The 50,967-nt window shown below is 47.1% G+C and overlaps 2 protein-coding genes across 2 annotated transcripts; one reads left to right on the forward strand and one right to left on the reverse strand.

Annotated features, from left to right (window-relative positions):
• Positions 1-2,275: 2,275 nt before the first annotated feature.
• ppp4r3b (protein phosphatase 4, regulatory subunit 3B) lies at positions 2,276-34,080 on the forward strand. The gene is made up of 16 exons (XM_080534316.1): positions 2,276-2,653; positions 3,877-3,932; positions 4,225-4,323; positions 12,415-13,038; positions 15,059-15,136; positions 15,747-15,863; positions 20,798-20,914; positions 21,919-22,050; positions 23,358-23,460; positions 23,700-23,747; positions 25,197-25,355; positions 26,899-27,068; positions 27,369-27,514; positions 29,889-30,040; positions 30,655-30,878; positions 31,833-34,080. The coding sequence occupies exons 1-16, from the start codon at positions 2,512-2,514 to the stop codon at positions 31,932-31,934; spliced, it is 2,469 nt and encodes an 822-aa protein (XP_080390442.1). The 5' UTR covers positions 2,276-2,511; the 3' UTR covers positions 31,935-34,080.
• Positions 34,081-34,610: 530 nt separating this feature from the next.
• cfap36 (cilia and flagella associated protein 36) lies at positions 34,611-46,047 on the reverse strand (the record flags this gene model as incomplete). The annotated part of the gene is made up of 11 exons (XM_080529840.1): positions 34,611-34,941; positions 37,023-37,172; positions 37,704-37,867; positions 38,241-38,337; positions 38,683-38,757; positions 39,155-39,371; positions 40,448-40,535; positions 40,831-40,945; positions 44,517-44,618; positions 45,735-45,799; positions 46,044-46,047. 11 exons carry the CDS (start codon positions 46,045-46,047, stop codon positions 34,858-34,860), a joined length of 1,161 nt encoding a protein of 386 aa, XP_080385966.1. The 3' UTR covers positions 34,611-34,857.
• Positions 46,048-50,967: the final 4,920 nt, after the last annotated feature.

Raw genomic sequence — 50,967 nt, forward strand, 5'->3', positions numbered from 1 at the left:
ACTGACTGACTGACTGACTGACTGACTGACTGACTGTCTGACTGTCTGACTGACTGACTGACTGACTGTCTGACTGACTGACTGACTGACTGACTGACTGTCTGACTGACTGACTGACTGACTGGCTGACTGACTGACTGACTGACTAACTGACTAACTGACTGACTGACTGCCCTGGCTGTTCCCTGTGATAGTGACTGACTGACTGACTGACTGACTGACTTACTGGCTGACTGACTGACTGACTTACTGGCTGACTGACTGACTGACTGACTGACTGACTGCCCTGGCTGTTCCCAGTGATAGTGACTGACTGACTGACTGACTGACTGACTGACTTACTGGCTGACTGACTGACTGACTTACTGGCTGACTGACTGACTGACTGACTGACTGACTGACTGACTGCCCTGGCTGTTCCCAGTGATAGTGACTGACTGACTGACTGACTGACTTACTGGCTGACTGACTGACTGACTTACTGGCTGACTGACTGACTGACTGACTGACTGACTGACTGACTGACTGCCCTGGCTGTTCCCAGCGAGGAGGTTTGATGTCCTCCACAGCGAGACCCAGGCAGCTAATGATAACCGGACACGCCCACTCTGACTCTCCTGAACGACATGGAACATGTTTGATGTTCCAGCCTCCTTTTGGTGTCACTGTGGGAGACGGATACGATTGAAACAGAATAACATGACATTGAAATGGAATAAGACACACTAGAAGATAATAGTTATTATATTATATATGTATCCATATTTATGGAGAGAAATGTTTTCGTCCTCACCCCCCCCTACTATTTATCCATTGACCTGTACAATTCTCTCAAGAATAACAAGACATTGGAAATATTTCCAAACATGTAATCTGAGAGAAACATGTGTGGTAAATGTGTGCCAATATATTAGAGACAGACACACTGTTCTACCGTCAATCATTTTAGCTATCTTTGTAAATGTATATTTTATCATTTTAGCTGCAATGTCTGCAGGAAAAGTGCTATACAAATAAAGGTTATTATTATAATTATTATCATTATTATCATTATTATTATTATTATTATTATTATTATCTCTGTGGTATAATACTACCCTACCAGCAGGGGTAGCTGTGCTGTGGTGTAATACTAACACTACCAACAGGGGTCGTTGTGCTGTGGTGTATTACTAACACTAGGGGGGTCAATACTACCAGCAAGGGGTGTAATACTAATACTACCAGCAGGGGTCGCTGTGCTGTGGTGTAATACTATAATAGTACCAGCAGGGTTGCTGTGGTGTGATACTATAATAATACCAGCAGGGGTCACTGTGCTGTGGTGTAATACTATAACACTACCAGCAGGGGTCACTGTGGTGTAATACTATAATAGTACCAGCAGGGGTCGCTGTTGCTGCCCCCCCCCCCCCTGACCTGACCCCTATCTATCTACCCTCCCTCCACCCCCACCCAGAGAGCTTTGGACTGTCTGGATATGAACACTTGAACACTTGATCTCTTTATATATATATATATTATTTATGACTCTTGCACTATGATGTTGGTTTGCACTGTCTTGTCCTGTCTTGCACCTGTCCTGCTGTAAACCGTGCTCCACTGTCCCAAACCAAATTCCTAACATGTTTACATGTCATGGCAATAAAGTCTTCTGATTCTGATTCTGATATATAACACTACCAGCAGGGGTCGCTGTGGCACAATGAATGAATGAGATCGACTGGTAATGGTTGCCGTGGCAACGATCGCCTCTCCGGTTTCTCGTTTTTAGGCAAGGCAAGTTTATTTATAATAATAATAACCTTTATTTGTATATCACTTTTCTTGCAAACGTTGCAGCTCAAAGTGCTTTAATCATTATATAATCATTTAGCTATTTAAAGGCAATATTAAAAAGACCCCTTACATTTTTTTTAAAAATAGTCTTGACTTAAAAACAGTTCCTGAGGTTGCAACTCTAATGTAAAAATTGAAAGACGTGTTTATGGTTAATCACAACGGCTGCAAAACATTTATTTAGATTTTTAGCTTGGATTTTAATATTTTTAGGGTTTAGGGGGGGACTGGCCAATGGTTGCCATGTCCACTCTTTTGTGCGCGCGCCTCCTCTCCTCTCTCCTTTTTTTTTTTTACGAAAAAACCCGTCGGCCTCCGTAGCCCCTCCGAGGAGACCCCGCGGCGCTTGATTGACGTTTTGCGAAGGGGGAAGAAGACACAAGAAGATCGTATTACAAGATGGCGGCATCACAAGATGGCGGCCTGGGCTCGGCAGTGAAGAGGCCGTGGTAGATGTTGTGTTCCAAACGGTCAGATTCTCCTGTCAGAATCTCCCCGAATATGCTCGTTAAATCAGCCTTATACGTTGTAGCTTAACATAATCTATATATCATAGATGTATGTCTGGAACAATGCGGGTTAGAAACAAAGTTTGAAGACTCGGCGAGGGGATCAGAAGAAGAAAAAGAAGAGTGTTTTATAAAACAACCAGCGTACATCTCGTTCAGCAGCATGGCGGACACCCGGCGGCGGGTGAAGGTGTACACGCTGAACGAGGACCGGCAGTGGGACGACAGGGGGACGGGTCACGTCTCCAGCACCTTCGTGGAGCGGCTGAAGGGAACCAGCCTGCTGGTCCGGGCGGAGGCGGACGGTAGGTAGCTGCTAGCTTCAGGAACTAGTCATCCCCCCCTACATGCTAACCGTAGCATGTAGGGGGGACGACTAATTCCTGAAATTAAATTCCCGTTCATCAATCGAACGTTTTTTTTCTATGTTGCTGTTTTAAACATGGTCCCATCAGTATTATAACTATATCAGTACAGGACGTTATAATATTATCATTCTCATGGATTGTACTCCAATTACTGAAACTCTTAATAATAAGCATAGCATTTGTTTATGGACATATAAATATAATAATAATAAATAGCATGGTTAGCATGTAAGGGGGATGACTAATTCCTGAAATTAAATTCCCGTTCATTTCCCGAACGTTTCTATGTTGCCATGTTAAACATGAGTGTTCCATCAGTACAGGACGTTCTAATATGATCATTCTCATGAATTATACTCCAATACAAGAAACTCATAATAACATAGAAATTGATTATGGATCATGAGAGTATTCTTGAATGCGTTTTTTAAAAAAGGTTACATTATTGGAATGGTTATGCTCTTGTTCCAGCAATTAGACTGAGCCTTATGGGTTAGCGGGGTCTGTATAATCTTGTAATGGAAATCGTCTTAGTTATCAAACGCTGTTTAATTATGATCATAAAAAAACATTTCCTCCGTCGCTAAAATCACCTTCGTGTTGAATCGGATCCTCAGATCAGTCAGCTGATTAATGAAAGGGAACCTATTTAGTTTTATATATCAGATTCTAAGACTACAATGACTGTTTTCTATATTCATTAACATGGATTGTTCCATGCAACGTTTTTGGCCCAGGGAGTAGTCAGGTCCCCCAGTTTAGCCACCACAGGCCGCACATTCAACACTGTTAGCCTGCTACAGGCATGATAATCGCTCACCTTTCGGCGAAATTCGCCGTTTTGAATCCAACATAGGTGACCTACATTTGTTTACATGTGGCTAAAGGCTCCCAGCTAAGAACACGGGAGGTGGAATGCACAAGGATCATGTCAGTTTCACCTCTTTGCAATGCAACAAACAGCCATCTTGTTGTTGCTATTGAACCTTTCTTATACTAAAGGCAACTTGTGAGATGATTATAGTTTCACTTTCTTTCACACGGTCTCTAAGCTAAGGATCTTAGGTGGCTACGTTTTATTATTTATGCTAATGTTGATCAGAGTCTAAGGCAAGGCAGGTGTGACTGTGTTGCTAAATGCACTTTTTTTTGTCTTTCAGGCTCACTTCTGCTGGAGTCTAAAATCAGCCCCAATACTGCGTATCAGAAACAGCAAGTAAGTATACGCTGCCTCTAAGAAGGAGGTGATTATGTGATTTGATAGGCTTTCTAATGGCACTTCGTGATGAGCCAAATTAGCTCACTTAATCCACAGGTTTTAGTAGGAAGACAAAGGGATCGTCAACAAACTTATTTTGATGAGGCCGTATTGTCCACGCCCGCCCCCCCCCCCCCCCGCCCCCCTAAACGTCCTCATGGTAGTTTTTTTGTTACGTTTGGGCTGTTGTTGTTTTGACTCGATCAGGAGAAGCTGTGTTCATGTAGCCCGTCTGTATCTCCTCTCCCAGGACACGCTGATCGTGTGGTCGGAAGCGGAGAACTATGACCTCGCTCTCAGCTTCCAGGAGAAAGCCGGCTGCGATGAGATCTGGGAGAAGATCTGTCAGGTAAAGTCAGTGGTGGCATGTCACCTGGCCCTGGGCAGTTTCAGCCTGAGCCAGACTGGGGTTTATGGCGTTTGGTCCTGTACATGTTTATTGACCGTTTGTTTTTATGGCTGCAGAGGTCAGATTGAAGGAGCTGCTTCTATTGGCTGCAGCAGGGGGCCTACCCTCCCCTGGAGCGCTGCTGTCCCTCCCTGCAGCACCACACCTCCTTCAGCTGAACAAAGGCTGTGTTCCAACACGTGTTACTGTACCCTGTCTCGAGCCTATACCTAGAGCCTATACCTAGAGCCTATACCTAGTGCTACGTTCTAGACGTAGCACAAGAACACGTCCTGGAACACAGCCACCATCCCCATGAGTAGCTAGGTAAGGTGTGGATGAGTAGCTAGGTAAGGATGAGTAGCTAGGTAAGGATGAGTAGCTAGGTAAGGTGTGGATGAGTATCTAGGTAAGGTGTGGATGAGTAGCTAGGTAAGGATGAGTAGCTAGGTAAGGTCTGGATGAGTAGCTAGGTAAGGATGAGTAGCTAGGTAAGGTGTGGATGAGTAGCTAGGTAAGGATGAGTAGCTAGGTAAGGTAAGGATGAGTAGCTAGGTAAGGTGTGGATGAGTAGCTAGGTAAGGTCTGGATGAGTAGCTAGGTGTGGATGAGTAGCTAGGTAAGGATGAGTAGCTAGGTAAGGATGAGTAGGTAGGTAAGGATGAGTAGCTAGGTAAGATCTGGATGAGTAGCTAGGTAAGGTGTGGATGAGTAGCTAGGTAAGGATGAGTAGGTAGGTAAGGTCTGGATGAGTAGCTAGGTAAGGTGTGGATGAGTAGCTAGGTAAGGTCTGGATGAGTAGCTAGGTAAGGATGAGTAGCTAGGTAAGGATGAGTAGGTAGGTCTGGATGAGTAGCTAGGTAAGGTGTGGATGAGTAGCTAGGTAAGGATGAGTAGCTAGGTAAGGATGAGTAGCTAGGTAAGGTGTGGATGAGTATCTAGGTAAGGTGTGGATGAGTAGCTAGGTAAGGATGAGTAGCTAGGTAAGGTCTGGATGAGTAGCTAGGTAAGGATGAGTAGCTAGGTAAGGTGTGGATGAGTAGCTAGGTAAGGATGAGTAGCTAGGTAAGGTAAGGATGAGTAGCTAGGTAAGGTGTGGATGAGTAGCTAGGTAAGGTCTGGATGAGTAGCTAGGTGTGGATGAGTAGCTAGGTAAGGATGAGTAGCTAGGTAAGGATGAGTAGGTAGGTAAGGATGAGTAGCTAGGTAAGATCTGGATGAGTAGCTAGGTAAGGTGTGGATGAGTAGCTAGGTAAGGATGAGTAGGTAGGTAAGGTCTGGATGAGTAGCTAGGTAAGGTGTGGATGAGTAGCTAGGTAAGGTCTGGATGAGTAGCTAGGTAAGGATGAGTAGCTAGGTAAGGATGAGTAGGTAGGTCTGGATGAGTAGCTAGGTAAGGTGTGGATGAGTATAGGGCTGCAACTAACGATTATTTCAATTATCGATTAATCTACCGATTATTTTTTTGACTAATCGATTAATCGGACAAATGAAAAGAACAGATTTCTTTTGATAAATTTTTTTTTATTTAAACTTTTTTTTTTATTTTTTTTTTTTACATTTGTTTTATACATATACATGTGCAAAATAAATAAAAAATAAAAAATATAAATAAAAAAGGCTTTGCTACATCAAATAGGTTTAACAACCTAGATTGTTTCAATAGAAGTAGTTGAACGTAGTTGAACTCTAGCTAGAACAAGAAAATGCTAGTTTAAAAATAAAAATAAAGTGTTCTTGTGTCTCAGTGGTTTTCAAAGTGCTTTCAACCAACAATTTCAACAGTCTCAACTGCACAACTTGAACCTCAAGTCTGTCTAATCCACTCTCCTCTTTCTACAGGAACTTTGCATTGCAATGCAGAAAGGTTAGCATGTCCACATGCTCCTGGCTAAGACTAGCTCTCTTCTTGGAAGCTATGTTGCCTGCTGCGGAGAAAAGCCGCTCAGATGGTGTTGAGGTGCCAGGGATGCATAAGTAGGACTTTGCTAGCATAGCCAAGGTGGGATATCTATCCTGGTTAGCCTTCCACCAATGTAATGGACTTTGTTCCTTGGCAAGGGATTTCTCTCCAAAGTATGCGAGGACTTCATTCTTCACTTGGCTGGTGAGATCTTCATTTTCCCGCTCTCTACTCTCTTCTTCACTGCTGTTTTCAGAATCGAGGAGTGAGTCAAGTAAAGAGACATTTTTAGGTTCAGCAGCTGTAGTAGAACTGGTGGTGGAGGAGGCAAGGGTTTGGTCGCTGAGACTGTCATGCTGCTCCTGCTGCTGCTGCTTCTCATCCATCATCTCCCTTCTCACTAAGAGTGCCAGTGTTTGGACTTTGCTTTGCACATTCAGGACTTCTTCAGGTGTTAAAAACTTAAGTCTCTTGAACCTCGGGTCCAGGGCAGTGGAGAGGATCACTGTGTTTGGTGCCGTGCCTGAGAAAGAAGTCTCCCTCTGCCATCGCTGTTGGAGCTGCTCTGTAGCAGTGCGTTGGAAAGCCTGCACCGGAGCTGACTCGATGGTTGCACTCTGGGTGGACTTCAACAACCCCTTCACAAGTGGAGGTACTGCAGAGATGGTGATGTACTTCTCCCCACTCATGAAAACTGTGGCGCATTCAAAAGGCTCAAGGGCTGTGGAAAGCTCTCCCAGCAGGTTCCACTGTTCTGGTTTCAAATCCAGGTACCTTTTGCCCCTCTGAGTGACAGATGAGTCCGACAGCGTTGCTGTGACAGGCCACCTTTGCTCAAGCAGTCGGCTTATCATGTAGAACGTGCTGTTCCATCTTGTGCTTATGTCCTGGACAAGCCTGTGCTCAGGTGCGGCCATTTGTTGCTGTTTCTCTCTTAGCTTAGTGCAGGCTAGCTCGCTTCTTTTAAAATGCTCCACCAGACACCTTGCAGCCCCAATAGCTTTGTCAATGCTTGGGTGCTTCAATGCAGAATTGATCACGAGTTGCAAGGTATGGCCAGTGCACCGTACGGACATCCACCCATGCTTCTCCTCCAGTATGTTAGCTGCAGCCACAACATTGGCTCCATTGTCATGCACAATGGCGATGATTTTGCTAGGAGGAATTTCAAACCTGGTGGTTACTGCCTCCTCCAACCACTCTGCAATGTTGGATGCAGTGTGTCTGTCATGCAGTGGCATGGTGGTGAGGCAAATTGACTCCATCTTCCAATCATCTTTGATGTAATGACATGTGATGCCGAGGTATGCTTCAGTGGCTACACTTGTCCACACATCAGTGGTGAGAGCAATTTTGCTTTTGTTGGCCTTTATTGCAATCTTCACTTCCTGGGATGTCTCTTCATATTTCTTCTCCATCAGCTTGGTAAAATGGGTCCTAAATAATAATAATAATAATAAATGTATTTGTAATGCACTTTACATTCTAAACAAATCTCAAAGTGCTACAGAGAAAAAATGTGAAAATGTAAAAGTTAAAAGTTAGAAACCCTACCTTGAGGGTAGAGTGTAACCAGGGTGGAGGGTCTTGACCATTTCTCTGAAGCCGTTATCTTCCACCATTGATAGTGGCCTCATGTCAGTCACTATCATCTTGAGGACAGATAGTGTCAAATAAGCTGCTTGCTGTGGTGTGCATGGAGCTTTATTCCCAGTCAAGTAGCCAGTCATAGTGAGTTGTTTTTTTCTGAAATGAGACAGTATGCGTATGCATAATATAGCATATTTTAAAACTCAATGCATGCATTGTTTTAGTTTGTTGTATAGCATGCAATGTTGAATTCATGAATGCGAGCAAACACTCACTGGCTATCGCATTACATTAGTCATTTAGCTGACGCTTCGCCAGACCTCACAAGTGCGTCTCCTCCATACTAATACAAGTGACTATGAGCATACTCCGGTGCTGAAGGCATAGAATGCGAATAGCAGCAAGCTAAAAATACAATAGGTCATTAAGAGGGAGAATCTATTAGATAAACGATAAGAACTAACAGCCTACAGCTGTGCCAGTGAAACGAACGATCCTCACTTCAAAACGCAACGTAATATAATTACCCTGCTGAGGCTGAGCTGTCTTCATCCATCACTGTCACGTGCTTTCTTTTGAGGTGTTCTCGCATCACCGTTGTGCTCCCGTGCCATGAAAGGTCGGTTTTGCATATGTTGCAGCAAACACATTTTTCTGGAGCTTTTAAAGTGAAGTGCTCCCACACCTTGGACGTCTTCGTTCGAGTAGTTTTCTCCGCCATGATTTAAATGGAGCCGGGTCGAAAACTCCGGTACTTACACCGCCGCGACACACCTGGCACTGATTGAGATGAGATCACTTCTTCTTCAGGGCAGGCTACGCAGTACGCAGGCTAATGTCGCGCAGCTGCTGCCTCTCTGTTGGACTCCGCTACTGCACGTTACTCACGAGACAGCTCCGCAAGACACAGGAAGTAGGTTTGAATGAATGAATGAATGGTCTTTATTGTCATTGCTATAGTACAGGTACCAAACAAGTTGAAACAACGACATTTGGGAGGAATGGCTCCCCTGGTGCTAGGAAAAAGAAAAAGAAAACGAAAAACGAAAAAAAAAAAAAAAAAAAAGTTCTGTTATGGAACAAGACCCAACGAATCGATAATGGAATTCGTTGCCAACGAATTTCATTATCGATTATTATCGATTTAATCGATTCGTTGTTGCAGCCCTAGATGAGTAGCTAGGTAAGGTCTGGATGAGTAGCTAGGTAAGGATGAGTAGGTAGGTCTGGATGAGTAGCTAGGTAAGGTGTGGATGAGTAGCTAGGTAAGGTCTGGATGAGTAGCTAGGTAAGGATGAGTATCTAGGTAAGGATGAGTATCTAGGTAAGGATGAGTAGCTAGGTAAGGATGAGTAGCTAGGTAAGGTGTGGATGAGTAGCTAGGTAAGGTGTGGATGAGTAGCTAGGTAAGGATGAGTAGCTTGGTAAGGATGAGTAGCTAGGTAAGGTTTCTGAATAGCTAGGTATGGTCTTGAGTGGCTTATTACTAGAATGGGGTGTGTTGGGGTAGCGTTGGAGCAAAAGCCTGCAACACAGGAGCGCTCCACGCTCCCCACGGGGTCGTGATGTTTATAGGACGTGCATCCAAAGCAGACCTCCTAGATTGTTGACAGCTTCAACCTAGATGGTCTACATGGCGTTTTGCTGTGCCCTTGAATACCTTAGCAGACCTGTTGTGTCTGTGAATAGTCACCCTGTGTTGCTTCTTTACAGACCAGTAAACAAACAGTATTCATCATTTACACTGGTTGGGTATCCAATTGGATCATGCCCCGTGTCAGTGCTTTTTTATTTAAAAATGTGTTTTAGGGCATTTCTGCTTTTATTGGGATGGAGACAGTAGAGACTGACAGGAAGGGTGGGTGAGAGAGAGGAGGATAGAGACAGTAGAGACTGACAGGAAGGATGGGTGAGAGAGAGGAGGATAGAGACAGTAGAGACTGACAGGAAGGATGGGTGAGAGAGAGGAGGATAGAGACAGTAGAGATTGACAGGAAGGATGGGCGAGAGAGAGGATGGATGACAGGAAGCAGTGGCGCCGGCAGGATTAGATTTCATAGTATGCACAGAAACGTAGCAAAACTTTGCAGACTAGCCTACAATATAGGTTGGATGTTTGTATCACCTATAACGCGCTCTACACAGAGCGCAGCAACACAAACATTAACTATAATACATATGGACATGTATGTTGACACATGTAAGACAAAATCTTCCAAAAATGTATTTTTTTCAAGGACCCGTGGGAACCCTGCATTTTGATCATGATGATATTTTGATGATATCATATTATTTTCGAGGGCTTTAATGCTTTAATGATCAGAATGAGAGATGAATAGATATGGGGCTTTTTAATATTATTATTTGTATTATTATCATTGTTTAAAAAAAAAAAAAAAAAGGTTGAAAAACTCCTGAGCTCCTGAGATCAGAATGTTCAGAAAACATGCAGGATGATGTCATAATCATAACAGTCGAGAGGACATTTGACGTCACAATCAAATGTCCGCTATAAAACCCCCCGCGCCAGTTTATCAGGCCAGTTTAACTTCGGTATCAGAAGGAGCAAAACGTGTGACACAAGGTAAGCGCCTGTGTTAGCTACTTGAGGCCGAAGTTAGCTAGTTACCATTGTGTGTGGTGGCGCCGGCAGGATTAGATTTCATAGTACGCACAGAAACGTAACAAAACTTTGCAGACTAACCTACAATATAGGTTGGATGGTTGTATCACCTATAACATGCTCTACACAGAGCGCAGCAACACAAACATTAACTATAATACATATGGACATGTATGTTGACACATGTAAGACAAAATCTTCCAAAAATGTATTTTTTTTAATGGTGATTAAGTCGAGCAACCCTGGCAGAACCCTGTTTTCGCACGTTCTATTACCAGTGGGTGGACAGGCACCCTACATCCTTACGAGGACGAGGTAGCAGGCCTAGCTACACAGCTAGCTAAAGTAGGGGGCTCGTCACCGTGTAACTGTTTATTATATTGAGTGGGTACTTCAAAACTTGAAGTTGGTGTTATAAAAAAAAAATAAGAAAACTAGATATTGTTGACACAATAATGTTTCACTTTCCAACCCCTTTGAGTCAGCGGGTGGTTCGCATAATGCAGCCAGCTCCCTATGTCCACGTGAGGCAATGTCCGTTGCCATGGGAACATGAATGCTGTTTCCTGATAGGCTGAAGACGTTCCATAGAATCTGGACGTTCTGCTGCAACTGAACACGTAAAATCGCTGGCAACCCCGGCGCTTGGTTGCGGCGCTTAGATGGACACTGGCCCCCGCGATGATAGCCTTCCTGCTTTCTCCACAGCCATTGGATAAATCTAATTTTAGAAAAGAGTTTAAGCCAATCAAAATGAAATATGCATATACATCGTCCCAATTTGCGGGACGCACCAAAAGTCGTGAAAATGCTGTGCAGTGACATCTGTTCACCCTACTAGACACTAACTTAGGCAGCTAGTTGAATGAAAATGATTTGAGCGCCAGAAATCAAGATCAAATGAGTCAGTGACAAGTCAAATCAAATCAAATGTATTTACAGTAGTGACAGTGACGTAAACACCAATCATTGGCCTTTATGTAATGTTTCAAACTAACGGGTTGAGTGATTGGCTGAACGCAACGTGAAAGAGTTGCGTTAAGCGCGTTTATTACAAGAAAAAAAAACTTTAAATAAATGTGTACGCACAGTGCGTACAGGATTCCGGCTGCCGGCGCCACTGACAGGAAGGATGGGTGAGAGAGAGGATGGATGATAGATGGAGATAGAGATAGAGAGAGGGAAGACATGCAGGACAGGTCCATGGTCGGAATCGAACCAGGGACCCTGTGATTACGTGGCCAGCCAGACACCCTGTATCAGTGCTTTCTGAAGTACCGCCCTAACACCAGCAGCCTCCATTGCACCCTGTACTGTCTTCGTTTCATGAAAGATGTTTGTTGTTTAGTGTGTTTGATATTGTGTGTTTTATTGTGTCTATGTTCACTGTTTTTAGGACGACAGATGGAAATTAGCTTCTTGCTAAATCTGATGCACCATCTTCTTGTTTCCTGTAGATATTTAATGCATGAACACACTGGCCTTCTCTAAACCAAATAAACTCATTCCCCTCCACCCCAGTGGTTCTGAACGGTTGTTTCTTGTCCCTACTCCCCCCCTCTCTCCCCTTTCCTCCTTTCTCTCTTTCCCCTCCTACCTCCCTCCTATTCCCCTTTCTCTCCTCACCCACCCTCCCTCCTCCCTCTCTCCTCTTTCTCCCCCATCCTTCCTCTCTCCTCACCCTCCCTCCCCCCTCTCTCCTGTCTCCTCTTTCTCCCCCTTCCCTCTTCTCTTCTCACCATCCCTCCTCACCCACCCTCCTTGCTCCCCCCTCTCCTCTCTTTTCTCCTCATCTCTTGTTCTCCCATTCTTCCGCCTCACCCCCATCCTTCCTCTACTCCTCACCATCCCTCCTCACCCCTGACCTCCCATCCTCACCCTCTCCCCCCCTACTCTCACCCCTGACCTCCGTTCCTCCTCCTCCCCCCCCCTCCAGGTCCAGGGCAAGGACCCCACGCTGGAGATCACCCAGGACCCCATAGACGAGTCGGAGGAGGAGCGTTTCGAGGAGATGCCCGAGACCAGCCACCTGGTGGAGCTGCCGCCCTGCGAGCTGCCCCGCCTGGAGGAGATCGCCGACCTGGTGACCTCCGTCCTCTCCTCGCCCATCCGCCGGGAGAAGCTGGCGCTGGCGCTGATGAGCGAGGGCTACATCAAGAAGCTGCTGCAGCTGTTCCAGGCCTGCGAGAACCTGGACAACCGCGAGGGCCTCCACCACCTGTACGAGATTGTGCGCGGCGTGCTCTTCCTGAACAAGGCGGCGCTGTTCGAGGTCATGTTCTCGGACGACTGCATCATGGACGTGGTGGGCTGCCTGGAGTACGACCCGGCGCTGGTCAGCCCCAAGAGGCACCGCGAGTTCCTGACCAAGACGGCCAAGTTCAAGGAGGTGATCCCCATCACGGACTCGGAGCTGCGGCAGAAGATCCACCAGACGTACCGCGTGCAGTACATCCAGGACATCATCCTGCCCACGCCCTCCGTGTTTGAGGAGAACTTCCTGTCCACCCTCACCTCCTTCATCTTCTTCAACAAGGTGGAGATCGTCAGCATGCTGCAGGTGAGGAGGAGGAGGACACACACGTGACCCTAACACACACACACACACACACACACACACACACACACACACACACACACACTCCTTGTTCTTCAACAAGGTGGAGATCGTCAGCATGCTGCAGGTGAGGAGGAGGAGGAGGAGGACACACACACACCTGACCCTAACACACACACACACACACACACACACACACCATCTTCTTCAACAAGGTGGAGATCGTCAGCATGCTGCAGGTGGTGTGACTGATGACGCTTTTTCGTTCTCTCAGATTATTATTATATTTTTTTTACTTTAATCTGGATGAGTTGTTGTCTTGACAACGCCTCCATGGCTGTGGTGTCATTTTGGCAGTTGAGACGTGTGTGTGCGTGCGCGCGAGCATGTGAGCGTGCGTACGCGAGCTCTTAAGTCACTACTACTTTCAGAAATGTACACTTCACTTGCTGTAGAGATGAGGACTTAACTGAGTTTCTCTATTGATAGCGTAACTTACTAGTGTATAGCGTAACTTGCTAGTGTATAGCTTAGCTTTCTAGTGTATAGCTTAGCTTTCTAGTGTATAGCTTAGCTTTCTAGTGTATAGCTTAGCTTTCTAGTGTATAGCTTAGCTTTCTAGTGTATAGCTTAGCTTTCTAGTGTATAGCTTCACTTGTGAAGGGTATGAAACATTTGAAGCGGCTGAGGTTCAGTGTGGTACTGTGTTGTCGTGGATGTTCTGTGCTGGAGGTGAATGTAGTGGGAGTTGACCTACCCTGTCTCAAGCGCTGTGTCAACACCAGGGATGTACTACAGAATGTTAACAGGTGGCTCTGCATGTGATAACACCCTTCACACTCTGTTGTCAGTCATCAGTGTATTGGTGACTGATGCTTGTTGGCAGTGTTGTCTCTGGATTAGATTAAAGCTTTGGTGTTTGTCTTTAGTTGGCCTCTCATTCACCCGTTCACACACACATTCACACACCAATGGCGGCAAGCTGATCAGAAGTCGATGTGGACGCTGAGTGACAACTAGATACCTTGTAAACAACAACAACAATGTAAACAGCAAGGCGCCGGCCCGCTCACTGGGAGCAATTTGGGGTTCAGCGTCTTGCCCAAGGACACTTCGACATGTGGCCAGCCGGGGCTCGAACCGCCGATCTGCCAACGTTGCCATCATTAGACGGCAGCTCTACCTCCTGAGCCACAGCCACCCCGTAAAGGTTTTAAAGGTTTTCTGTTTAATATTAACAATCCCCATAGAAAGGCAGCTGATCAGAAGTCGATGTGCACGCTGAGTGACAGCTAGATACCTTGCAAACAACAACAACAATGTAACCAGCAGCAGGCCTGTGGTGTGATGCTCTGCTCCCAGTGTTGAGATGAGAGACTTGAGGAGGTTTGACTGGACGTGGCCAGGGTTACAACCACCTGAAGCTTTACCTGAGATGCACCCATCTACCACTGACATCAGTGTCTGACCTCAGATTCACTCTGTTACCTGAGGGTCTTAATGGAGTGTTCAGCAGTCCAAAGAAGTGCGTGTGTGTGCGCCCGTGTGTGCGCCCGTGTGTGTGCCTGTGTGTGTGCGCCTGTGTGTGTGCCTGTGTGTGTATGTGTGTGTGTCTGCCTGTGCGTGCCTGTGTGTGTGTGTGTAAACACACAGGCCTGTTAACCCCTGGTTCCCCGTGTTAACCCCTGGTTTCCTGTGTTAACCCCTGGTTCCCTGGTTAACCCTTGGTTCCCTGGTTAACCCCTGGTTCCCCCCTGGTTCCCTGGTTAACCCCGGTTCCCTGGTTAACCCCGGTTCCCTGGTTAACCCCTGGTTCCCTGTGTTAACCCTGTGTTCCCTGTGTTCCCTGTGTTAACCCCTGTGCTCCCTGTGTTAACCCCTGGTACCCTGGTTAACCCCGTGTAGGCTACCCTGTTAACCCCTGTGTTCCCTGGTTAACCCCGTGTAGGCTACCCTGTTAACCTCTTGCTCCCTGTGTTAACCCCTGGTACCCCGTGTAAACCCCTTGTTCCCTGACCCACAGGAGGATGAGAAGTTCCTGACGGAGGTGTTCTCTCAGCTGACAGATGAGGGCACGGAGGACGGGAAGAGGCGGGAGCTAGTAAGGCTGTCAATCATCACCTCACTGTTGTCATGGTTGCAACTGTGCTTCAGGAAAACAAATTTGTGACACCTCGAGTGTTAGACAAAAACAGTCAACATATGTGACACATTCTAATGCTTTGGTCCTCATCCGACTTTTCTTTAGAAAAATGTGAATACGTTCCGCGTCGCTGAAAATCGATGACGCATCGCTAGTCAACTAACACAGCTTGTTTTGTGAGCCTGCTAACAATGTAAAGTAGTGTTAAGTGTAGTTAACTAGGAATCCATTGCGTTGTTGCAGTATTTTGGCTTAACTAGAGAGTTTGAGTTGTGATTCTCAGCAACATTGAAACGCAATTCTGTGTTTCAAAAGAAAAGTTCGAACATTTTGATTGGTTGCCGATATGAGGACCAAAAAGACTAGAATGTGTCACAAATGGCTGACTTGGTGTATCAATAAGTGTGTTGGGTTAGCAATATTATTATATATTTGGAAAGCAAAAAACACCTACTTCTTGGCCTTAACCCCCATTGATCTTATCTAGTAGCAAAACAAAGCGAATATCTCATGAATTGTTTGTCAGTTTTTGTTTTGTAAGAAGTGTGTTCTGTCTTCTCCTTCACAGGTGAACTTTTTCAAAGAGTTTTGTGCTTTTTCACAAACCTTGCAACCGCAGAATCGAGACGCATTCTTCAAGACTCTGGCCAACCTGGGAATCCTGCCTGCCCTGGAGATAGTCATGGTAGGTCTGTCTGTCTGCCCTGGAGATAGTCATGGTAGGTCTGTCTGCCCTGGAGATAGTCATGGTAGGTCTGTCTGCCCTGGAGATAGTCATGGTAGGTCTGTCTGCCCTGGAGATAGTCATGGTAGGTCTGTGTCACCTGGAGATAGTCATGGTAGGTCTGTGTCACCTGGAGATAGTCATGGTAGGTCTGTGTCACCTGGAGATAGTCATGGTAGGTCTGTGTCACCTGGAGATAGTCATGGTAGGTCTGTCTGTCACCTGGAGATAGTCATGGTAGGTCTGCCTGTCTGTCACCTGGAGATAGTCATGGTAGGTCTGCCTGTCTGCCCTGGAGATAGTCATGGTAGGTCTGCCTGTCTGCCCTGGAGATAGTCATGGTAGGTCTGCCTGTCTGCCCTGGAGATAGTCATGGTAGGTCTGCCTGTCTGCCCTGGAGATAGTCATGGTAGGTCTGCCTGTCTGCCCTGGAGATAGTCATGGTAGGTCTGTCTGCCCTGGAGATAGTCATGGTAGGTCTGTCTGCCCTGGAGATAGTCATGGTAGGTCTGCCTGTCTGCCCTGGAGATAGTCATGGTAGGTCTGCCTGTCTGCCCTGGAGATAGTCATGGTAGGTCTGCCTGTCTGCCCTGGAGATAGTCATGGTAGGTCTGCCTGTCTGCCCTGGAGATAGTCATGGTAGGTCTGCCTGTCTGCCCTGGAGATAGTCATGGTAGGCCTGTCTGCCCTGGAGATAGTCATGGTAGGCCTGTCTGCCCTGGAGATAGTCATGGTAGGTCATGACTGTCACCTGGAGATAGTCATGGTAGGTCTGTCTGTCACCTGGAGATAGTCATGGTAGGTCTGTCTGTCTGCCCTGGAGATAGTCATGGTAGGTCTGCCTGTCTGCCCTGGAGATAGTCATGGTAGGTCTGCCTGTCTGCCCTGGAGATAGTCATGGTAGGTCTGCCTGTCTGCCCTGGAGATAGTCATGGTAGGTCTGCCTGTCTGCCCTGGAGATAGTCATGGTAGGTCTGCCTGTCTGCCCTGGAGATAGTCATGGTAGGTCTGTCTGCCCTGGAGATAGTCATGGTAGGTCTGCAGGGATTAAAGTTCTCCGTCGCTACGACGGATTTCCGTCAATTTATTCCAAGTTGCGACGGATTTATTCCAAGTTGTGACGGATTTTACCTGGTGTAATATGATTTGTAGAGGCATACAATCTATTTTGATGTTGGTATTAGTAGGGGTGTAACGATACATCGATTCATTGACTAACGATCTGATTACATCGACGCAATGTAAAAATATCAATCTATATCGTCATCTTATGCGCGCAGAGAGAGAGAGACTTGAAAAAGATACGAATGTTTTTCATTTTTGATGAGAGACAGTAAGTCTATCCCTTTTAATATATATTTTGGAACATCTCTCTGAACCAGGGACATGAACATACTCGCGTTCGCAATGTGTGACTCGCATTCACCGTGTGTGACTGTCTGTCTACTGGCTCGGCTCCACTTCTCGGCTCCTCCTCCTCTCGCGTTCGGCAATCTCCGGTGATCTTCGGAAATGTTCGGCTTGTGTGAGTGCGTCTAATGAGAGTGCGTCTAACGGGAGTCTAATGGGCGAATACATTGACCGTTTTGGACACCAAAGATATTTTTTAACATCTACTCTTCAAGGCGAATCCAGTCAGACCAATATCAGACCTGCTGGACGTGTGTGGACGTGTGTGTGTGTGTGTGCGTGTGTGACTGGATGTCTCTCTGAACCTGTGTGTGTGTGTGTGTGTGTGTGTGTGTGCATGTTAATGAGCTGTATGTTAATTACCACTTATTACAATTGATAATTGTGTTAGATTGGCATATGATATCGCGTCATATCGATCATATCGTCATATCGATCTTGAATCGAAATCGTATCGTGACTGACATTGTGAAATCGTCAAACATTGTATCGTCATACAAACAAATCGATATAATATCGTATCGTGATGAAGCTGGTGATTTACACCCCTAGGTATTAGGTATATAAATGATATATAATCAGTGTTGCCACAGTTACTTTGAAAAAGTATTCTGATTACTGATTACTGATTACTCCTTTAAAAAGTAATCTAGTTACTTTACTGATTACTTGATTTTAAAAGTAACTAAGTTAGATTACTAGTTACTTTTTTAGTTACTATTGGCAGCTGCCTAGGCACCCGACCCCCCCCCCCCCCCCCCGCAACATAAAAATGAAAACTGGTTTTGCCAAAACTCACTTTATTTTAACAGTAACTTAAATTACATAATTAAACTTTAAACAATAACTTAAAACAACAAAATAAAGAGTCTTTCTTTGCCTCACCCAACATAAATACTTGTTTTTAAACAATAAAATAAATATAATCTTTATTTAACAGTAACTAGCAAGGAGTGGTTTCACAAAACCTAAAACCTACCCTGAACATTCAGATATGATCCTAATATAATCCTAATCCTAAACTGGGTGAGTCTGAGTTTATCAATGATCAACATTTATGTTCTTGTCATCCTTTGCTGACACAAACTCAAAATAATCCTTATATTTCCAGCTATTTAACGCATATCTCTGTTCTCGCTCCATTGTGTAGGCTACGCTTCTGTTTACACTGTGCAATCAGCGTGGTGATACACGTGAGCGATTCTGCTGCAATCTCGCGATAGTCGAGAGCCGTTTTTTGCGGGCATGGCCTTCCATAGTAACCTCGTGTTGAAAACGTGGGCACTGACGTCACTCCCCAAGACGTGAGAAATGTTTGTTTACTATCGAACATTACAAAGAAATACTGCATTTAGCCTAAGTTATGAGGTAGTAACGCAATAGTAACGCACAGCCACTTGAATAAGTAACTTTAATCCGATTACTGATTTGGAAATAGTATCGCGTTAGAATACTCGTTACCGAGAAAAGTATTCAGATTAGAGTAACGCGTTACCGGCATCACTGTATATAATAGCCTATAGCCTACATATAGGCCTTTATTGGCTACAACTATGCGACAGTAACAGAGCGGGGTGCACTGACGCTGAACCCCTCAAAGTGATAAGTAGGTGGACATGGCGCGTGGTGCTGAAATAGCCGACATGCGGTGTGTGGTTTGAAAAAAGTAACGCCAGCTCAGTAAATCATTCAAACTTAATGTTTACTTATAGGCTATGTGAATGTGACTGCACCACACATGTGAACAGTAACAAAGCAAATGCAGTTTAATTTTATGAAAAACATTGACAACAAAATCGGCGCAAAAAAAGAAAGAAAGCTGAATCCGCTTAGCCTATATACTCCTGAAACGACAGAGCAAACACGCTAGGGATAATAATTACTAATAATTACAATGAGCCAATAGAAAAAATTATATTAGGCTATTTAAATCTCACTTAACGAGAAAACTGGCATCTCCCATCGGTCACTATTTGTTTATCTGGTGATATGGACGTCTTTGAGTGTCTAGAAAAGCGCTATAAATCTAATGTATTATTATGATTTATTATTATTATGGACGTCACTTTAATCCGGCAGTTCTCAAGGTTTTTATGCACCAATCGATTCCTCTAGTGCGTCTTTATCACATTCATTGACGAAAAGGACGACTCGCATGTATAGAAAGGGAACATTGTGAGCACGTAAAATGTGAGTCTCACAACGGCTTTGCATTGATGAAACCAGGTAGGATGAACGCATAGTTCGCTGTCCATTCCTCTTTAAATGCCCTGTTTTCACCGTCAACTTTCCTCTTTAGACCTTTGGAGAGTGACATTATGTTTCTCTTGCTAGCTAGAAGGTTAAATGTTTAGCTAACTTCACCCGGCACGCAAACAACCAATCCAATAATAGTGTGACCTTGTAAGTCTGGGAGGAGGGGGAATAATTATCAGAATAAAACTTTGTTAAATAATTATTTGAATACGTTAGGCTGCGCTACATCGTCAGTCCACACATTTATTATTCAAAATTATGGAAAAGGGTGAAACTACGTTTCAACGTTGTTAAGAATCACAACACAAACTCGCTAGTCAAGCCAAAATACTGCAGCGAAATGGATTGGACTGCTACCTAGTTAACTAGAACACTACTTTACATTGTTACCTAGTTAACTAGAAGACTACTTTACATTGTTAGCAGGCTCACAAAACAAGCCGTGTTAGTTGACTAGCGATGTGTCGTTGATTTTCGACAACGCGGAAATGTATTCACATTTTTCGAAAGAAAAGTCAAAGCATTAGAACGTAGAACGGAAAATCGCACGCGCGCTTTGCGCACGGAAAGCCACCGGCCCCGATTTGGCCCGAAATTTTTTTTCAGTCAGGAGATTTTTTTTTGCTTTAATCCCTGGGTCTGTCTGTCACCTGGAGATAGTCATGGTAGGTCTGTCTGTCTGTCTGCCCTGGAGATAGTCATGGTAGGTCTGCCTGTCTGCCCTGGAGATAGTCATGGTAGGTCTGTCTGCCCTGGAGATAGTCATGGTAGGTCTGCCTGCCCTGGAGATAGTCATGGTAGGTCTGCCTGCCCTGGAGATAGTCATGGTAGGTCTGTCTGCCCTGGAGATAGTCATGGTAGGTCTGCCTGTCTGCCCTGGAGATAGTCATGGTAGGTCTGCCTGTCTGCCCTGGAGATAGTCATGGTAGGTCTGTCTGTCTGCCCTGGAGATAGTCATGGTAGGTCTGTCACCACGCAGGACAAACACACAGCGTTTAACCCTTTATGCTGAGGTGTTTATGATGAACTGAGTGTGTAGTCTGTCTATAATCGTCTTAGAACAGGTAAGGTGTGTGTGTGTGTGTGTGTGTGTGTGTGTGTGTGTGTGTGTGTGTGTGTGTGGAATGGAATGGAATGGACTTTATTTGTCATTGCTACAGTACAGGTACCAAACAACGAAATTTAGGAGGGTGTGTGTGTCCTACCTGACCCCTCCTCTCTCTCCTCAGGGCATGGAGGACCTGCAGGTGCGTGCGGCAGCGACAGACATCTTCTCCTACCTGGTGGAGTTTAGCCCCTCCATGGTCAGAGAGTTCGTCATGCAGGAGCCCCAGCAGACCGACGACGTAAGTCGCTATGGAAACCGCCTCGCCTCGTGCAGTAAAGCCAGGCACACTGTAGCAAAAAGAATAATCACCCAACCCGAAACTCTTTGAAATGGAGACGGATCTGTATCTGGGATGGGATAGGGACATTACCCAGGGTCCTCTGGGACAGGGACATTACCCAGGGTCCTCTGGGGCAGGGACATTACCCAGGGTACCTGGGGGCAGGGACATTACCCAGGGTACCCGGGGGCAGGGACATTACCCAGGGTACTTGGGGACAGGGACATGTAGGATGGTGGATCTGTGTGTGTTATGTCACCGTGGTCGTTAACACAGGAAGTGCAGCGCTGGCTTCACTGGTGTGGAATGAGCAGCTTATATCTCTGCTGCACACAGCAGCCCTGCTTATGCAACCGGAGAGCAGGTTATTAACACGCTGAAATGTCACGTATGAAACCACCGGCCACCTCCCCCTGATGGCTGCTACTCACAGCCCATCTTATCCCCTTTAAAACATGATGATTATAATTTATTAGATGATTAAAAGATCTTGCAAACGACCTCGTTGAAATGGCTGGTTAAGAGTCCTGGCTTGTTTATGTAGGGTGCTGACTCGTGTTTCCCTCGAGTGTGTGATGTTGTTAATGTTGTTAGCTGCAACACATTGTTTGCAGGAAAAATGCTACACAAATAAGTTATTATTGTTATTGACAGATTATTTCTCTCTCTCTCTCTCTGTCTCTCTCTGTCTGTCTCTCTCTCTCTCTCTCTGTCTCTTTCCCTCCCTCCTCTGTCTGTCTGTCTCTCTCTCTCTCTGTCTCCCTCCCTATCTCTGTCTCTCTCTGTCTCCCTCCCTCTGATCTCTCTCTCTGTGTCTCTCTCTCTCTCTGTGTCTCTCTCTCTCTCTCTCTCTCTCTCTGTCTCCCTCCCTCCTCTCTCTCTCTCTCTCTCTCTCCCTCTCTCTCTCTCTCTCTCTCTCTCTCTCTCTCTCTCTCTGTCTCCCCCCCCCCTCCCTCCATCAGGACGTGTTGTTAATAAACGTGGTGATCAAGCAGATGATCTGTGACTCTGACCCGGAGCTGGGGGGGGCGGTGCAGCTGATGGGCCTGCTGAGGACGCTCATAGACCCTGAGAACATGCTGGCCCCCACCAACGTGAGACACACACACACACACACACACACACACACACTCACTCAGTCACTCACACACACTCACACACACACCACTTCTGTCAGACCACACACACACTTCCGTCAGACCTTACACACGTACACACACACACCTGTTGGAGCATCCACCCATACACAAACACACACACACACACACACACCTGTTGGAGCTTCCACCCATACACACACCAGACCACACACCCAGCAGTCAGCTTTCATACACACCGTGTTCAGCCACATGAGGCGTGTGAGTCAGCGGCTTCCTGTGGCTTCACATGAACATGAGTCATAAACCATAACCTGCAGCTATGCTGCGGCAACCACAATATTACCACCATCTAGTGTGTTTGGTTGATATTTCACCTAAGATGATATAATATGTGACACATGTGTCTGATCATCTGGTCCGCATGTCAGCGACCAATCAAAACGTTCAGACTTTTCTTTTGAAACACGGAACTACGTTTCAACGTTGTTGAGAATCACAACACAAACTCGCTAGGGATTGGACTGCTACCTAGTTAACTAGAACACTACTTTACATTGTTAGCATGCTCACAAAACAAGGTGTGTTAGTTGACTAGCGACGTGTCGTTGACTTTGAACAACGCGGAAATGTGTTCACATTTTTCGAAAGAAAAGTCTGATCACCCGACATGAGGACCTGAGCATTATGTTACACACCCGAAGGTAGTAACAAATAATAACTAATAATTGAACACATGTGTTTAAATGATACAATTAAAGTTTTATTTAAGTAAATAAACTAAATAACATGTATATGATTATGGATAAGAATCAGTAGTGTAGGCCATGAGTGAATGGTTGTATAATGTATGTTGTATGTGTAAGAGGTGTATATAACTAGTGTAGTGTAAGGCCCCAAAACCAGGTACCCAGAGACCTTACCAACAAACAAAAAGGAAGGAAAAAATCAAAAGGAAGGAAGAGAGAGAGAAAAAAAAGGAACCCAAATCATAAGGTAGGAAGAGAGAGAGCTGACGACACCCATCTCATATATACGGTATATATCCCCAGCTCCCCAAACCCAGGTGACACCACTCAGCCTAACGACCCACCCACTCTGCCCAGGCTCCAGCCACAGCCAATATGCAGGCAGAGTGGGAGGCGTCACAATTAGAACAAGTGTCACATGTCATTCAGCTGAGGCGTTTATCCAAAAACCAAAGCGACTTACATTGCTGCGAGTGTTTACATTTCCGTAAATATGGTCCCAGCGGGAATCGAACGCACAACCCAATGCTCTCCCTCTGCCCCCCCCCCCATCAGAAAACAGAGAAGACGGAGTTCCTGAGTTTCTTCTATAAGTACTGCATGCAGGTCCTGACGGCGCCGCTGCTCGCCAACACAGCCGACGAGAAGAACTCGAAAGGTGAGGAGGGGAGGGGGGGTAGAGGGGGAGGGGAGGGGGGGTAGAGGGGGAGTGGAGGGGTCAAAGGTCAGTGTTCAGTGGTGAGGAGGGGGGGAGGTGAGAGGACGAGGGGGGGAGGATGAGGAGGGGAGTTTGAAGGTCAGGCGTGAGGAGGGGAGTGTGTGTGTGTGTGTGTGTGTGTTCGTGTGTGCGCTCACATGATGATGGATATTCACAGCTTGTCCTGTTTGTTCTCTCAGATCTGCAGGAGGGTTCCACTAAGATCATCATCAACCCCGTGTGTCCAGGTAGGTGTCTGACTTCTCACTAGCTTAGCATCATCTCCGCTGTGTTCTCACTAGCATAGCTTAGCATCATCCCAGCTGTGTTCTCACTAGCGTAGCTTCATCCCAGCTGTGTTCTCACTACCGTAGCTTAGCATCATCCCAGCTGTGTTCTCACTAGCGTAGCGTAGCTTCATCCCCGCTGTGTTCTCACTAGCATGGCTTAGCTTAGCCTCATCCCAGCTGTGTTCTCACTAGCATAGCTTAGCGTCACCCCAGCTGTGTTCTCACTAGCATAGCTTAGCATCATCCCAGCTGTGTTCTCACTAGCATAGCTTAGCATCATCCCAGCTGTGTTCTCACTAGCGTAGCTTAGCATCACCCCAGCTGTGTTCTCACTAGCGTAGCGTAGCTTCATCCCAGCTGTGTTCTCACTACCGTAGCTTAGCATCATCCCAGCTGTGTTCTCACTAGCGTAGCGTAGCTTCATCCCAGCTGTGTTCTCACTAGCATGGCTTAGCTTCATCCCAGCTGTGTTCTCACTAGCATAGCTTAGCGTCACCCCAGCTGTGTTCTCACTACCGTAGCTTAGCATCATCCCAGCTGTGTTCTCACTAGCGTAGCGTAGCTTCATCCCAGCTGTGTTCTCACTAGCATGGCTTAGCTTCATCCCAGCTGTGTTCTCACTAGCATAGCTTAGCGTCACCCCAGCTGTGTTCTCACTGGCGTAGCGTAGCTTCATCCCAGCTGTGTTCTCACTAGCATAGCTTAGCGTCATCCCAGCTGTGTTCTCACTAGCATAGCTTAGCATCATCCCAGCTGTGTTCTCACTAGCATAGCTTCATCCCAGCTGTGTTCTCACTAGCGTAGCTACATCCCAGCTGTGTTGTTCAGTGAGTTAGCCAGGTGTACGTCAGAGCTGGTGGTGATCACCGTTCAGACAGGTGTCCTCAGGTACTGGTGGCACGGAACGTTCCATGTCCATAACATTCTAATTGGCGTCCTCAGTGGAGTGAGGTCGTCATGGAAGCGCAGGTGGCGGAGTGGTGCTCAGGCTAGCTCCACGTACCAAACACACCTGTAAGCCTCTGGGCCACCTTAGAGGGAGTGTGAGGGTGTCTTTGCTGTGGTGAATGACGTGTAGCTAGTGAGAACACAGCTGGGATGAAGCTAAGCTATGCTAGTGAGAACACAGCTGGGATCAAGCTAAGCTATACATTTAAGTTCTTATTATTATCATCTGTGTCTTTGCTGTGGTAAATGACATGTATTATCTGTGTCTTTAGTGAGTGTTATTTCCCAACTGTGTGTGTCGTCTGTCTGTAGCGAGTGTTTGTTTATCTCCTGAGTGTGTGTGTGTGTGTGTGTGTGTGTGTGTGGTGTGTGTGTGTGTGTGTGTGTGTGGTTTGTGTGTTTATTTATTTCCTGACTGTGTATTTCCTGACTGTGTGTGCGTGTGTGTGTGTGTTCCAGATAACTTCCAGACGGCCCAGCTGCTGGCGTTGATCCTGGAGCTGCTGACGTTCTGCGTGGAGCACCACACCTACCACATCAAGACCTACATCATGAACAAGGACCTGCTCAGGAGAGTCCTGGTGCTGATGAACTCCAAACACACCTTCCTAGCCCTCTGTGAGTCTCTCACTCACACACACACACACACACACACCATCCTAGCCCTCTGTGAGTCTCTCTCTCACACACACACACACACACACACACACACACACACACACACACCTTCCTAGCCCTCTGTGAGTCTCTCACTCACACACACACACACACCATCCTAGCCCTCTGTGAGTCACACACACACACACACACACACACACACACACACACACACACACACACACTGCTGTATGTAGCTGGGTCTAGAGTAGGACAAACACACAGCTGGGTCTAGTGTAGGGGGGAGTGTAGAGGTACAATGATACAATGATTATAATGATGAGACACCCAAAAGAATTGTAGGCTACGTGTGCGTAAAATGCCTGTGTGGGCCGCGAGTCCAAAAAGGTTGGGATCCGCTGTTGTAGAGTCTCTAGGCAGTGTGGAATTGTGTATTATAATACAGGGTTCCCACGGGTCCTTAAAATCCTTGAAAGTTTGTGAATTTGAGAAAAATAAATCACGGTCTTAAAAGTTTTTGAAAATAGACTCATTGAAAGTGCTTGAATTCCCCTCTCTCTCCCTCTCTCTGTAGTTTAAAAAAAAATATATTCCATTTTTTTTTTTCTTTTAACTAGTCTCAAACTATGCCGTGTTGTTGGGTCCTTGAATTTGAGGGAATTGTGTCTTGAAAGTCCTTGAAAGGAGCTTGAATTTGATGTTTCAGGTGTGGGAACCCAGATAAGTCAAATGATGTTGGTCGATGATGTGATGTTGTAAAAGGTCTGATGCCCAACCTCCCCCCAGCTGCCCACTGGCTCCCAGCAGCCCCTGCTCTCATCCCAGCATGCTCCAGTCGTGCAGTGTTGGGCACACAGGGGCTGCTGACAGACAGGATGACCTCACAGTCTGTGTCTCTCTAAAAGGCCACAGGTTCACAGTGATGATGGACATCCAATATTAACCAATCACAAAGGAGTATGAGGCTCTGGTTATGGGGTTGGGCCACTGATCTCAAATTTCCATGCTGAGACCAGACCACACACTTTCCCATCTAGTGTGAGACATTATTAAAACTGGGTTTCCCACGGGTCCTTGAAATCCTTTAAAGTTTGTGAATTTGAAGAAAAAAAATCAAGGTCTTAAAGGTTTTTGAAAAAAGACATGGGTCATTGAAAGTGCTTGAATTCCCCTCTCTCTCTCTAAAAAATATATATATATATATATTAAAATGTTTTAGCTTATTTACTAGTTGACAAGTCTCTGTATTGCTTAACTTTACACATATTTCACAATATATTGTTTTGCTGTGCTGTGGTAGAGAAGGCAGGTGACCGTCTAGTGTTCACACATTCAAGCCTCTCTTTTTAATTGTTGTCTGTGAGCGGATAGTTCCTATTATATAAATTCTCATCTAGATCTGTCTCAAACTAGGCCGTGTTGGGTCCTTGAATTTGAGGGAATTGAGTCTTGAAAGTCCTTGAAAGGTGCTTGAATTTGATGTTTCAGAAGGTGTGGGAACCCTGATAATAATAATAATATGCCCCCACCCCCCCCCCCCCAGGTGCCCTTCGCTTCATGCGGCGGATCATCGGTCTGAAGGACGAGTACTACAACCGCTACATCATCAAAGGGAACCTGTTTGAGCCGGTCATCAACGCCCTGCTGGACAACGGCACCAGATACAACCTGCTCAACTCTGCCGTCATAGAGCTGTTCGACTTCATCAGAGTGGTGAGGGAAATAGAGCTGTTAGGTCATAGAGCTGTTAGGTCATAGAGCTGTTAGGTCATAGGGCTGTTAGGTCATAGGGCTGTTCCACTTTATCAGAGTGGTGAGGGACATAGAGCTGTTAGGACATAGAGCTGTTAGGACATAGAGCTGTTAGGACATAGAGCTGTTAGGTCATAGAGCTGTTTGACTTCATCAGAGTGGTGAGCAGCCCTGTTAGGAGAGAGCAGCCCTGTTAGACCATAGAGCTGTTTGACTCCACACTTCTTGAGCTTCACACTAACATAAGCGTGTCCCTCCCAGGAGGACATCAAGTCGTTGATAGCTCACATCGTGGACAACTTCTACAGCCCCGGGGCCCTGGAGTCCATAGAGTACGTCCAGACCTTCAAGGGCCTGAAGGCGCGCTACGAGCAGGAGAAGGACCGGCAGACCCAGAGACTGAACAGGTGAGTGCGGTGGTCACCTGACCCCTCCTCTCCTGACCCCTCCTCTCCCGACCCCTCCTCTCCCGACCCCTCCTTTCCCGACCCCTCCTCACCTCACCTGACCCCTCCTGACCCCTCCTCTCCTCTCCCGACCCCTCCTCACCTCACCTGACCCCTCCTCTCCTCTCCTGACCCCTCCTCACCTCACCTGACCCCTCCTGACCCCTCCTCTCCTGACCCCTCCTCACCTCACCTGACCCCTCCTGACCCCTCCTCTCCCGACCCCTCCTCACCTCACCTGACCCCTCCTCTCCTGACCCCTCCTCTCCTCTCCTGACCCCTCCTCACCTCACCTGACCCCTTCTGACCCCTCCTCTCCCGACCTCTCCTGACCCCTCCTCTCCCGACCCCTCCTTTCCCGACCCCTCCTCACCTCACCTGACCCCTCCTGACCCCTCCTCTCCTGACCCCTCCTCTCCTGACCCCTCCTCACCTCACCTGACCCCTCCTGACCCCTCCTCTCCTGACCCCTCCTCTCCTCTCCTGACCCCTCCTCACCTCACCTGACCCCTCCTGACCCCTCCTCTCCTGACCCCTCCTCTCCTCTCCTGACCCCTCCTCACCTCACCTGACCCCTTCTGACCCCTCCTCTCCCGACCCCTCCTTACCTCTCCTGACCCCTCCTCTCCTGACCCCTACCTGTCCCCTCCCTGACCCCTCCTCACCTTTCCCGACCCCTCCTCTCCTGACCCCTCCTCTCCTGACCCCTCCTCTCCTGACCCCTCCTCTCCTGACCCCTCCTCTCCTGACCCCTCCTCACCTCCCCTGACCCCTCTCCCGACCCCTCCTTTCCCGACCCCTCCTCACCTCACCTGACCCCTCCTGACCCCTCCTCTCCTCTCCTGACCCCTCCTCACCTCACCTGACCCCTTCTGACCCCTCCTCTCCCGACCTCTCCTTACCTCTCCTGACCCCTCCTCTCCTGACCCCTACCTGTCCCCTCCCTGACCCCTCCTCACCTCTCCTGACCCCTCCTCACCTCACCTGACCCCTTCTGACCCCTCCTCTCCCGACCCCTCCTTACCTCTCCTGACCCCTCCTCTCCTGACCCCTACCTGTCCCCTCCCTGACCCCTCCTCACCTTTCCCGACCCCTCCTCTCCTGACCCCTACCTGTCCCCTCCCGACCTCACCTGACCCCTCCTGACCCTCCCTCAAGAAAAACTTGGAACACGGAGAAGTTCCCGTCGCCTGGTTTGTGTTTGACGCGTTAATTATGAGATGAAGGTCAGCGTCTTCTAGAGGTTTAATAATGAGATGGAACTCCAGCGTCTTCTAGAGGTTTAATAATGAGATGGAACTCCAGCGTCTTCTAGAGGTTCTAGAGGTTCTATAGGTTCTAGAGCAGGGGTCGGCAACTAGGTTTGGCCTCGGGCCAATTCTTTTTGAGCCACCAGATGGTGTGCCAAAACATAATCAAAGGCTAATTTAAGTGATTGATTGTTAAAAATGAAATGTGACACGTTCGAATGCTTTGACTTTTCTTTCGAAAAATGTGAATACATTTCCGCTTTGTTGTAAATCAATGACATATCGCCAGTCAACTAACACAGCTTGTTGTGTAAGCCTGCTAACAATGTAAAGTAGTGTTCTAGTTCACTAGGTAGCTTACTCACCCAATCCATTGCGTTGCTATTCTGGCTTGACTAGCGAGTTTGTGTTGTGATTCTCAAATTGAAACGTAGTTCAGCGATGCGCTCAGAAGTGCGGAGCCTGTGTGCTCAGAGGAGTATAGCATGATCAAGAGACTCACCTTTTACGTGCTCACAATGTTCCCCTCCACCTATACATGCGAGTCGTCCTTTTCGTCAATGAATGCGATAAAGACGCACGAGAGGAATCGATTGACGCATAAAAACCTTGAGAACTGCCTGCGGATTAAAGTGACGTCCATATCACCAGATATCAAGCAATTAGTGACCGATGGGAGATGCCACTTTTCACATTAAGTGAGTACTTAAGTTGAATGATTTACTGAGCTAGTGTTATTTTTTTCAAACCACACACCGCATGTCGGCTATTTCAGCACCACGCGTTGTCCACTTATTGATTCACTATGAGGGGTTCAGCGTCAGTGCGCTTCGGTGCACCTCTCAACATGGATAAAAGTACAATAAGCATTCTTTAGGTGGTGGTAGATTCTCTATTCGGACAGTATAGCCGCTATATGTGGGAATGTCGGTCCGATATTGTAAAAAGAAAAAAAAGATTCTCAAAATAATCTGCTGGGCCAAATATTATTGGTGATGGGCCAGCAATGGCCCACGGGCCTCCTGTTGCCGACCCCTGTTCTAGAAGTTCTAGAGGTTTGTCTAAACCGGCCTTCCTGTCGCCAGATACCGCCGGGACGCACGGTCGCTGGACGAGGACGAGGAGATGTGGTTCAACGACGACGAAGACGACGAAGACGGCGAGGCCGTTGAGAAGAGCCGGTCTGAGGAAGAGAGCTTCCCAGAGAACTACGGCAAGTACATGGAGGCCAAAAAAGGTACGTCTGACCGACCGAAACTCAACATGCCTCGAGTATTTAGAAAAAAAACTGTGAACATATCGTGAGCTTAGAATGATAAGGTTCTATCTCCGTTTAGGGCAGTTCAGAGATATTGAGCGTCAACGTTTTCACATTCCATTATGTTTTGTGAGATGGAACCTTTGTATTTTATTAATTACTAACCCAAAAAATTCAACATTTAGAAAATAACACCACACAGGCATTAATAAACACCTAATGGATCAGATTATGTAAAAAAAGGGTTAGGGTTAGGTGACCAAAAATGGAGATAGAACCTTATAATTCTTACGTCACGATATGTGACACCTTCTAATGCTTTGGTCCTCATATCGGGATCCGATGTAATGATCCGACTTGACGTTTTTTTGCACTACTTGCTTTTTAATTCTTATTCTTATTATTCTTATGTTGCCTGTTTGCACCAACTACCACAGCAAATTCCTTGTATGTGAAAACCTACGTGGCGAATAAAGTAATTCTGATTCTGATGAACTTGGTTGATGTATGTCAACCAGTCCAGTCCTAGACACTGTCAGCCTGTGTAAGGAGTGGACGCTGACCCCTGACCCCCCACCCCCTCCTCTTCACAGTGAGAGAGGCGGAGGAGAAGGACGGCCCCCCCAAGCGTGCCCCCGAGGCGGGCAGCGTCAAGTTCACCTTCTCCCACTCCGCCTCCGCCGCCAACGGGACCAACGGAGCCAACGGCAAACCTGCCCCCGCGCCCGCGCCTCCCGTGTCCCCCCCATCCCCCCCCACCCCCACCCCCGCCTCCGCCAAGACGCCGCCCGTGCTGCCCCCCTCCCCTGTAGTCAAGGTGAGCCCCCTCTCTCCATTAAAGTGTTGTTGCCAGGTAAACACCACAAGTCACATGGCACCCTGGGTATTTATTACAGAATTATTTTGTCAGTAGTTTAGTTAATCAGACCTCTGACTCTAATGTCTCTCTCTAAAAACCTGGGTAGGACTTTAGAGCACTGTCCTAAACTGGTTTAGATCTTACCTACAGGACAGAAGTTATTGTGTCTCCATTGGCAACTTTGTGTCTGACCAAATTAAAATGACGTGGGGTTACCCAAGGATCAATCCTTGGTCCCATCCTATTCAATCTCTACATGCTTCCATTGGGACAACAAAATTGCCTACCACAGCTATGCGGATGACACTCAAATCTACATAGCCCTCTCACCAAAAGACTATAGTCCCATCAACAATCTCTATGATTGCGTTGAACAAATAAACGCCTGGATGACACACAACTTCCTCCAATTAAACAAGGACAAAACAGAGAATTGTATTCGGTCAGAAATCTTGGTGTAATTCTCGACCAAGATACATATCAGATCTCCTCCCACCCTCTATTCCAGCAAGGTCAGCTGAGACTAATTAGCTAATCATTCCAAGAGTGGAAACAAAACACGGTGCAGCAGCTTTCAGTCACGCTGCCGCATGCTCCTGGAACAAACTCCCTGAAGAAATCAAACAGGCCCAAACCCTAATATTCAAATCTAACCTAAAAACCTTCATGTTTTGCAGCAGTAATGATTAAACACAAACACTTCTATCAATGTCTTTTATCCATGAACTATTGTTTTATACATTTAAAAAAATCTGCTTTTATTCATTGTCATTTTTATTTTCTTACTATGCTCCTCTTGCTGTATTTTATTATGCTGTATGTAAAGCACTTTGAATTGCCCCTGTCGTATAAAATGTGCTACAAATAAACTTGCCTTGCCTCTTTCTCCCTCGTTCTGTCATGTCGTGACAGACGGCGTTGGTGGGCTTGGTGGACTACCCCGACGATGAAGAAGACGAGGAGGAGGAGGACGAAGAGCAGGCGCCCCGCAAGCGGCCCCGCCTGGGCTCGTAAGCGTCGGACGGAGTCCCTCAGCCCCCCCCCCGGTCCCGCGGTGCTACTGTCACGGTCCACTGGAGAGACCCCCCCCCCCCTCCCAGCCTGCCCCCTCCCCCCCCCCCCCCCCCCCCCCCTGCTCCGACACACACCCCCCTCCCTCCGACCTGGCCTGTGGACCAGAGAGGTTGACCAGTCCAGTGCCAAGGCTGTCAGGCTCCCCCCTGACCTGAACCCTGAACCCCCAGACGCTCTGGAAGGCAGGGGAACGCAGCCTCATCCCCCCCCCCCCCCCAGACCTGGGGCCCCCGCCTCGGGCCTCAGCCGCTCCACCGGAGCCAGAGACATCCAGGGGAGGGGGGGGGGGGGAGAGCCAGTCAGGCTAGCAGGACTAGCCGCTTAGTTATGAGAGCTTGATTGGCTGAACCCCCCCCCCCCCCCCCCCCCCTCAATGAACTGTTGATTTGGGGTTGGGTGGAGGAGGAGAGGGAGCTTGGCAGACAAAACAGAGAAGGGGGGCGGGGGGTAAACAAATAAACAAGAACAACAAACTAATCGTCAGAAAAATACGAAAAACAGAGGAGACTCCCAGCAGCCTTGGAGTCCTGTTGTTCACGACTTCATTAAAACTGTACAGATGTTCTTTTTGTTTTTCCTTCTTTTTAATCATTTGCCCTCCTAAGTGATTTTAAATCGGGGAGAACTCTACCTTGCCGGTGTGGATTTTTTCTTCGTGCACAGAATGGCGGCACCCAACGTTTCCACCCCCCTTTTTACTTCAATTATTTGACGATTTCATTTTAGAAAAAGCCAAGAGTTGCAAATGCTGGTTTTAAAGATAAAAACATGTATTAAAACGGCAGTAAAGTCATTTTTGCAGCCCCACTTTTGAGGATGTCTGAAGTTTGTCTGTATTTCTGTGGCTAGGACTCTTGCCTTGGTCTTGACATGTAGCGGACAGCTACTACCTACCGGAGAGGGGGGGGGGGGGGGGGGGGGGGTGCTGTTCTCCAACTGGGGGGGGGGCGGGGGTCCATTCAGAGAAGCCTGTTCTCCAGCTGGGGTGTCTGGTGTCCAGCCGGGGTGTGTCTTGTTTTAAAAGAACACGGGACGCTTCTTCTCAAAAGTGTGTACAACAAATATTGTTCCAACTCCGGTTCGCTGAGCTCCTCCTGAGTGTCTGCCCTCTTCTTACCGAAGTGTGTGCTCGCCCCCCCCCCCCCCACCTCTGTGATTGGTCTACACATGGACCAATCAAGAGGGGAGTTTCCACTACGTTTCCTGTGGCGGAAACGGACGAGCGAGTCCACACTTTGGAGAGAAACGGCAGCAAATCAGAATTTGGCCCCGGTTCAGAATCAGAACTGGCGCTGGGTCGGGTCGACTGTTATTGAGGGTCAAGAACATTTTCAGTCCTAAGTTGAAGCAGCAGCAGCAGCGGCGGTTGGTTAGACCGGCCGCCTGCGTTTATATAGACATTCCTATAGACTATGTAGTTATGATGGAGAGATGGATGGAGGGGAGCGTTTCAGCCTGACAGGAAGGAGCGTTTCAGCCTGATAGGAAGGGAGCGTTTCAGCCTGACAGGAAGGGAGTGTTTCAGCCTGACAGGAAGGGAGTGTTTCAGCCTGACAGGAGAGCGTTTCAGCCTGACAGGAAGGAGCGTTTCAGCCTGATAGGAAGGGAGCGTTTCAGCCTGACAGGAAGGGAGTGTTTCAGCCTGACAGGAAGGGAGTGTTTCAGCCTGACAGGAGAGCGTTTTAGCCTGACAGGAGAGCGTTTCAGCCTGATAGGAAGGGAGCGTTTCAGCCTGACAGGAAGGGAGCGTTTCAGTCTGACAGGAAGGGGGTGTTTCAGTCTGACAGGAGAGAGCGTTTCAGTCTGACAGGAAGGGGGTGTTTCAGTCTGACAGGAGAGAGCGTTTCAGCCTGACAGGAAGGGAGCGTTTCAGTCTGACAGGAAGGGAGCGTTTCAGCCTGACAGGAGAGCCACCAGGCTGAGTGTCCAGATGTGTAACCCATTTCAAACGGTGTCTAGAAGAGCCTAGGTTTTTGTTTTCTCCATGAAGATTTTGTACAAGTGCATTTACTACCACTATTCTCCATTCTAAACATTTGTATACATTTGATATTTGATAAGTTTTCAGATTAAATGTGACCCTGGCATTAAACGTGTGAATCTAGCGTTATTTTTTAAACTGGGAGCCAAGTTATTGAACCTGTCTTGCAAACACAAATGTGAGTGATTCTTAATGCTACCTGAATGGTATTACATCAACATGATGGATTTCCCTTAAGTGACATTGATGGAATACCCCCCCTGTGCTTTTATAAACCATAACTGTATATGAATGTTTTTGATTAAGTGATGAACTGAAGAAGCTCTCGTCCAAAGCTGGTCTCTTATCAGTGTTGTACTTGTTGTCGGTCTTATTCACGTTGATCACCAGGTCATGTTTGAGGTTTCTCTGAAGGCCATAACTTACAAATCTACTCACACCTGGAAAATCATTAAAAAAGTGCACTGGTCATAACTAAGCATGGAAGAGACCTGTGGTAGCTAATCATAGAAAGTATGCTTAGCTACTCCCTGACACCCACAATGAGATTGCTGACAAACAGTATGTATAAAATTGGATTTATTAAACAGCATACATGATATCATTATTACATAGAATCGGTGCATTATTATTACACTTAAGACTAAATCAGGGTCGGCTTAAATACTGCGTTCTTCCAATACAAATGCACCACTCCTGCGGCCCCCTCCCCAACACAGTCCATAACATCTCAGGTGCTTTATTCACTTACGGTCTGGGTCGGTCTACTACGGGTAGATTATTCAGGGTTGTTTTATTACAGGAGGTTTATTCAGGGTCCGGGTCGGTCTACTACATGGGCTCTAGACTCAGGGAAGCGGCAGACAGTGTTGTTGTTGTTGTTTACTTCTTGATGACTTCCTCCTTCAGCTTCTCCGCCAGATGTTTCCTCTTCTGCAGCTTCTTCTTCTCCTCAACAGAGATCTCCTACAGGGAGAGAGAGAGAGAGTGTGGGAGGGAGAGAGAGAGTGTGGGAGGGAGAGAGAGTGTGTGGGAGGGAGAGAGAGTGTGGGAGGGAGAGAGAGAAAGGGAGAGTGGGAGGGAGAGAGAGAGTGTGGGAGGGAGAGAGAGAGTGTGGGAGGGAGAGAGAGAAAGGGAGAGTGGGAGGGAGAGTGGGAGGGAGAGAGAGAAAGGGAGAGTGGGAGTGGGAGAGAGAGAGTGGGAGGGAGAGAGAGAGAGTGGGAGGGAGAGTGGGAGGGAGAGAGAGAGAGTGGGAGAGAGAGTGGGAGGGAGAGAGAGAGAGTGGGAGAGTGGGAGGGAGAGAGAGAGAGGGAGAGTGGGAGGGAGAGTGAGAGAGTGGGAGGGAGAGTGGGAGAGTGGGAGGGAGAGTGGGAGAGTGGGAGGGAGAGTGGGAGAGTGTGGGAGGGAGAGGGAGAGTGGGAGGGAGAGTGGGAGAGAGAGAGAGTGTGGGAGGGAGAGAGTGGGAGGGAGGGAGAGAGTGGGAGGGAGAGAGAGAGTGGGAGGGAGAGAGTGTGGGAGGGAGGGAGAGAGAGGGAGTGTGGGAGAGAGAGAGAGAGAGTGGGAGGGAGAGAGAGAGAGAGAGAGTGTGGGAGGGAGAGAGAGTGTGGGAGGGAGAGAGAGTGTGGGAGGGAGAGAGAGTGGGGGAGAGAGAGAGAGTGGGAGGGAGAGAGAGAGAGAGAGTGGGAGGGAGAGAGAGTGTGGGAGGGAGAGAGAGAGTGGGGGAGAGAGAGAGTGTGGGAGAGAGAGAGTGGGGGAGAGAGAGAGAGTGGGAGGGAGAGAGAGAGAGAGAGTGGGAGTGGGAGGGAGAGAGAGAGAGTGGGAGTGGGAGGGAGAGAGAGAGTGGGAGGGAGAGAGAGAGTGGGGGAGAGAGAGAGAGTGGGAGGGAGAGAGAGAGAGAGTGGGAGTGGGAGGGAGAGAGAGAGAGTGGGAGTGGGAGGGAGAGAGAGAGTGTGGGGGGGAGAGAGAGAGAGATGGAGACAGGAAGAGGTCGGAACGTCAACAACAGTTCAGCTACACTGGGGGCGAGCTAGCTAGCCTGGTCCCAGACTGCTGTGGAGAACAGCTAGGGGGAGCTACTGGGGCTGGGACTAGGGGAGGGGGCTCGGACTAGGAGGGGAGGGGAGGGGGCTGGGACTAGGGGAGGGGGCTGGGACTAGGAGGGGAGGGGAGGGGGCTGGGACTAGGGGAGGGGGCTTGGGGAGGGGACTGGGGGAACATCACTCCAACACACAGGTCACCTTCTGTTTGAGGGGGGCAGCAGGCTGCTGGGGGGGGGGCGCCCCCCCCTCTACACTACCAGCCCCCCCGCCTCCGTTCCTCTGGGGGGCCGCCTCCTGGCAGACGCATCGCCATGGCAGCAGTAGGGGGGGGGGGGCGGGGCATAAAGAGCAGCAACCAATCAAAACGACTCAGAAGGGGCAGGATAGGAAAACACAAGATGATTTTTAAAAAGTCTAACTAGAACCATCAGCGTCATCAACGCTGGGTGATGAAGGGGCGGGATGAACAAACAAGATGGCGGCTACTTCACTGGAAATGAGGATAATATCTTCCACTACTACAGTATCTGAAATTAACACTATTTTCTATGAAAAATAACAAAAGACACTTTCTACACGCGTTCTCTTACTAATCAGCTGCTCCGTTACTGGAATAGAAATGGCTTAATTGTGCGTTCGCGCACGTGTGTGTGTGTGTGTGTGTGTTTACTGATCGTGTGAGGAAGATAGAGAAAATTCTATATTGTTTTGATCACTAATGATTAGATTTAGATTAGATTACATTTTGTCTCCTTCCTTCTTGCTGGTCTCTGTAGCCTAGAATATGACACACCCACTGATGATGTCATAGACACACCCACTGATGATGTCATAGACACACCCACTGACGACGTCACAGTTCTATTTTCTGGTTCCAACTGAGAACCAAGTTTTCACCATTTATTTTCGGTCTGAACGTGCCGGCCGGTTCCAGACTAGGTTCGGGAACGTAAAGCGGAACGGTTCCTTGGCGGTGGGAAAGCCCTATTAGTGTGTGTGTGTGTGTACCGGGGGTGTGGGGCTGGGTGAGGGAGGCTCCTCAGGGGGTTGGGGGGGCCTCTGCTGGCTCTTCTTCAGGTGGTGGTGCAGCCGGTCTCTCTGCTGGCCCAGGTACAGCGCCCTCTGCTGGAGCTGCTCCTGCTGCACCGCTGACAGCTCCTGGACACAGACACACACACACACACACACACACACACACACACACACACACACACACACAGACACAGACACAGACACAGACACAGACACAGACACACACAGACATACATACATACACGCAGGCACGCACAGACACACACACAGACACACACACAGACACACAGACAGACACACAGGCACGCACAGACACACACACAGACACACAGACAGACACACAGACAGACACACAGGCACGCACAGACACACACACACACACACAGACACACACAAACACTCTATCAGTCCTCTATCAGCAAGTTGCCTGTAATATCTACTGAATGTGATAAAATACTTGTTTGCGATCAAACTGTAACTTTATTTTAGCAGCATGTACAGAGAGAGAGAGATGGAGAGAGAGAAAGAGAGAGAGAGATGGAGAGAGAAAGAGAGAGAGATGGAGAGAGAGAAAGAGAGAGAGATGGAGAGAGAGAGACGGAGAGAGAAGGAGAGAGAGAGACAGAGAGAGAGAGAGAGAGAAAGAGGCAGACTGACTGTGTATGGTTTGGAGATGCCGGCCTCTATGCGGGCCTCCTCTATCCAGCCCTCAGCCTGGTGGGTGGGGGTGGGGGTGGTCCTGTCCCGGGGGGATGGGGGGTCCGTCCCCTTCACTGGTACCCTGACAGCAGGCAGCACCTTGTGCTCCCCAACACCCCGCTCTGGAGAGACAACATGGACAGGTTAACACAAACACTACACTCACCAACAACAGACAGAGACAGACAAAGAGACACATGGAGAGAGAAACACAGAGAGAGAGAGAGAGACAGAGACAGACAGACAAAGAGACATAGAGAGAGAGAGACAGAGACAGACAGACACAGAGACATAGAGAGAGAGTGAGAGAGACAGAGAGAGAGAGAGAGAGACACAGAGAGAGAGAGACAGACAGACAGACAAAGTGACACAGACAGACAAAGAGACACAGAGAGAGAGACAGAGAGAGACACAGATAGAGACAGAGAGAGAGACAGAGAGACAGAGACAGGGACAGAGACAGAGGAGGGGGGGGAGGGGAGGGGGCGGTGTTACCTGACGGAAGCATAGCAGGGCTGGATGAACTGGTCTTAGCTGGACTCTTCCTCTCTCCTCCTCCCGCCACCTCTCTCTTCTGGGGTATGTTGTTCACCTACAGGGGTGTCAGGGATCACAATCACAATCACACAACTTTATTGACACGCAACAATGGTTGCTAGGTGTTACGTACAACACATAAACACACCCACCGTCTGTCCAATAAGACTACAGCGGGAGGTACACACTATCTACTGTACACACACACACACACACACACACACACACACACACACACACACACACACACACACACACACACACACACACACCACTTCAACCCAGGTCTGACAACCACGTCCTGCTACTGCACTACAGTCTGCTAAGCTAAGCTAAGCTACTACCCTAAAGTCTGCGAAGGCTAAGCTAAGTTAAGCTACTACCAGGTCAGTTACTGTACCGTAGAGCCGCCATTGACCGTGCGGGCTGGGGGCTTCGTGCTACGACTGCTCCCCCCCCTGGCCTCAGCCCTGGGCTGGGACAGGACAGGACAGGACAGGACAGGACAGGAGGGTTGGACACAGTACACGTTCACACACCAGCCCAGCAACATAACGCAGGACATACTGTAAGTACATACAGCTATGGAAGCCATATTCTGTCACTCTCAACCAGGTCAGAGGTTAGACACTTTAGACCAGTACACAGCGTCATGACAACAAACAAATCCAACTGGATTACAGGGGGAAATTCCGCTTTTAAAAACTCCCAACCACCTTCCTCTTCCCTCCCTTTAAGATATCACTGATCTGATTGGTCCAAGCAAGCTCCTCCCACCCATCAGGTCAGGTCAGATCGAGTGTTTAGACGAGGAGGATGATGGGAGGGAGGGACCGCAAGCATCCAATCGTATCCAAAGTTTTAAACCTCACCTGGTTACAGGTGTTGGTCTGTGGAGAAGGAGCGGGGGCGGGGGCGGGCTTCTCCTGGACCGGCCTATCAGCAGCGGGCTTCTCCAGGACCGGCCTATCAGCAGCGGGCTTCTCCGGGACCGGCCTATCAGAGCAGCTGCTGGAAGAGGTGGAGCCATGCTCCTCCTCCAATTGCAGCCTTCGGCACATCTCCTGTTCATACTCATCCTTCGACCTCCTAGAGAGAGAGGGAGGGAGGGAGGGAGAGAAGGGGAGGGGAGGGAGGGAGGGAGAGAGGGGGAGGGAAGGAGAGGAAGGGAGGGAGAGAGAGTGGGGGAGGGAGGGAGGGAGAGAGGGAGAGAGGGAGAGGGGAGGAAGGAGAAAAGGGAGGGGAGAGAGAGGGTGGGAAGGAGAGAGAGTGAGCGAGAGAAGGATAGAAAGAAGAAAGAAAGAAAAGTAAAGCAAAATTCTGAGTTGATTGTGATTTATACAGGGAAACAGGCGTAGGACATGCCATGCGTGCCATAAGTCAGAATTATCTGTGTGCGTAAACGTTCTTGCTTCCGTACGTACGCAACCTTTTTACGCCAGTTCTACGACCCACCAGAACCTGCTGGGGAACGGGACGTAATTATGCTAAGCTAGCTAATATCTGGGATAGCTCTATAACCAGGAAGTAAGCTCTATAACCAGGAAGTGTCCTCTATAACCAGGAAGTGTCCTCTACAACCAGGAAGTGTTCTCTATAACCAGGAAGTGTCCTCTATAACCAGGAAGTGTTCTCTATAACCAGGAAGTGTCCTCTATAACCAGGAAGTGTCCTCTATAACCAGGAAGTGTTCTCTATAACCAGGAAGTGTTCTCTACAACCAGGAAGTGTTCTCTATAACCAGGAAGTGTTCTCTATAACCAGGAAGTGTCCTCTACAACCAGGAAGTGTCCTCTATAACCAGGAAGTGTTCTCTATAACCAGGAAGTGTTCTCTATAACCAGGAAGTGTCCTCTATAACCAGGAAGTGTTCTCTACAACCAGGAAGTGTTCTCTATAACCTGGAAGTGTTCTCTACAACCAGGAAGTGTTCTCTATAACCAGGAAGTGTCCTCTATAACCAGGAAGTGTCCTCTATAACCAGGAAGTGTCCTCTATAACCAGGAAGTGTTCTGAGCTAGCCGTCACCACACACAGCTGACAAATCAAATGTTGACACAGTCGACTGTGCCGCTTAGTGACAGCCACCTGAACACAGCACAGTGCCACCTAGTGGTTGTATATGGACACACAGCTGAGAGACAGGAAGTTGCGCTGCCACCTACTTGAGCACTTCCTGTAGGATCTGCATCTCCTGCTGTTCCAGCTCTGACATCACGTCTACTCCGTCTGTCAAACACTCCGGCAGGGCTCCTACACACACACACACACACACGCACACACACACACACACAGGCACGCACACGCACACAAACCAGGGGGCAAACCAGATGTAGTGTCAGACAGACTTCCTCGAGGCAGCAGACCAGCATCATACTATCAAGCAGCTTGTACTGTAGTAATGTACATTGTGTGAGTGAGTGAGTGAGTGAGTGTGTGTGTGTGTGTGTGTGTGTGTGTGTGTGTACCATTCCTCTCCTTCATCACTTTGAGGGCCTGTGTGTGTGTGTCTGTCTCTGTGTGCGTGTGTGTGCGTGTGTGTGTGTACCGTTCCTCTCCTTCATCACTCTCAGGGCCTGTAGTTGCAGCTCCATGTTCTTCTGCACCATCAGAGACCTGAACACCTGGAAGTCCTCTGTGGCCACCACCTGCTGGAACACACTCTACACACACACACACACACAGAAGCATAGGACAGTTAGCTAGAGTAATGGCGGGCAGACAGATAGTTTAGTGTCACCTCGCTATAGCTGCTGACAGGTGTACTGGGTTACAGAAGAACGATGGTTCTGGAGCCTAACGGCCCTTAGGGGGCTGGAGCCTATCTCCTGTTTCCGTAGCGTGAGGCGGCTTGATGTACAAGTACACCCCCCTGGACATGACGCTGGTATGTCGCAGGGTCTTACCCCCCACCCAATCCAACCTTTAATGCTGAGTGCCAAGCAGGGAGGCAACGGGTAGCATTTTGATAGCCGTTGGTGGTACGACTCGGCCGGGGATCGAACTCACGACCTCCCGATCTCAGGGTGGACACTCTAACCACAAGGCCACTGAGCTGGTAGCCTCTGTCGCTTTAAAACACTTGGCTCTCTACTAGGTGTTGAATGTTCTGGAACTCTTTGGCAGTTGGTCAGTTTTAAACACTAGTGCGACGTACACCTGCCATAACCCTAACCTTAACCACCCCCCCCGGTGATGTCACAGCTCTACACATCGAACCGTTGGACGGCATCGTGTCTCCGAGGTGACATCAGTGACGCTTATCCAACGAAATCTCTTTGTTGAGCTGTGAACCCACCGGGGGGGCGGGGGTTATGGCTAAGCCAATCACAGAGGCCACGGGGCCACAGCTAGGGCCTAGTGGGCCAATCAGAGAGCAGGGCCAGGGCCAGGGCCTGGGCTAGTCCTCCTGCTGCTGCGTCTTACAATAAGCTATTTAAAAGGCTTCTGTCCTTTGATCCCTGTGTGTTCGATGGACGTGATTTGCATAAAGATTACCTGCTGCAGGGTTTTGATTAGCATAATTGATTGCATTTACTGTATATAGGCCTAGCGCCTTTCTAGAGTCTAGACACCCAAAGCGCTCGACCTCACCTGACCACCGCCCATGTAACAACACCTTGGGTGAGGCCACCGCAGCCGTTAAAGGGATAGGTCACTTTTTATTTTTTTCACACTTTTTAGTCAGATGGGTCTTTACCATGAGTCAGTAATCCATGGGCCATGATTTGAGGTGATTTGAGGTGATTTGAAGTGATTTGAGGTGATTTGGGCCATGCAATGTTTAACTTTGCCTCCTGATCCCATTCACACACGTAACATTTTTGTTAGCAGTGGCTAAAGTCACCTGGTAAATGGACTGACTTATATATATAGCGCATTATTCCAAAGAGCTTTACAACGGCCCTCTCATTCACCCGTTCACACACACATTCACACACCAATGCATGCAAGATACCATGCAAGGCGCCGGCCGGCCCGCTCACTGGGAGCTTTTTGGGGTTCAGTCTTGCCCAAGGACACCTCGACACGTGGCCAGCCGGGGATCGAACTGCCGAAACCGCCGACCTTGCGATCATTAGGCGCCGGTTCTACCTCCTGCACCACAGCTGCCCCGCCTGACATTAGTAGTGGCTATTTAAACTACCCTGACCTATGGATTACTGTTCCTCCTGACCCATGGATTACTTACTCAGGGTAAAGAACCGCCTGACTATAACATGTAAAATAGTGAGCTATCCCTTTAACACTTAATCAGCCATGAGGGGGTCATTTAACCCATGTGAGTAACATTTTCTTTGCCCTAGATCAAATTTCAGGACCTTCCTTTCATGACTTTTCCTAGATATGTGCGTTCTACCACCCAGTATCCTTACATTTTCAAAATCACATCAGGATGAGTTAATATAAGGCTATTTTACCGTTTTCCTGTGTAGGAAGGCAGGCTAAACACCAGGGGAGCCACACCTCCTAAATGTCGTTGTTTGGTACCTGTACTGTAGCAATGACAATAAAGTCCATTCATTCATTCATTCATTCATCATTCATTCATAATTCACAAGAAGCGCCAACTAGTTGTCGTTGTGTTTAAATAGCAGCTTCTACCTGCCTCTCTAACCTCTAGACTACCTGCCTCTCTAACCTCTAGAGGTTAGAGAGGCAGGTAGTCTAGAGCAGCGTTTCTCAACCTTTTTTCAGTCACGGCACCCTTCAAAAGTCGATAAAATCTCAAGGCACCCCAGTCTAAAATATAGCTATTCAAAAACGACACTGCATCACCCAGACAGCCCCATACACACACACACACACACACACACACACACACACACACACACACACACACACACACTCAGCGGCTATTGATACAAATAAAAGTTGTATTATTATTATTATTATTGAGAGAGAGAGGAGGGAGTGAAAAAGGCAAGTGTGCATCAAAGGCATCAGGCACGTAACCGTGCTGTATAAACATGACACAGTGACCGAACAAACGCGGGAATTTATGGAACACATTCATTTTCATATTACCACATTTGATTGGAAACACCTATCCAGTCCATTCAACGTAAACACCGGGGATGCAGAGTTATTAAGCCAGAAAATGCGTCTCTCTCTCCCGCTGCGCGCATCCTTGTCTGGATGTATTAAATTCATTGCATGAAAACGAAACTGTGCGTTATTTCCCGAACTTTCCAACCCTGCTTAGCTTCCGAAGTCGGACGAGAGAATAATGTCACCGATCATCCATATAGAACAACCACCTCCACACGCTGCCGGCGAGCGAGACTGCCCTGCCCGATCGGACCCTTTTTCGGGAGCGGGGAACATAGGATATCCGGTATTGACATTGTGACATGGGAAAGGGGCGCGCGAGACAGATTTTGATGATGTATTGCATTTATTTATTTATAGATTTATTCATTCATTCATATGAACGTCAGAATATAGAATTATTTGACGGCACCCCTGAAGATGCCAGGCGGCGCCCCAGTGTGCCGCGGCACCCCGGTTGAGAAACGCTGCTCTAGACTACCTGCCTCTCTAAACTACCTGCCTCGCTAGCCTCTAGATTACCTGCCTATCTAACCTCTAGGCTACCTGCCTCTCTAACCTCTAGGCTACCTGCCTCTCTAACCTCTAGACTACCTGCCTCTAACCTCTAGGCTACCTGCCTCTCTAACCTCTAGACTACCTGCCTCTCTAACCTCTAGACTACCTGCCTCTCTAACCTCTAGACTACCTGCCTCTCTAACCTCTAGGCTACCTGCCTCTAACCTCTAGGCTACCTGCCTCTCTAACCTCTAGACTACCTGCCTCTCTAACCTCTATACTACCTGCCTCTCTAACCTCTAGGCTACCTGCCTCTCTAACCTCTAGACTACCTGCCTCTCTAACCTCTAGACGACCTGTCTCACCTCTAGGCTACCTGCCTCTCTAACCTCTAGACTACCTGCCTCTCTAACCTCTAGGCTACCTGCCTCTCTAACCTCTAGACGACCTGTCTCACCTCTAGGCTACCTGCCTCTCTAACCTCTAGGCTACCTGCCTCTCTAACCTCTAGGCTACCTGCCTCTCTAACCTCTAGACTACCTGCCTCTCTAACCTCTAGGCTACCTGCCTCTCTAACCTCTAGGCTACCTGCCTCTCTAACCTCTAGGCTACCGTTGCCCCACAGCTTCGAGCCGTGAGTCTTACCTGCAGGGTTAAGGTCAGGTGAGGTCAGGTGAGTCTTACCTGCAGGGTTTTGGACTTGGCGAAGGGGGAGGAGCAAGCCTCCAGGAACTGATGGTCGTCAATGCCGACTTCCTGCATGTAGGTCTCCAACAGCTTCTCTACCTGCAGGCACATTGACGTGTTACTGTTTTATTTATTTATTTATTTGCACTTATATAGCGCCTTTATCCAAAGCGCTTTACAACGGCCTCTCATTCACCCATTCACACACACATTCACACACCAATGGCGGCAAGCTACCATGCAAGGTGTCGGCCCGCTTGTTGGGAGCAGGTGTGTCTTGCCCAAGGACACTTCGACACATGGCCAGCCGGGGCTCGTACCGCCGATCTGCCGATCTTGCGATCATTAGACAGCGGCTCTACCTCCTGCGCCACAGCCGCCCCTGGTAACTGTGTGTTACTGTGTATTACTGTGTGTTACTGTGTGTTACTGTGTTAATGTGTGTTACTGTGTGTTACTGTGTGTTACTGTGTGTTACTGTGTGTTGCTGTGTGTTACTAGTGGGAAAACACTGTGACATTACTGCCATTCTGTTCCACTGAACTGCCTGAAATATCTACTTTTGTTCATGTTCCCAGAAACAGATTAAAGGGTTGTTGTTCCAGGGATGTTCTCTGTGTAATTCAGATGGTTCCTTGGCCTGAACGTTACGTCGTAGCTGATGGTCTGAATATAGCTTATGGGTCAGGATAAGCTTTAATTCATGGTTCAGAGTTGTTTGAATTAACCACTACTAACCACAGCTAACTTTAGCCACCCTTGACAAAACACACTGGGAGTGATGGAGGCTACTAGGTCAACAGTTGTGGCCACAGATTCAACTCTCTGTGACACGGTTGGACGTTGTTTTGAGACGATTCGGGCGCAAATGTTTAAAACATTTTCAGCCCCCATCACTCTCGTAGTTAGCTGAAGTGAGCGGTGGCTATTTAAAACACTATGAACCATGGATTAAGGTTCCTACTGGCCCGTGGATTACAGTTTGTCCTGGCCCATAGACTACTCAGTGAACTCAGTGACTATAGGTTTGAAAAGTCCTGTCCCAACCCTATAAGCCTCTTCAGTGAAATGATTGTGTGTCACACACACACACGCACACACACGCACACGCACACACACACACACACACACACACACACACACACACACACACACACACACACTTTATTTGGGTTGACATTAAAGCATTACATGATCAACAGAACCCAAACTCACCAGCTGCTTGTACTGTTGATGGATTTCTGTGTACGTCAGTTTATTTTCATCTTCGTCATCAAACACTGAAAGAGAATGTATATGGATGAGCTATGCAAACATAGGCCTAGCCTAGATATGATATGGATTGAGCCATAATACACCATGCTCAATATCTAAATCATAATGTAGTGTTGGGGTTCAACTATCAGGGCTTGGTGGTAGTTAGCTAAACTACATTTAAATCCTCTTAGTTGTTCCTGTAGTTAACAACTCTTTTTCCTTATTGGTTACCATGTAGCGGAGCAGCAAGCTGCAGTCACTACTCACTCATGGTCTCCCCACTTTGCTCTACTTCACAATTTATGTTGTGTGTTAATAATGATCATTTTGATGTAGTTACTTATGTAATTACGATGAACAATTTTTTCAAAGTAGCTTTAGTTTTGAACAACTATATTTCTCTCTTACGGTCAGCTTTAGTGTAGTTCAACTTCTTTCCTTGCAAAGTACTTGGCAATGCAGTTAAATACATTTTCAGAGTAGCTTCCCCAACATTGACATGAATAATGATATCAGCGTCTTGCTTTGCAGATGTTCAATCCCAGTTTACTGCTGCAATTTATATATAGGCTATTAATTCATCATTATTCATGTCGTGAGTTGGGGGACTTGTTGAATATAATTTTACACTATTTCAGATATTAATTGCAATTTCCAGCCCAACCAACCACAGTCTAAAAAACAGCCCAAAAGTAGCCAGATTGAAAAGGAAAGCCCTCCAATCTGGCAACACTGGGCCCCCAATCTGGCAACCCTGGGAGAACAGTGGTCCCACGGTCGCCATGGTGATGACATCGTTGCAGACTAGCTAGCAGAGTTAGCTAGCAGCCGTGCTAAACGTCAAGCTGTGTTTCTGCCAACTTGAAACAGTGACACCAACACTGTGCCAGAGGCCTGAATAAGGCATGTATTTAAGGCTATAATTCACTGGCTTGAGGCTAAACTAACATGGATTCACGTAACTGTGTCTGGTTCAGTGTGAGCAGCTCGTGACGTTAGAATTATAAGGTTCTATCTCCATTATTGTCAAATTTTAGTTTTTTTTACATAATCTGATCCATTAGGTGTTTATTAATGCCTGTGTGGTGTTATTTTTTTTAAATGTTGCCATTTTTGAGTTAGTAATTAATAAAATACAAAGGTTCCATCTCACAGAACATAATGGAATGTAAAAACTTTGACGCTCAATATCTCTGAACTGCCCTAAACGGAGATAGAACCTTATCATTCTAAACGGAGATAGAACCTTATCATTCTAAACGGAGATAGAACCGTATCATTCTAAACGGAGATAAAACCTTATCATTCTAAACGGAGATAGAACCTTATCATTCTAAACGGAGATAAAACCTTATCATTCTAAACGGAGATAGAACCTTATCATTCTAAACGGAGATAGAACCTTATCATTCTAAACGGAGATAGAACCTTATCAAGGACCCCAATTGAAATAAGCCAGTGGCTTTCTTGGGTTTTTATCCTGTTAGTTGACCTTGTATGTAATATGTACTTTCATGTACCTACTTCTGCAAATCTTCTAATAAAGTTTTCAATCAATCAATCAATCATTCTAAACGGAGATAGAACCTTATCATTCTAAACGGAGATAGAACCTTATCATTGCTGTAACAGGGTATATACAGGAATCTGGAGGTTAATTTCAATACCTTTCTAATACTTTTTAAAGACCTTGTCAACATTTTCCAGACCTCACTGCCACTTCCCAGTGAGCAATTTTACGTTGATTAGACGTCTAAACAACGTCTAAATGGCCTGTAGACGTCTAGGCGAAATCGAGGCTAAATATACGCCAAATTGGAAATTGAAACAACGTCTATGTTTAGACGTTGAAATGCCGTTGAAACATAGACGTTGTTTCCCTGTCTATGTTTCAACGGCATTTCAACGTCTAAACATAGACGTTGTTTCAATTTCCAATTTGGCGTATATTTAGACCTTGAAATGCCGTTGAAATATTATGTTCCTGGAGGTACTGCAATACCAGGTCGATGCGTGGTGTGGACGGAGCAAGACCCTATTCCATCTCCCTGCTCCAAAAATCAATTTAATATAACGTCCCCGGGTAGGGGACGTATCAGATATTAAACTGATAAGAACAGATACACTTGATCTTAGCCAAAAGGCGGAGAAGCGATACCCGCGATGGTTTCGAGGGAGGGTACTCATTCTCTGGCACGTCAATGTAGGTCACGGTTTAACCACAACAATAGTTTCTATAGGCATTCCACTATATAATAATAATGGTATTAGTGGAATAGTGTTTTAACAATAATAATGTAGTGCCAATGTACAAAACATCCCAAAAATACTACTTTTCACTGTTCCAACCGGGAAATTCAATACGTCCCATGGTCACGTGGTAACCCGTCTCCAATCGTAGCGAAAGAAAGCATTTGTTAACCAAAATTACATTAACTGCAAACTGGAAATAATAACCAACCGGTTACATGTAGCAAAACGTAATGCGATTATTATGTGACGTTTTTTGTATTTAAGAAAGCACATTTTAACGATATTTCCTTTTAACGATCAGTTTCTATGGACCTCTTTGAATTAAAAGAAAAGGACAAAGAAGAATATGCCTGTAAGCAATGCGTTTGTATTTTTAAAATATAACTGGTCTTTCCTCTTATTCTGTGCTACTTGTTCCTGTTTAAAGTTGTTCATGTGCTTTGATCTTTGTTTGAAAAGCCACTGATGACTCTACAATGATAGACTCTCCTCTGCAGTCATCAACACCTGGTACTATGACTATTTTTCTATATAATCTCAATTCAGTTCATGTAGTGTGTTGCCGATTTGTCTTCCCAGCCTCCTAGTCATAGAGTAGAGCGTAAGGACAATAGAATGGGTTTAATAACGGTTTTAATGCATTTGAGATAAGTAGAAAATATGTTTAGACACAGACCGCATTTATCTGGGTTAAAGGACAGCGGCGTATAGACGATGAACGATGAATTGAGAATCAAGGACCCCAATTGAAATAAGCCAGTGGCTTTCTTGGGTTTTTATCCTGTTAGTTGACCTTGTATGTAATATGTACTTTCATGTACCTACTTCTGCAAATCTTCTAATAAAGTTTTCAATCAAACACGCAATTTAAACCACCACTTCCGCATGAATAACTATGCCAGACTACATGGAATCTCAGACTAAATGACGGTCTGGTACATATTTTGACAATCTACAGGCGTTTAGGGTATTAATTTAAACTCAAAGTGCTGCTAGACTAAAACAGGTTTAGACACAGACAGCATTTATCTGGGTTAAAGGACAGCGACGTATAGACGCAATTTAAACCACCACTTCCGCATGAATAACTATGCTAGACTACATGGAATCTCAGACTAAATGACGGTCTGGTACATATTTTGACAATCTACAGGCGTTTAGGGTATTAATTTAAACTCAACGTGCTGCTAGACTAAAACAGGTTTAGACACAGACAGCATTTATCTGGGTTAAAGGACAGCGACGTATAGACGCAATTTAAACCACCACTTCCGCATGAATAACTATGCTAGACTACATGGAATCTCAGACTAAATGACGGTCTGGTACATATTTTGACAATCTACAGGCGTTTAGGGTATTAATTTAAACTCAAAGTGCTGCTAGACTAAAACAGGTTTAGACACAGACCGCATTTATCTGGGTTAAAGGACAGCGACGTATAGACGCAATTTAAACCACCACTTCCGCATGAATAACTATGCTAGACTACATGGAATCTCATACTACATGACGTCTGGGACGTATTCTGACAGTTTAGAGGGGTTTAATAACGGTTTTCATGCATTTAAGATAAGTAGAAAATATAGCCGTAATATAGCTGGTCTATATTGGTTTATATTGTAGACGCGAGGTTGAAAAGACGTCTATTGCTCACTGGGTTGGAGCTGTAACCGTTGACATCAGTGACACCTTTAACTTAACAGGTTTAGTTTGCAATAGACTAGACCACTATCATGGATGCAGAACGATGCAGAACGATGCAGATATAACACTACATTTATGGACAGTGTGTACGCCGATAATATGCAAGGACATTTTCCTGGATACATGGTGTACAGGTTTTTGCCCTTGCTTGCTTGCTTTGTGCCGGTGGTCCTTGGCCTCCCCTTGGGGCCCCCCGGCTTCCCCGTGTGCCTGGTCTGTTCCGCCGCCGGGCACCTGCTTGGCCGTCCTTGTGCGTGGCCCCTTGGGTCTGTGCTTGCTTGGCTGGGCCGGGTGTGTTGGTGGTGGGGCGGGCTGGGTGCGTGGGGCGGCGGGGGCTCCCTGGGGGGGGGTGTGGGGGCCCACCGCTGGGTACTGGTAGGCAAACTGGCTAGTAGTCGCTCTATGTGTAGAGGGCTGCAAGGGAATTTTTCCTGGCTACATAGTGTACAGGTTTTTACTTTTGCCTGCTCGCGGCTCTGTCAGTATTGATTGATTGACTGATTGACTGAACATTTTCATTGTGTGAAGCGCATTGAGTTGCATCTTGTAAGAAATGCGCTATACAAATAAAATTTGATTTGATTTCTATACAAATAAAATTTGATCATACAACAGAATTTCCGGTTCATCTTTTGTTTTTGAATAAAACTAATAAATTCACAAACTTTTACTAAACGTTTTTAGGACTCAAACTCTTTGGACAGAGTCTAATTCAGAAAAATACCAACAAAATTCAAGACCTCAAATTCAAGACCTCAAAATACTTTTTAATACTTATTAAGGGTCTTGATTTTCCCAAAATTGATTTATCAACTTGTAATACTTTTCAAGACACCGCGGATACCCTGCGTAACTACAACCCCACCATGTCTCCATGGTAACTAACTGATAAGTGTGAGAAACGTAGAAATCAAAAATCCCGTCCAGTCTCTACTAGCGGCGCAGCATAAAATGACCCATCAGTTACCGTCAACCCGCTATAGCTGAGCTAGCACCCATGCTATCTGTTGACTGTACGGTAGCATCATTAGCACGCCTGCTATCTGTTGACTGTAACTCTACGGTAGCATCGTTAGCACACATGCTATCTGTTGACTGTAACTCTACGGTAGCATCGTTAGCACCCATGCTATCTGTTGACTGTAACTCTAACGGTGGCATCGTTAGCACGCATGCTATCTGTTGACTGTAACTCTACGGAAGCATCGTTAGCACGCATGCTATCTGTTGA

Source organism: Nansenia antarctica (assembly GCF_963989245.1).
Source record: "Nansenia antarctica genome assembly, chromosome: 1".
NCBI classification, from domain to species: Eukaryota; Metazoa; Chordata; class Actinopteri; order Argentiniformes; family Microstomatidae; genus Nansenia; species Nansenia antarctica.

Coding starts and splice junctions, on each gene's coding strand:
- ppp4r3b (XM_080534316.1), top strand. CDS start 2,512: ATGGCGGACACCCGGCGGCGGGTGAAGGTGTACACGCTGAACGAGGAC. Junction 13,039..15,058: donor AGATCGTCAGCATGCTGCAG/GTGAGGAGGAGG, acceptor CCTGACCCACAG/GAGGATGAGAAGTTCCTGAC. Junction 15,137..15,746: donor ACGGGAAGAGGCGGGAGCTA/GTAAGGCTGTCA, acceptor TCTCCTTCACAG/GTGAACTTTTTCAAAGAGTT.